Here is a 72,089-nt window from a genome sequence, read left to right on the forward strand (position 1 = left end):
GGGCCCCACAGGGTGATAAGCCAGACTTATGGGGATTTCACGTAACATATTCGCGCGAAGCACGAAATTTTTCTATTATTCATGACTCAATCGGTAATAATATTGGTAATTGCATATATATTGCTGTGAACTTTTATGCTGTCAGTATTATCAAATTTTCCGATGGAGTTGATTGAGGGGTCGTCTTGGAAAATTTAGGGCTCGTAATAAATAATAATTAAACATATTCATGTCAATATCTCGTCTATGTAGTGAGTAGATCAGGGCTGTAACCAAGTCACAAGGCTCCGAGTCACAAGTCAATTTCGCTTTTATAATTTTGACTCGAGTCAAGTCGAGTCATTTTCAACTCGCCACCGAGTCAAGTCCGAGTCCAAGTCATCGATCAGAGGGTCGAGTCCGAGTCATGGTATTATGACTCGAGTCGAGTCCAAGTCAATACGTTAACTGCTCAGTTCCCAGCTGAAATCTTGTTTAACTTACTTTTTATAACTCTGTTTGGTGATTTTGAATGGTTCGCATTTATAATATAGTAATTTTCCTCACTTTTAGCAGGCTCTGATTGCATTCTCACGTGCTAGTAACAATTACCCAAATCCCAACAGGGTGGTTACTTTACTATTCTTCGAAATTACGACAAAATATCGGTCTTGGCCGTCTGCGTCTCGAGTCATGTGACTTGGTTCGAGTCATGCGCAATGACTCGAGTCCAAGCCGAGTCAATACACAGATTGACTCGAGTCGAGTGGAGTCATTCCCGCATTTTGAGAAAATGACTCGAGTCAAGTCGAGTCATCAGAAAATTACAACCCTGGAGTAGATATTGAAATCACCTAAGCGTACTAAACTAAACGACGCACACGATTCCCAATTGGTATTTCTTCACTGGCAAATAACTTTTGTATGAGATCTGGCCTTTGTCGTGTGGGGTACAGATTACCAGGACAGGGACAGTCGGCCCCGGCAATTTTGGAGCGTATGGACAATTGGACCTATATATATCGAAGTTTTCGGTGAGCAAAGGGCAGTCCTTTTCGGCCAAGGTTATCTCGCTGGCGGGTTTTTAGCACTTTTCGGGTACTATGTTCGCTCAAACGTCATTATGTGTTGGCGTGTCGTGGCTAGGGTTAGTTCGGATATCAATAATTTTCACTATCCGGATAACGGATATATCCGGATATTTTGGAATTTATCTAACCGGTTAACCGGATAATAACTGCTAAGTGAGACAATCGATTTCATTAGGTCTGCATGTAAAACGGATCGCAAAGTCATTACACAGTGTTATTGTAGAGTACCTACCTACGCGCGCAACATGAGCGAATACGAGAAAAACCACGCAAATTTAATGTTCCCTGCTTCTGCAATGCCCTCTTTTTAAAGCACAGATACATCAATTGTGGGATCCTGTAGCCAGGACCGGAATTTTGTAACAAAGAGTCCACGTTCAATGAATGCTTTTTCAGCTTCCACAGAAGTGGGCTGAATAGAAAGCAGCGCTTCGTAGAGAGTCAAAAGGTTGGCAGGTCGTACGCCGGAAACTTCAACGGCTTTACATCCTTTTGACCATCCTTATGTTTAGGTTTGGAGTACTAGAAGGACGACTAGCTGATACTGGAACCGATGCCGACATGATACCTCGATCTAATTCACGTGATCAGGCACGCAGCCAGCCGAAAATGTAGGGGGATTGAAATAAAATCAGGGGGTTTCGATTTTTTTTTCGAATTAATCATCAGCGGAAATCAATTACGCTTGCACACACGCACATTTTTGCGAACATTCGATGTCATTCAGTTTCGCGGTGTCACTCTCAGAATCACTAATTAGAATACACTTAACGGCATATCGTCAACAAGCCATCGAGAGATAGGAGCCAATGCATGCTGGGTCCGAGATGGTTAGGCCAGCGATTATATCGTTCGTAGGCCTATTGCAGATGCGATTGTGTAGGTCAACGATAATATCGTGAGCACCAAGCCAATGAAGATGTGATTGTGCAGGCCAACGATGGAATAGTGTGTACAACACTGCACATGGCCTATTGCAGATGCGATTCTTCAATCCAGTGGAACTATCGGCTTGTTAAAGACGCGATATATCAGGCCAGAGACGATAGCCGAGCGCGCGGCAATCATTGACCTAATTTAAAGGGGCACTGCGCTCAAAAAATGATGTGGTCTCAAATTGAAGGTAAAAACGACCAAAAATTTTTGGCCGCGGCCATTTCCTTCAGAACGCCACCGTAATGGAGCTGCAATTTATTGAAATTTCTACAAGACCAGCTGCCGTGGCTGCTTAACCCGTTACATGGCACGATATCTTCACGGTAGCACTTACTCGACGCGATTAGGCAGTCACGCAGATAACGAATTTTAGATAGTTGTCAGCCGATGTTATGAAGGAAATGTGTCTAAGTTTCGTTCTCTGCGTGACTGCCTTATCGCGTCGAGCAAGTGCGACGATGAAGACATCGTGCCATGTAACGGGTTAAGCAGCCGCGGCAGCTGGTCTTATAGAAATTTCAATAAATTGCAGCTCCATTACGGTGGCGTTCTGAAGGAAATGGCTGCGGCCAAAAATTTTTGTTCGTTTTTACCATCAATTTGAGACCACATCATTTTAAGAGCGCAGTGCCCCTTTAACGATCTTCTCAGCAGGAGATCGCGTCACATTACATTGTGCAATGTGTACAGACGCATCTCGCTAATTGGCAACACGCTTCTCGTTAATCGGCCGCGCCAACACTGAATACGACTTATTGAAGCTTACTAAAACGTGTAAAATGCATTAGCAACGATTCTTTTTTTATCCGGTTAACCGGCAGAAAAATATCCGGATATCAGATAGTGAAAATACCTGCGGTTAACCGGTTAACCGTTATCCGGATAATCCAACCCTAGTCGTGGCTCGGTAATTGCTGACACCGAAATGCCTATTTCTAATAATCATGAGTATATTTCCTGGAGGAAGGATACCCAATAATCAAGATATGCAATGACTCTAAAGCGCGCCAAGCGCGAAAAAAATTCAAAAAAGTAAGAGAAAGTTTCAAAAAAATGCTAAATAATTTATGTTCCTTCACGCTTTGGGTCCCGCTCCAATTCGAGGGTTTGGGGTGTGGCAGTTACGGTCCTTATCCAAATGAATGAATCGAAAACGAATGATCGCGCAAACTGCGCGGTTTAACGAGTAAGCTCGTACTTGTCGTTCACATGCCGTCAAATGACGCGGCTTGAACTACACGTCAAATCGAACATGTTTCCAGACCTAATGTTACTTCACGAAATTTTGAATGCGTTTAAAATTTGATGTTTAATTTATTTTATCAATGGACAAGCCTTCGGCATATTGCATCTTGAAATTAAGATATTAAATTGTAATTTACCTCGCGGACCGGCTGCAAAGTCGTCGCGGACCGGCACCGGTCCGCGGACCGGCGGTTGAGAACCACTGATTTAAGCCACATGCTCATGTGTCGCATGCCAAAGTCTCGCATGCTGTAATGTCGCACGCTCATATGTCCACGGACCCTGTTTCGATACCTATGTTGCATCCGGATATAGGTACAACCAGTAATATTAACAAACCAACAACAGATACCTAGCTTAGATTGAAAGAACCATAGCCAGATAATGACATTGTTATTCTTGCTGCAAAGAACATCTCCCTGCGAATCCACTGCGGAATTTGAAAGCAAAATTATCTTCGAAAGCAAAATTATCTTCAAGTTTTATCAGAAAACCAAGATGGACACAACGAATTGTAAAAATCAGTATTGCAATTTGCAAACATAACTACCAAAACAATCACAGAAACTGAAGGCAGAAGCTTTCACGGTCTTAATATCAAAGCATAAAATGGTGCACGATTCAAATGCACAGAGCCAGAGGTCAATTATTGCAATAGCTGCAACAGGGTACTGCAGTGTAGAGGAACTACAATAACAATAACAAATTAAACATATCAAACATCAAAAACTAGGATGAACACACCAATTGGGTCAATTGTTGCAATATATGCAATAACAGATGAAGCATTATCAGTAAATTGAAACGTGACTACAAGCTAGTCGTCAATTTGGATGTTATTCACTGTGTAGTTATCGCAGTTGTAACACAAAAGCGACACATCAAATACAATACTAAAAGCTATCACATTGAAAGCACCAGGCACAGCAAATAGGTCCAGACATCTATCAGCACAGTAAAAATGAAGAAATTGGCAGTACAGAAAGATTGTTACAAAGATGTAAAGTAAAATACACGGCAATCTGTTGACTATCTCATTTTTCTCAGGGAAGCTGTAGAGTAGACGTACACGGCACCTCATCATCGTATACTGAACCTCACCAAAACAGACTCTGTAAAACTGTTACCAGGAATTAGATTCGCATCACGGCTAGTTTAAGCAATAATGACACCCGAAATATCAATAATACAGGTGCTAGAAAAGGTACTATACTTATGATATCGAAGTATTTAAAAGTATGGAATATGTATCAAGTGTGGTATGGAACAATGCTGGTATGGTATTGAAAATTGCAAGTATGGTATGAGATAGTAAGGCAAGTAAAATCCTCGTTCCATACCATACCATGCCCTGTTTAATATACCTAATATGGATGTGGTTTTTGCGTTAAAATTGAGTTCACGACTTACTGATGCATAGAAAAATGTGACTTTAATGACTTTAAATGGCTCTAGTAATGACCCACCTATGCGTTTTGGCTACTTGGTCCATCCAATCTACTTAGTGTCTGAAGAGCAACATCCTCGGGTAGTAGTCCAATCTGCAGGTATTGCGTATACGAAGGTGATTCCTCTCTCAAAAATTATGTAGCGCAGTGCAAGCTGTGACGATGCAACCAACTTTCCCATGGTGCCCGTTCAAAAATGCGGATTCTAGAAGTCATGATCACAAATGCGTTTTCTACTACTCTTCAGGCATGGGACAGCCGATAATTGTGTACTCTTTTTGAAGAATCTAAAGTGCAACCCGGAAAACGCCGGAGCAGATTTTTTTTAATGGGAATGCCTCGACCGCAATGAAAACATGAGGGATAGGAGCAACAGTGTTGGGATCAAGTCACTACCTTCGAGTCACGAGTCGACTCGAGTCCTCGAGTGACTGCACATTTTGACTTGGACTCGAGTCAAGTCAAGTCAATCGATTTTCGAAGGTGACTCGAGTCAAGTCAAGTCACTCGATCTTTGGAGGTGACTCGAGTCAAGTCAAGTCAAGTCACGAGTCAAAGTCATTTTCACTCCACCCTATTATGTAATGCACTCAAAGACACGCGTGTTGATCGAGCAATGCGTTCTCAAACAGCGTTTCCAGATGTTGCTAAATCCTGTGCAAATGCAAATCGAAAACACCATGCCGGCAATCATTGCAACAATATGTTTGCACAATTTTGCTACAGAAACCAATGAGCCAGTTCCTGATATTGCAGCTAAAGTCATCGTAACGCTACCACTAACGCTGTAAATAACTCGCATTGCCTGCGACGTTTTATATCTGTCTCTTCATATTTCGATCAACGTACTCCGGTATGCTCGAATCATAATAGCGTCAGGGTGCGCTTACTGAGACATGACGTCAGACACTTTCAACTCCGTAATCATTACTGTCTGTGTCGTCATTCTAGGCCAGGGGTCGAACACCTTTTTGCAACCGAAGGCTACTTTTGGGTACTCTGATTGAAACGCCGGGCTACCATTTACTCCCGCCGTTTACACGTGTCAGACACAATTTTCGCTTTGATATTAATAGCACTGGGCCGGTATCGCATAGCGGTAAAGTCTTTCTTTTAAATCAAAACTGTATGGTTATGGCTCATACCGTCACGCATGACTTGTGTTCATGCTGACAAAGACTTTTGTGTCAACTCACTGGAGTTGAAGGTAGTGATAGTGATAAGTGCAAGTTTCGGTTTAGTCTTTCCTTGCTTTATTTACAGCTTAATCATTTATTTGAGTATAAAACTCACTAATAAATGCACAATTGTACATGATTAAACTTCATACACCTGGATAGCGGATATGCCTGTCGGTCAATGCCCTCTTCCGAATTGCGGATTCAAGACTGCTGATACTGAAGCTGCCATCGCTGCTTCAGAGTTGAACATTCATGCTATGGTAGGCTTACCATACGTCCTCTTTTAAGAGGATTTGTCCTCTTTTTTTGACTTTTTTGAAAGTGTCCTCAGAGGACGCCCTTTTGTCCTCTTTTTTTAGATTTTGTCCTCTTTTTTGAAAATTTAGGCAGGTTTAGAGCAAATTGCGAGTGATATGCCGCATATTAGCGCAGAAGTGAAGCTCCAGCGGGTATTTCGGAGGGAAAAACGGTGATTTTAGCTCTGAGCGAAAAGATGACCTTTTTTTAGTCATCCACCTGGCAATGTGGAGTAAAAAACGTTGTTTTGAGCTCTGAGCAGAAGTGATGACCTTTTTTTTAGTCAACCGATCACAAAGTGGGAAAAATTAACCGGTCTTTCAGAATTTTACTCCGGTTCCGCAAGTTGCAAATTTCTGAAAAAGTGTCCTCTTTTTTGATTTCCAAAATATGGTGAACCTATGGTTCGGTGACATGAATTAGCCGGCAACAGTGATTTTAACGTATGTGCCACGAGAGGTTCGCCGGTGAGCTGTGACTTGAAGTGTGGTAACTGCGTAAACGGCGTACGGAACAAAGATTCAACACGGTTTATGATCGCGCTAGACCTGGAAATGACTATAACTCGAGAGATAGCGTAAGCCTAACTGGAAAGGTCAACCGGACAGATACACAATTGTTATCTCATAGATTGGGCCTGTCATATTGAATCCAAAACATCATTCTGAAGAACTAAGAATAGCAGCCTCGGAAATTCGGTCTCGGTACAGCATAGGAGATTTTGGCCTTGAAACTGGAGACTGTAACACGACACATACGGCTTTATTACTGTCTATAGGTCTACTGCGAAATCGCCTTTGGAAAATATATTACCAAAAAAATACGTGGATGAAAGCTTACTTAGTACACTGTTACATGACATCATCGAGAAGTGGTCTCATGGCCCTTTTCGGTATGGTACACTGTCAAAATTAATGCGAACAGACCAACACCGAATTTAGCGCAAAATTTACTGAAGTGATCAACTGTTAGCCCCCATCGAACACGAAATAACTATCGCGATTGACAGCAGGGGGTTGTGAGCAAATGGCTTCAAGGCCACAATTTCACGGTGAAATTGACATTGGAGAATACAATATCAAAGTAAATATTTGAATGCAAACTGAGAATGATATCATCATCTCAGTTAACGCTACCGCAGATACACCGGCTTTTGCGTGAAATCCGCAATACGTTGTATGCTAAAGTGTCAGATCGGAGCACATCTCTACCATACTCGACCTTGATAACGAAATTACTGCCCTAATCACTGAGTATCAACCTTGAGACTTGGCACAGCGTTCGATACTAAAGCCAAGACATAACATGCAAAAGCTTATGACGGATCTAGGTAAGGAGCATCGTAAAAATCAATAGATACCAATACCGGCTTTGCGCAATGCGCATAATCTGTAAGCGATAAATGACGAGTCAGCTCTCATTCGAATTAGGAAGCGAAATTACCACTAACACAGTTCAGTGACAAACTTGAAACTTGGTACAGCGTTCGATACTAACATTAAGATATACCGTGCCAAATTTCATAACCGATCTCAGTATTGAACATCGTCAAAATCAATGGATACCAATACCGGCTTTTGAGTAAAATCTGTTCACGATACATGACGGATCAGCACACACTCAACTTCGGAAACGGAATTACTACCCTAAACTTTAAGTAGAAACACTGAAACTTAGGACAGTGTTAAATACCACCATCACGACATGACATACCAAGTTTCAAGAGTTTTCATGGCGTGAAACACCATCAAAATCGACCTACACCAGCAAAGGTCGACTAAACGCGTATTACGGTAATCGAGTTCAGATATAGATACGATTGTTACATCACACCTTAGGGGCGACCAGGCATATTTACCCCGCTTGCTCGGCCATTTTACGATTAGGAGAGAGTAAATCACCGTTTCTTTATTGTGCGCGGCTTTGAGAGAATAGACAGCACTGTCAATTTGAGATCCCAGAATCGCGAAATTATCCGCTTGAGGCATCACAAAGGAGAGCTTTCAGCGCATGGCAGCGAAAAAAGCTAGGCGCTATAGAGAAAATTTCTCTTTTTTTCCGCTTTGCGTAAGTTCTGTGTTGCCCGTCTCGCTCTTTTGCGATTCAACGTGCCGGGGACAAGACAGGAATTGATTGTGCTGCAGATTTGAAAACTTTCTTGGTGAGTAACGGTGTTGCATGCATCGCGCCATATCAAGATATTAGAAGGTAGATAAATAGCTTTAGCATTAATGTACCCTGTTATATAGATATCTGATATAAAGTACGATCCTAATCTGTATATAGCTCACGCATAGCAGTAATATGCCAGGCTGTTATAACAGCTATAGCTATAGCTCTCCGCTTTAAACTTGAAACATTGCTTAACTAGCGATTAGGGCTGGGCACAATGATTATAGTACGCGGATTTTGAATGAGTATCAATTTACCTGATTTGAGTGTAGTGGAAGAAGACGATATTTTGAAGTATGAGACGCTCTTCGCCATGAGTATCAATTTTTCAACGGGAATTGAAGTTGTGATACTTATTTCTACTGTGTTAGCATTGATTGGCCGTATTGCAGCGTACCAAACATAGTAAAAAGCTTTGAATCTTGTCAATTTACATTCTGTTATGTTGTCATAATGAATGAGTGGTCCTAGAATACTCAACTTGAAGCATGAGTCGTGATCCATCGATGCACTATGGCACTCGATTTTGCCCAGCCCTACTAGCGATGGTAATCTACACAATTTAGTGAGCAGTTGTGATCGATGCATCTTGTAGGGGGTTCAATGGTGGTACGAATTGTGATCTAGAATGTTTTTCTTTTCATTTTGTCTAGAAATAATTATATTAGAGTGTCGTAAATGTCAGATGAAAAATCATGTTGGCTGTGCCTGTTCGTTGGGAGTTCAGATCGGATTACAAAAAATTTCTCGAAACGTCACAAGGACCATCCGAGTCTGATTTATACGTGCAAGCTTGTAATTAAGACTTTTGGCAAATATTCATCATTGGTGTGACGCGCCATCTGTTGAATCTGCAAGAAGTAAGAAGCTAATCAACTGAAATGTGTTCATGCAACTAAGTCTTGTTGTTTCAGTTATGGAAAAAGTTGTCAACAAATCAAGATCAAAACAATATGTCCGATGAATCAGCCTCGATTGCTGAATCGGATACCACCTTGCCGGGAGAAGCGTCGGTTGATGAGGATTTAGATACCACCATGCTGGTAGAGCCGTCAGTCAATGACGATTTAGATAACACAGTGCCCGTAGAGCCGTCAGTCCGTTGTGATTTAGCTTCTTCAGAAGCAGCTATGCCAGTAAGTATTTGATCAAATTTTGCAATGCATTTAGCTGTCTGGATGATATGGTAAATATCCACATTATTCTAGTAAGACACCAACTCATATTTTCATCAATTAACAGCCACCATGCAGTATGGGGCACCTCGATCCTCCGATGCCCTTGCCGGAATTCAGTGTGAAAGTTGAACTAGCGTGAAGCAACGTACAGCTTATGAAGTCATCAACCTTGTAGTGGAGCAGTGTGCAAATCACATCCTGAACAATGGTGACATGACCAATAAGTCATCGTATCGAAAGTTTTATGAAGGCACTTGTGGAAAAGTATCTGTGCTTAGGATCTACCTTACGGAACCCCCCCCCCCTGGATAAAGTAAACTGGTCTCATTGGTCTAAATTCATTTGCACTGATCATCTCATTTTTTTCTAGAAAAATATCAACACGAAACTGTCTCAGAAATTGAGAGCGCTCAGACTTCTCAGACAACGTCCTTCTTCCTTCAAAAACGCTTCCGTGTCAGCAGTGTCCGGTAAATTACTAAATAATATGTGATGTGGGTATAGAAGTACATAGTTTGTACTGTGAGTATATAGAAGTAGTCCGGTGATGTGCGCCGGTTTAATTACAACATAGTTTGTACTGTGAGTATATAGAAGTAGTCCGGTGATGTGCGCCGGTTTAATTACAACGTAGTTTGTACTGTAAGTATATAGAAGTAGTACGGTGATGTGCGCCGGTTTAATTTCAATGTAGTTTGTACTGTGAGTATATAGATAAGTAGTCCGGTGATTTGCGCCGGTTTAATTTCAATGTAGTTTGTACTGTGAGTATATAGAAGTAGTCCAGTGATTTGCGCCGGTTAATTACAACGCAGTTTGTACTGTGAGTATATAGACGTAGTCCGGTGATGTGCGCCGGTCTAATTTCAATGTAGTTTGTACTGTGAGTATATAGAAGTATTACGGTGATGTGCGCCGGTTAATTACAGGGTAGTTTGTACTGTGAGTATATCGAAGTCGTCCGGTGATTTGCGCCGGTTTAATTACAGCGTAGTTTGTACTGTGGGTATAGAAGCAGACCGGCATTGTTCATGGGCATTAGAGCGTTGTGGGTAGGAAATTAGACCAGACCCTGTTTGCGGTAGCACCAAGCCATCTTGAGTATTGTGTCACTATACTAATATTAACACATTCAGGGGGATTCAAGTTGACTGTTGGAGAAGCGGCGACTCGTCAGCTGCAAAAGGAATTTGACAACGAGGACTGCAACTGGCAGAAAATCGTGACTCTTTTCAAACAATTGTACGGACACCGGCGTGCTCAGCTAACGAAGAAAGGGATCCCTCTCAATGAAATTCTGCAAACGTTCTCTACCTTAGATGACATCAGACTGGTGAGCGCATGTATGATTTATCATTAGGCTTCTGCGATATCGAGTGCGGGTTAGTGTATTGACTCTGAATTTAGTATTAGGGTCGAGGATAGTATTCCTGTATCACTCATTCTGATGTCACAACATGAATGATTTGGGGTAGGAATTATGTGCCTTTTATACCGCCACAAAGAATATATAGTGCCAGTTCCTAATATAATACTCGAAAAACTCGTATTTTTACAGGTCAGTAGTTATATAGATCGGTCGCACGCGGCTATGGGGTTCTTATGGGCCCGCTGGTGACTCGCCGCGAAACTCGTGTTGGTGATTCGCCCTTTTCGACCCCCCTATCGCTGGTGAGTCGCCATGTGTTCTTATGGGTGCGGTCGTGATTCGCCCTTTCAGGTATAGGCTGCGTCGGTGACTCGCCGCGAAAACTCGTGTTGGTGACTCGCCTTTTTTGCTATAGGCGGTGGCGGTGATTCGCCTGTCGTGTATTCTTACGGGTTCTGTGGTGATTTACCATGCGTTCTTACGGGCGTGGCGGTGATTCGCACTTTCAGGCATCTCTCGCGCGGTGTTGAATATGTACGAGTCACCAACAATAACCGCGCAAACGGAAACGTGGTTTGTTGTGAGGATTAAGCAGTGCGACCTATATTTCGAATGACCTGCGCGCTGAATTATTTCCGTGCAGTCGCTACTATCGATTATTACACTAGACCGGTCAGTGTGAAATAGTTTGATCGTAAATTATGATATATGATGTCGTAGTTTAGTCGTGTCAAATGACCGCTTTCCTCGCTATTGATTGCCACCTGAATAATACTTTCGGCTTATTCGCTGTTTCGCGCCTACAGAATAGTCTGCTGTTCACAGTCACAACCTCATCGCGATAGCGCAATTTTCACACCTCGATCAGTAGAACAACACTGCACTAACCCAGTTGTCGAATCACATAGGTCATACATATTACGTGAAATATTGTATTGTGGTATACAAATATGCAAACTATTCTTTCAATTCAACAAGTCTAGTTAACGAATCGATTTTCAAGCTACCGACACAGTTTTTAACACGAGTGAGTTGATATTTCTTCCCGGGTACGAGCGAGGCTTTGTTCCATTGATCCAAAACCACCTCGCCAGTATCATCCTTCAATGTAAAACTGTATAATTTCAACTCCTTTCCGGCGCCAGAATTGACCATCTTCTCCTCTCGAGAAACACAAGTGGCGGCGATCGAGACGTATTCATCTTTATTTCCGTATACCGATTCACAGGTCAATAATGGGTATTCTTCAGTCGTATGTCTCGATTTTCCATGTAGAGTTACTGACGAAGCCCGACCAAGTAATACAGCAGGTTTTCCAGTAAATTTATCAATTTGAACCCAACCGGATTTGACCATGAGTTTTTTTTCGTTTGGTGAATGCTTTCTCAATGTTCCCGAACAAATCACGATTGAAACACGTGAAAGATATCTCTTCGTTATTGCCGTCGATGAATATACCTTTGAGATATTGGCTAACGCCACCTCTTTTGGGTGATGAGACGAATTTGACACCGACGTGAAAATTTGAAGTTGCTCCGACTTGCATAGTGTTGACGCTGTTCGATGTCATATCGTTTGATAAAGCGGGAGTCATCAGTGTAACTCACTACACAAATCAAGTTGAATCGTATTTGAATGTATTGATTCGACCCAACTCAAATCCTATTAACGCGATCTGTTGAATCGAACGTAACCTGAATATTACTGACGCCAAAATTCACCCTCATCGGATCATTCACACATTCCACGCCGCTGTTTTAACACTTATAGAATCAATACCAACTATCTCTGACCCGATATTATTCAATCATTTTGGTAATTTGCCAACTTTAAATCCATTCGCGGGATGTACTAAAGGTAAATCCAAATAATCCAGAATGAAATATTTGGACTTTGACATTGTGTGAATTGAAATAGGATTGACAAACATGACTACCAACTTTGATCCAGCCACATTTCAAACTCAAAAGAATTATTCACAACATTAACAATTGTTAAAAATCTAGTTTCACTTACTTGATTATATCATTACAACTCACAAATTTGAATTAATTCATCCTGGTTGTATTCGTATGCTCTATCTTTTTATTCAATTGTAAAGGTTGTTACTATTCTGAAGACAAAGTATTTACTAATCGGCGCATATACGATTTGACTTGGACATATTATATTTTGAGTATACGAGATTTGAATATCTGAACAATAACTGAGAATTAATTTATCACAAATAAATCCGTATATTACAGCGTAAAAGATATTGGGGTGTCAGCAACTCTGTACGGTCGTAGTTACAACCGCATTAACTAATCTACCCAGGCAACTCGTCATGATCATTCCTGAAATCAACACAAACACGACCACTGACTTGAGTTAACCGCGAAACACCATCAAGTTTTAAATCCGCTTGCAGCTGACGGATTATTCGAATGCATCGATGGGGAATATTATTGAACTCGTCGGTATTGTTACTTCAACAAATTACACCGACTGCGAAAGTTAATATCGAATGGTAAGACTTGATCACATATTTGTTGATCACAGACATGACGAAAAAAAACATTACCGAGATTTTATAAACTAGTCATATTACTCTACACATCTATCAATATCAAAATGCGAGTCATCCAATTTTTCTACTAAAGTAACATTGCACTTTCGGATTCGAATTCGGTATAGTCATACAAATTGTATTAAATCCAACATCAAAACAAAAGGATTTTTTTTAGTTTATTGAAATCAAATCATTCGTCTTCGACTTGTGCTTTTCTAGATTACCCGCGACAATTCGTTTCGAGTGAGTTGTAACCAAAGTCAAGATATCTTTGTGTCCACAGATATGGAAGATGAATATAGCTAACACAATCACGAATCGACGTTTCAGAGTATTTCACGGGTGTAATAAACTTGTTAGTGTCACCTATCTAAAAGTACGCACGCGTTCGATTTCCATACCGACTGTTGCGATGTTTAGGATTCACTTACAATAACCACGGGTGAGGATTTAACATCAATGTCGTTACTGTCGGAATTTGCGACAGAGAATTGAAACATATGCACTTTACAGAGTGTGAAAATATCACTTTGAGTATCGAGTACCGTTCGAAGCTAGCGATCAATTCTTAATCATTTCAGTAACTCCCCATTGTGCGTGCTAAATGTAAAATATCGCGAGGTTATACACTCTAAGACTTTGATTATTGTAAAAGTAAATTGTGATATGTTTGTTAGATGCATCCAATTCAACTAGAAGTGTCTAGTATCCAACAGTCGTAATATCAAAAAAGTACTTGCTACGCTGTAATCCACTTAACGTGTTTTGTATTGTTGTTCATTTGTAGTATTGATTGTTTTTGAACCCTCAAATAATAATTCCCGACATGAAACTAAGCCGCCGAATATCGTTACCATCACAAAGAAACAATTTGCACGATGTTTACTAAATGTATCCTATAGTTAGGTGTACTGGAATTATTTGTAAAACACACACACACACACACACACACACACACACACACACACGATCAGAGAAATTGGAAATTTTTCCGTTGTCATTCGCTAAAGTAAATGTCATCACAATACTCTGTCACTAAAAGACGTTACTTGGACGTGCTTGAATTCTAGACATAGTTCTGATTTACCCAACACAAGACCCAAGGACAACCCTAGTTTCAGCCGAACACAGATATCCAAAATATCACACACTTCGCTATTCCTAAAGCACAAACACACGATACAAAATAATACTTGTTGTGTTGTTGCGGCATCATCACTCAACAATATCACCCTCAATACAAATGATGTTTATGTGTAACATGCTATTGATTTGAACCACACCCACCTGACGGAAGAGGATTTACTCAATCTTTACAAAATGGATATTGACCAACATCACATCACCGGATTGTATCTGTTTCGCTGGATACGAGTTATGTTAGTTTAACAGTAAACAAATTTCACCCTCTTGGATTATGAACTCAATGCGTTAGCAGTCATTCAATATTTTGTTTGTGTCAACTAGTTACTTGGTATGTTACTCCACAACTCTTACAAAAGTACGAAGGATATTAACATCGCACTAAGTAATTAACTTTACTCGATATTCTCGCATTACGAAACTAAAGAATGGTTGGTTAGACTCTACAAACTGTTTCGATATCACAAGACCTTTATTGTCTGAATGGGTGTTCATGTGTCTTAAGAACCAAATAGTTCAACACAGCACTAGTACCAACAGAAACATCAGAGTTGTTTACACAAAAGTTTGTATGCGTGCAGTATGCGAATACCATGTGTAAGTCCAGCACAATTGTGGTATCCATCCGGGTTTAGTTAACACAATTTACGACACCGAGGTCACCTCATCTTTCGTAAGACAACAAACCAACCAAGGTTTCAGGATATGTCCGTGTCATAGCAATAAATCAGCTACTCCAACAACAGAGTACATATGTTTTCTAGTTACGGCGCTTACATCTTACACACAAATCAATCTACTTTGCTAACAAAAAGTGCTGGGTCATCAAGTGATTACCCTAACAACAAAACAGCTAAACGTACTATCATACAAAATGGCCGTTATAGTCACCAACGGTACATGGTACAAGTAACAAGTCTCGAGAATTCAGTTATTGAAAAAACATGAAAGTGTTTCTCCTGCGCCAAGTCGTTATGTTGACGAAAGCGTATATTGTAATATCATGATCGATTTGCATTCGTTGGTCACAAAATGTCACTACTCTAAATAATTATTTTTCACTCAAACACAAACGCATACTTGTCGCCAATCGTTTTCATCAAGCACGAGTTCAAGAAACCTGCTACGACATGAATTGTTATTTTTTTATGTTGTGTAAATAGGTAATAATTAATTTTAGTAACACTATATCAACATCATCTAGTTGCGCGAATAGATTTACACGTAGTCTTGTGGTTTTAATCGAAGTATACAGCACGGTCTAATGTAGAGTCATCTCTACTGTACAGCAACTCGGTAATCGAAATGCATTAAAATTTAAACAACGATCTTGTTTCGTCGCACCAAAAATATGTTTACTATCGCGATACTCTGCACAGGTCGTGTAAATCCTTTTCACACTCGTAATAGTATACCAACAGCTACCGGCGACAACGTTTAACAATACCAACGACACTAAAAAACGATACCTACCCAAGTAAAATTACCATTTTCACCTGGAGGTCGGTCGTTACCCGAGTAGAAATACCATTGTCCTTTGGAGATTTATCGTTTACCCAGTGTAACAATCCCCTTTTCACTTGGAAATATATTTTTGACCTGGATAACATACCTTTTTCACTTGGAAATATATTTTTTCTCTGGGTAACAAACCCCTTTTCCTTTGGAAATCTATTTTTTCTCTGGGTAACAAACCTTTTTCACTTGGAAATATATTTTTTCTCTGGTTAACAAACCTTTTTCACTTGGAAATATATTTTTTCTCTGGGTAACAAACCCCTTTTCCTTTGGAAATCTATTTTTTCTCTGGGTAACAAACCTTTTTCACTTGGAAATATATTTTTTCTCTGGTTAACAAACCTTTTTCACTTGGAAATATATTTTTCTCTGGTTAACAAACCTTTTTCACTTGGAAATATATTTTTTCTCTGGGTAACAAACCTTTTTCACTTGGAAATATATTTTTTCCCTGGGTAACAAACCTTTTTCCCTGAGCAACAAACCATTTTTACTTGGTGGTCCGTCGTTTACCCGAGTAAAAATATCATTTTCCTTTAGATATCCAGCGTTTACCCAGTGTAACAATACATTTTCACTTGGAAATCTGTCATTTACCTGAGTACCAATACCGTTTCACTTGGAAATCTATCATTTTCCTGGGTAACAATACCATTTTCGTTTTGAAAACTAACCACCACACCGGGTCAATTTGATATTTTTGGATATTGTTACAACCGACAGTGACAACATATACACCAACAGCGACTCCGATACATTTGTGTAATCGAATTTTCACTTGTTCTGGTGCATCCCATCAAAATCGACGGTTAGCCACACACACACACACACACACACAATAACAACGCGCTATTTCGACATGACTGCAATGTCCGGGTTCGTGCTTTAGATTTTCCAGAATCAATCCGTCTAAAGTTGTAATCCCCCCCGACTTTGTTAACTGGTTAATACACGGATAACAATCTTCGGAAAATGTAGGAACGCATGCTACCCATCGTGCGCACGATTCCAGGTTACTTGTGATTAATTTCCTTGCTCACCCTATACAGATTATACGTACAGGGATATGTAGCGGTAATCGGTTTGGTCAATACATATCGCCCCATTCAGTATGGAATTACAAACCCAATACAGGTCAGTTCATAACCGGATCCGGATATTCAATGCAAAGCGATAAAGCAGAACCAATGACCAAATGTAATTAAACATATAGATTCACAACCCTTGATTTTTTTTTCGTGAAAAATGACAATACATATCGAATATACTTTACGATGGTTCAACCCTACCAAGTATTCACGTAAATGTGGTTTATGACATTACATACAATGTGTCGGTGTACAAATGTTGGGTGTTTATGCACACATCGGTATGACCCATAGACAACATCATCATACCCTCCAGGACTTCGTTATTACATAGTGAGGTCAATAAAATCAATCGGAGGCATAGACGACAGAAGGCTTGGAGATCCAATGTAAAATTCAGACAAACAAACGGATATATTTGTCCATCTTGGTTATTTACTCAACTACCATTGGTGCTCTCGATACAGCGAACGGTACAGTATGCAACGCATATCATTAGAGTGATATATCCACAGGTAAATATGGGGCCTGGCCACAATAATTGTATCGAGATTTAACCCAGATTACTATCCGTTCACTGATTCACTCGATGGTTTTAGCAACTTGTAACAACACAAGATAGATACGACTGGAATTACTAATATTCATAATGTTTATGATAAGTGTCGTTACCGATCGTTCACTAAGTCGATATGAATATTCGAAAAATCGGATATCACTACTCTCAACACCAGTGATTCGGTTTAAGTTTAAAATCGATTTGATAATGTAATCCAAGGTGTGTTTCTGTGGGATCTGCTAACCTTTACGAGAGAGTGCTGTCTCTTTGACACATGAAACAATTATTATCAATCACACCTTGCGTGCATCGATTTGTCGGCGTCGTACAATTATTGTGGCCAGGCCCCATATTTACCTGTGGATATATCACTCTAATGATATGCGTTGCATACTGTACCGTTCGCTGTATCGAGAGCACCAATGGTAGTTGAGTAAATAACCAAGATGGACAAATATATCCGTTTGTTTGTCTGAATTTTACATTGGATCTCCAAGCCTTCTGTCGTCTATGCCTCCGATTGATTTTATTGACCTCACTATGTAATAACGAAGTCCTGGAGGGTATGATGATGTTGTCTATGGGTCATACCGATGTGTGCATAAACACCCAACATTTGTACACCGACACATTGTATGTAATGTCATAAACCACATTTACGTGAATACTTGGTAGGGTTGAACCATCGTAAAGTATATTCGATATGTATTGTCATTTTTCACGAAAAAAAAATCAAGGGTTGTGAATCTATATGTTTAATTACATTTGGTCATTGGTTCTGCTTTATCGCTTTGCATTGAATATCCGGATCCGGTTATGAACTGACCTGTATTGGGTTTGTAATTCCATACTGAATGGGGCGATATGTATTGACCAAACCGATTACCGCTACATATCCCTGTACGTATAATCTGTATAGGGTGAGCAAGGAAATTAATCACAAGTAACCTGGAATCGTGCGCACGATGGGTAGCATGCGTTCCTACATTTTCCGAAGATTGTTATCCGTGTATTAACCAGTTAACAAAGTCGGGGGGGATTACAACTTTAGACGGATTGATTCTGGAAAATCTAAAGCACGAACCCGGACATTGCAGTCATGTCGAAATAGCGCGTTGTTATTGTGTGTGTGTGTGTGTGTGTGTGGCTAACCGTCGATTTTGATGGGATGCACCAGAACAAGTGAAAATTCGATTACACAAATGTATCGGAGTCGCTGTTGGTGTATATGTTGTCACTGTCGGTTGTAACAATATCCAAAAATATCAAATTGACCCGGTGTGGTGGTTAGTTTTCAAAACGAAAATGGTATTGTTACCCAGGAAAATGATAGATTTCCAAGTGAAACGGTATTGGTACTCAGGTAAATGACAGATTTCCAAGTGAAAATGTATTGTTACACTGGGTAAACGCTGGATATCTAAAGGAAAATGATATTTTTACTCGGGTAAACGACGGACCACCAAGTAAAAATGGTTTGTTGCTCAGGGAAAAAGGTTTGTTACCCAGGGAAAAAATATATTTCCAAGTGAAAAAGGTTTGTTACCCAGAGAAAAAATATATTTCCAAGTGAAAAAGGTTTGTTAACCAGAGAAAAATATATTTCCAAGTGAAAAAGGTTTGTTAACCAGAGAAAAAATATATTTCCAAGTGAAAAAGGTTTGTTACCCAGAGAAAAAATAGATTTCCAAAGGAAAAGGGGTTTGTTACCCAGAGAAAAAATATATTTCCAAGTGAAAAAGGTTTGTTAACCAGAGAAAAAATATATTTCCAAGTGAAAAAGGTTTGTTACCCAGAGAAAAAATAGATTTCCAAAGGAAAAGGGGTTTGTTACCCAGAGAAAAAATATATTTCCAAGTGAAAAAGGTATGTTATCCAGGTCAAAAATATATTTCCAAGTGAAAAGGGGATTGTTACACTGGGTAAACGATAAATCTCCAAAGGACAATGGTATTTCTACTCGGGTAACGACCGACCTCCAGGTGAAAATGGTAATTTTACTTGGGTAGGTATCGTTTTTTAGTGTCGTTGGTATTGTTAAACGTTGTCGCCGGTAGCTGTTGGTATACTATTACGAGTGTGAAAAGGATTTACACGACCTGTGCAGAGTATCGCGATAGTAAACATATTTTTGGTGCGACGAAACAAGATCGTTGTTTAAATTTTAATGCATTTCGATTACCGAGTTGCTGTACAGTAGAGATGACTCTACATTAGACCGTGCTGTATACTTCGATTAAAACCACAAGACTACGTGTAAATCTATTCGCGCAACTAGATGATGTTGATATAGTGTTACTAAAATTAATTATTACCTATTTACACAACATAAAAAAATAACAATTCATGTCGTAGCAGGTTTCTTGAACTCGTGCTTGATGAAAACGATTGGCGACAAGTATGCGTTTGTGTTTGAGTGAAAAATAATTATTTAGAGTAGTGACATTTTGTGACCAACGAATGCAAATCGATCATGATATTACAATATACGCTTTCGTCAACATAACGACTTGGCGCAGGAGAAACACTTTCATGTTTTTTCAATAACTGAATTCTCGAGACTTGTTACTTGTACCATGTACCGTTGGTGACTATAACGGCCATTTTGTATGATAGTACGTTTAGCTGTTTTGTTGTTAGGGTAATCACTTGATGACCCAGCACTTTTTGTTAGCAAAGTAGATTGATTTGTGTGTAAGATGTAAGCGCCGTAACTAGAAAACATATGTACTCTGTTGTTGGAGTAGCTGATTTATTGCTATGACACGGACATATCCTGAAACCTTGGTTGGTTTGTTGTCTTACGAAAGATGAGGTGACCTCGGTGTCGTAAATTGTGTTAACTAAACCCGGATGGATACCACAATTGTGCTGGACTTACACATGGTATTCGCATACTGCACGCATACAAACTTTTGTGTAAACAACTCTGATGTTTCTGTTGGTACTAGTGCTGTGTTGAACTATTTGGTTCTTAAGACACATGAACACCCATTCAGACAATAAAGGTCTTGTGATATCGAAACAGTTTGTAGAGTCTAACCAACCATTCTTTAGTTTCGTAATGCGAGAATATCGAGTAAAGTTAATTACTTAGTGCGATGTTAATATCCTTCGTACTTTTGTAAGAGTTGTGGAGTAACATACCAAGTAACTAGTTGACACAAACAAAATATTGAATGACTGCTAACGCATTGAGTTCATAATCCAAGAGGGTGAAATTTGTTTACTGTTAAACTAACATAACTCGTATCCAGCGAAACAGATACAATCCGGTGATGTGATGTTGGTCAATATCCATTTTGTAAAGATTGAGTAAATCCTCTTCCGTCAGGTGGGTGTGGTTCAAATCAATAGCATGTTACACATAAACATCATTTGTATTGAGGGTGATATTGTTGAGTGATGATGCCGCAACAACACAACAAGTATTATTTTGTATCGTGTGTTTGTGCTTTAGGAATAGCGAAGTGTGTGATATTTTGGATATCTGTGTTCGGCTGAAACTAGGGTTGTCCTTGGGTCTTGTGTTGGGTAAATCAGAACTATGTCTAGAATTCAAGCACGTCCAAGTAACGTCTTTTAGTGACAGAGTATTGTGATGACATTTACTTTAGCGAATGACAACGGAAAAATTTCCAATTTCTCTGATCGTGTGTGTGTGTGTGTGTGTGTGTGTGTGTGTGTGTGTGTTTTACAAATAATTCCAGTACACCTAACTATAGGATACATTTAGTAAACATCGTGCAAATTGTTTCTTTGTGATGGTAACGATATTCGGCGGCTTAGTTTCATGTCGGGAATTATTATTTGAGGGTTCAAAAACAATCAATACTACAAATGAACAACAATACAAAACACGTTAAGTGGATTACAGCGTAGCAAGTACTTTTTTGATATTACGACTGTTGGATACTAGACACTTCTAGTTGAATTGGATGCATCTAACAAACATATCACAATTTACTTTTACAATAATCAAAGTCTTAGAGTGTATAACCTCGCGATATTTTACATTTAGCACGCACAATGGGGAGTTACTGAAATGATTAAGAATTGATCGCTAGCTTCGAACGGTACTCGATACTCAAAGTGATATTTTCACACTCTGTAAAGTGCATATGTTTCAATTCTCTGTCGCAAATTCCGACAGTAACGACATTGATGTTAAATCCTCACCCGTGGTTATTGTAAGTGAATCCTAAACATCGCAACAGTCGGTATGGAAATCGAACGCGTGCGTACTTTTAGATAGGTGACACTAACAAGTTTATTACACCCGTGAAATACTCTGAAACGTCGATTCGTGATTGTGTTAGCTATATTCATCTTCCATATCTGTGGACACAAAGATATCTTGACTTTGGTTACAACTCACTCGAAACGAATTGTCGCGGGTAATCTAGAAAAGCACAAGTCGAAGACGAATGATTTGATTTCAATAAACTAAAAAAAATCCTTTTGTTTTGATGTTGGATTTAATACAATTTGTATGACTATACCGAATTCGAATCCGAAAGTGCAATGTTACTTTAGTAGAAAAATTGGATGACTCGCATTTTGATATTGATAGATGTGTAGAGTAATATGACTAGTTTATAAAATCTCGGTAATGTTTTTTTTCGTCATGTCTGTGATCAACAAATATGTGATCAAGTCTTACCATTCGATATTAACTTTCGCAGTCGGTGTAATTTGTTGAAGTAACAATACCGACGAGTTCAATAATATTCCCCATCGATGCATTCGAATAATCCGTCAGCTGCAAGCGGATTTAAAACTTGATGGTGTTTCGCGGTTAACTCAAGTCAGTGGTCGTGTTTGTGTTGATTTCAGGAATGATCATGACGAGTTGCCTGGGTAGATTAGTTAATGCGGTTGTAACTACGACCGTACAGAGTTGCTGACACCCCAATATCTTTTACGCTGTAATATACGGATTTATTTGTGATAAATTAATTCTCAGTTATTGTTCAGATATTCAAATCTCGTATACTCAAAATATAATATGTCCAAGTCAAATCGTATATGCGCCGATTAGTAAATACTTTGTCTTCAGAATAGTAACAACCTTTACAATTGAATAAAAAGATAGAGCATACGAATACAACCAGGATGAATTAATTCAAATTTGTGAGTTGTAATGATATAATCAAGTAAGTGAAACTAGATTTTTAACAATTGTTAATGTTGTGAATAATTCTTTTGAGTTTGAAATGTGGCTGGATCAAAGTTGGTAGTCATGTTTGTCAATCCTATTTCAATTCACACAATGTCAAAGTCCAAATATTTCATTCTGGATTATTTGGATTTACCTTTAGTACATCCCGCGAATGGATTTAAAGTTGGCAAATTACCAAAATGATTGAATAATATCGGGTCAGAGATAGTTGGTATTGATTCTATAAGTGTTAAAACAGCGGCGTGGAATGTGTGAATGATCCGATGAGGGTGAATTTTGGCGTCAGTAATATTCAGGTTACGTTCGATTCAACAGATCGCGTTAATAGGATTTGAGTTGGGTCGAATCAATACATTCAAATACGATTCAACTTGATTTGTGTAGTGAGTTACACTGATGACTCCCGCTTTATCAAACGATATGACATCGAACAGCGTCAACACTATGCAAGTCGGAGCAACTTCAAATTTTCACGTCGGTGTCAAATTCGTCTCATCACCCAAAAGAGGTGGCGTTAGCCAATATCTCAAAGGTATATTCATCGACGGCAATAACGAAGAGATATCTTTCACGTGTTTCAATCGTGATTTGTTCGGGAACATTGAGAAAGCATTCACCAAACGAAAAAAAACTCATGGTCAAATCCGGTTGGGTTCAAATTGATAAATTTACTGGAAAACCTGCTGTATTACTTGGTCGGGCTTCGTCAGTAACTCTACATGGAAAATCGAGACATACGACTGAAGAATACCCATTATTGACCTGTGAATCGGTATACGGAAATAAAGATGAATACGTCTCGATCGCCGCCACTTGTGTTTCTCGAGAGGAGAAGATGGTCAATTCTGGCGCCGGAAAGGAGTTGAAATTATACAGTTTTACATTGAAGGATGATACTGGCGAGGTGGTTTTGGATCAATGGAACAAAGCCTCGCTCGTACCCGGGAAGAAATATCAACTCACTCGTGTTAAAAACTGTGTCGGTAGCTTGAAAATCGATTCGTTAACTAGACTTGTTGAATTGAAAGAATAGTTTGCATATTTGTATACCACAATACAATATTTCACGTAATATGTATGACCTATGTGATTCGACAACTGGGTTAGTGCAGTGTTGTTCTACTGATCGAGGTGTGAAAATTGCGCTATCGCGATGAGGTTGTGACTGTGAACAGCAGACTATTCTGTAGGCGCGAAACAGCGAATAAGCCGAAAGTATTATTCAGGTGGCAATCAATAGCGAGGAAAGCGGTCATTTGACACGACTAAACTACGACATCATATATCATAATTTACGATCAAACTATTTCACACTGACCGGTCTAGTGTAATAATCGATAGTAGCGACTGCACGGAAATAATTCAGCGCGCAGGTCATTCGAAATATAGGTCGCACTGCTTAATCCTCACAACAAACCACGTTTCCGTTTGCGCGGTTATTGTTGGTGACTCGTACATATTCAACACCGCGCGAGAGATGCCTGAAAGTGCGAATCACCGCCACGCCCGTAAGAACGCATGGTAAATCACCACAGAACCCGTAAGAATACACGACAGGCGAATCACCGCCACCGCCTATAGCAAAAAAGGCGAGTCACCAACACGAGTTTTCGCGGCGAGTCACCGACGCAGCCTATACCTGAAAGGGCGAATCACGACCGCACCCATAAGAACACATGGCGACTCACCAGCGATAGGGGGGTCGAAAAGGGCGAATCACCAACACGAGTTTCGCGGCGAGTCACCAGCGGGCCCATAAGAACCCCATAGCCGCGTGCGACCGATCTATATAACTACTCAGGTCAGGGAAGATTTCTTGAAGTTGATCGCACTAACTACAATTGATGAGATGAAAACTAATAACACATAAATGATTTATACATTGGATAGGGTAAATTGGGACTTACAAAGCTATTATGATTTAGAACTGATTGATAATAACTTATTGATTTTTTGTTTTTCAGTTCAGTGTGAATGATCAACTGAAAAATCTGCTGAAAGTACAATGGCAACTCGCCGATGGCAGAGTAAAGTGGAAGAAGACCGACGCCAGCCTGAACTCTAAAAAAAAAGTCCACAGTATCTGCATTGTCAGTGGAACAGGTACGTGATTATAAGTTTATATAATGATGTCAATCACTGATACATGCAGCTGACTGTGCGGCAGTGGTGAGCGAGATAGTGTAATGGTTATGCGTCCGGCTTTTCGATCGGTAGGTCGTGGGTTTGATCCCCGGCCGGGTCATACCGAAGACTGGAAAATTGGTATCCGCAGCTATCCTGCTAGGCGCTCAGCAATCACGGATATCATGGAGGAGAAAACAAACGGGGGTGCAGACTAGATGAACTCGCGCTCGTATCGCAACTTCGTCGTCGAAGCATCTCCGATGGTGCAGGCGTAAAAGAATATCATATCTCTTTCTCTCTTAAACTGAGGGGCATGAAAGCATCTGAAGGGGGTGAAAAGCAGTGGTCAACAACAAAGTTTTCTCGCTTCTCGCCATTTACGTGCAATTCATATTGTTCTGTGTATACTCCGGATTTTATGCTTGAGAATTTTCTCATTAACAGTCATAACGTTCCATGCAATCGACTTACAGAACCCCCCCCCTGGGTAAAGTAAACTGGTCTCATTGGTCTAAATTCGTTTGCACTGATCATCTCATTTTTTTCTAGAAAAATATCAACACAAAACTGTCTCAGAAATTGAAAGCGCTCAGACTTCTCAGACAACATCCTTCTTCCTCCTTCAAAAACGCTTCCGTGTCAGCAGTGTCAGGTAAATTACTGCGAGTATATAAAAGGAGTCCGGTAATGTGGGCCAGTTTAATTACAACATGGTTTGTACTGTGCGTATATAGAAATGGTCTGTTGGTGTGCGCCAGTTTAATTACAACATAGTTTTTACTGTGCGTATATAGAAGTGGTCTGGTGGTGTGCGCCAGTTTAATTACAACATAGTTTGTACTGTGCGTATATAGAAGTGGTCTGGTGGTGTGCGCCAGTTTAATTACAACATAGTTTGTCCTGTGAATATATTGAAGTAGTCCGGTGGTGTGTGACAGTTTAATTACAACATAGTTTGTACTGTGAGTAAGAAGTCCGGTAATGTGCGCCAGTTTAATTACAACATAGTTTGTACTGTGCGTATATAGAAGTGGTCTGGTGGTGTGCGCCAGTTTAATTACAACATAATTTGTACTGTGCGTATATAGAAGTGGTCTGGTGGTGTGCGCCAGTTTAATTACAACATAGTTTGTACTGTGAGTATATAGAAATAGTCTGGTAATGTGCGCCATTTTAATTACAGCGTAGTTTGTACTGTGGGTATAGACCGGCATTGTTCATGGGCATTACAGCGTTGTGGGTAGGAAAATAGACCAGACCCTGTTTTCGGTAGCACCAAGCCATCTTGAGTATTGTGTCACTACTAATATTTACATATTCAGGTGGATTCAAGTTGACTGTTGGAGAAGCGACTCGTCAGCTGCAAAAGGAATTCGACAACGAGGACCGCAGATGGCAGAATATCGTGTCCCTTTTCAAGCAATTGTACGGATACCGGCGTGCTCCGCTAACAAAGAAAGGGATCCCTCTCAGTGAAATCCTCCAAACGTTTAGTGTGAATGATCAACTGAAAAATCTGCTGAAAGTAAAATCGCAATTCGCCGATGGCAGAGTCCAGTTGAAGAAGACCGACGCCAGTATGAACTCTAGAAAGAAGTCCACAGTATCTGCATTGTCAGTGGAACAGGTACTTGATTATAACTAAGTTTATATAATGATGTCAATCGCTGATACATGCAGCTGACTGTGCAGCAGTGGTTCTTGAACTGAGGGGCATGAAAGCATACGACGGGGGTGGAAAGCAGTGGTCGATAACAAAAAGTTTTCTCTCTTCTCTCGCCATTTACCTACAATTCCATAGAGTCCGAATATTATTCTTGAGAATTTTCTCAGTAACAGTCATAACGTTCCATGCAAGTCATAACGTTCCATGCAATAAACTTTTGTGACATTACGGTAAGTGGGCGTGAAATTTTTCACATTGTCCGGCGTGTCTAGATAACTTAGTGAATTACTGGTGTAGAGATGTCACCCCTGTTGTTGACAGTCATATGCATTGTTTGAATTTTTGAAAAAAAATACTTATATTTCAGGCTCAAGATGCTCGAATCCACTGCAAAAGATCACAGCCTCCACAGTTGGTGTCGCAAAGCACTAGAATGGCAAGATCCAGGGCTGGATTCTACCTGTCGGCCATAGAATTTTGTGTCAAGACTATGATACGGTCTTTGATATGCTGATTAATATCATGGCATGCTATTATGCTGGGACCTAAAGTATCCGAAAGATTTTCAGCTTCTGGCTTTCGTCCAACATGTCGTAATAGGCGACAAAAGTGCTCAATGTATGTCTACCAAATTGGCCGATTTCTTGCTCAGATTTGGACAATATGCTCCAGAATAAGACTTTCTAAGAATGGATTTCTCGCTACATTCGTTTTTTGAGTAGTACTTCACAAGTACTACAAGTTCGTTACATGGTACAAATGAGTTCAAGTAATTTTTCCAAGCTGGACTTGGCATGTGGTTTATTTCCATGCGGGTACTCGCTACATTTGTTTAGTGAGTTATACTTTCAATTAAGTAGCATAATAACAAATTCTGTAATAAGTTCAAGTAATTTTTCCAAGCTGGACTTAGCATGTGGTTTATTTCCATGCGGGTAGGGCTGCCATATTCTAATTGGAAAATTTCGGCTACGATTTATGCTGCATGTCCTATTTCTTGCCTTCAATTTATTTTGATGCAGTATGTTTATTTGCATACACGTTCATTATTCCGTTTATAATAAAATGCCCCATGCGGGATTCAAACAGTTTGATTGTCGAGTACGCCAGGTGACTTTAGTGTTATTGCGAGGACAGAACGGAGGTCGACATGTACGCCAGATTATTTAGTATTCTATATCAGGCCGCAGTGGGGTATCACCTAGATCGGAAACACCTAAATACGGAAACACCTAAGTATGGAAACACCTAAATATAAAGCACAATCGACATCATCTAGGACATTTTACGTGGGATCTTTTTTCACGAAAAAAGTGTTGTCTTTTCTGATTTCAACGACATGAAAAAAATTACAGTGAGTGAAAGCTTGTTATGAGCGCAACCGGGTCATGCCCCGGCTAGGCATTCGCAAAGCGAAAACACGAAGAGAATTCGATTTTCGCAGAAACTTCGCGATATATGGGCATTTACAAGCGAAAGGACAAGAAGAATACGATTTTCGCTGTGATTTCGGTATATATAGATTGGTGTGCGTCTATATGGTAAAGAATTGTTATTGAACAGAATATTAGGTGGGGCAATGCCCCAGTTGCTCTATAGGACGAGCCGCCACTGCTATTTAACAATGACTCACTTTTATCAAGTTGATCAGTTGATTCTTCGTGAACGAGTCCGGAAACAAATTTGCGAACGACCGACCATCGATTTTCGTGGAGATGTTTTCCGTTGAATAGTGAGAATTCTTCAGCTGTCATATGAGCTATGAAGCTTGCTGCAAAGAACTCTTGTATGCTTTGATGACAGAAGAAGAAGATGAAATTACCCTCCATTAAATGTCGACTGAGCAGATTGTTGCCGGGAACCTTCATAATCAAGTCCTGAACCTCTTCGGAAGACAAACCTAATTTTTTAAAATCCTCCTTATAAAATACGACTCGAGTAGTATAGTAGATCGGTCGTGATGCGCCATGCGGTTCTTATGGGCCCGCTGGTGAGGTGCCGCGAAACTCGTGTTGGTGATGGCACCCTTTTGACCCCCCCTTCCGCTGGTGAGGTGCCATGTGTTCTTATGGGATCTCTGGTGATGGTACCCTTTCGAGTATAGGCTTCGTCGGTGACTCGCCGCGAAAACTCGTGTTGGTGACTCGCCTTTTTTGCTATAGGCGGTGGCGGTGATTCGCCTGTCGTGTATTCTTACGGGATCTCTGATGATTTACCATGCGTTCTTACGGGCGTGGCGGTGATTCGCACTTTCGAGTATAGCCATCTCTCGCGCGGTGTTGAATATGTACGAGCCACCAACAATAACCGCGCGGACGGAAACGTGGCTTGTTGTGAGGATTAAGCAGTGCGACCTATATTTCGAATGACCTGCGCGCTGAATTATTTCTCGTCCAGCCGCTACTATCGAATATTACACTATTCCATTCAGTGCGAAACAGTTTGCTAAATCTAGGAATCACTTCCAAGGTAATATTTTGGTAATTAGTTTACCACAGAGCCGGCGTAGACGGCAATCCGAATACCAACAATAGCCGCGCTCACAAACTAACAGTTCGAAAAGGTGTGAAATAGTTTGCTAAACCTAGGAATTACTCGTGTGGTATTATTTTGGTAATTAATCGGACACAGAGCCGGCGTAGACGGTGATTCGAATATCAACAATAACAACGGTCACAAATTACCACTTCAAATAGCTGTGAAATAGTTTGCAAAACTCCGCGATCGCTGACAAGATAATGTCTCGGTCATAACCATCTTTCTCGACTTGGTGTTACAGGCATATTGATCGCTCACGCGGTGAAGTTTTAGTAATCAGTTTGTCACAGAACTTGATATCGCTGGTAAGATTTAACAAGTAACGAATAACAGACCGCCAGTGTCGGTAACTTGAATAGCGACAAATTGTCACTTATTTCCGCTCTAACCCTAATCCTCTGTGAAGTGAACGCTTATTCAAAAGGGTGTGATATAATTGTAAAATCCGACGACCACTCACCGGATAATGCTTCAGACGCTCACAAGGTAATATTTCGGTAATTAGTTTGTCCCAGAACCGTCGCAGGCGGTGATTCGAAAACCAACAATTTGTCACTCGCCCGCGATCGCTATATGTTTCACGCCTCCAGAATAGTGGATGACTTTAGTTACGTGATAAGATCCATGAAAATATTCAATCAATGTGTTAGTTTATCAACTTGAAATGAAACTCACTACACAAATCAAGTCGATTCGTATCTGAATGTTTTAAATCGGTACAACTCTAATCCTTTGACAAATCCCTTAACGCGTTTTTGTTGAATCGAACGTAACCCGAATATTACTGACGCCGACTTTCAGCATCATCGAATTATTCGCACATTCCGCGCCGCTGTTTTCACACTTATAGAATCAATACCAACTATAACTCTACAAGAATCAAGAATCACAAGTATGTGCATTACGCAGTTATTGTCTTTATTAACTTGAAATCAAACACTTAACAAAAACACGCAACTAATCATTTGGCAACTCTAGCATTACCAAAAAATTCCAGTATTGTTGATTGAAAATCCTTGAGTCATTATTACCAAAAATGTTATAATACCGCATCGGAATCCATTCGCGGATGTACTAAAGGTAAATCCAGATAATCCAAAATGAAATATTTGGACTTTGACGCCAACTTTGATCCAGTCACATTCCAAGATCATACTTTGAAACAATCCTTGAAACTTACAACTCTATTCACGACTGAGTTTTCCGTTTATCAAATAGAGTTTCAGCAAATACTATCGCAATATTTTAATGTGTTACTACACACAATAGAATCAATCAATGAAATAGCACCTGTTGTAAATATTTCTAACTTGGCAACCACTTGTGCATACCGCAATCGACTTGTGACGCGATGAGTTAAATCGTAAATCGGAATATTTCAATCTATTTGTCGAAACCTTGAACAAACTATCAGGCTATTTTTTTTTGTTGTAATCGAGCGAACGGAAATAGTATTACGTCTCAACATTTTAACATCTTCCCATACACAAAAGAGTAAAATACAAAAAAGCCTTGTCAAGTCAATCCGTTTGTAACTTACCCAACCAAAGCAAAAAGTATCCTTATGAAAAGTAGACAAGACTACGCGAGTAATCACTACAATCCAAAATCCATAGCAAGTTCGGTTGTATTCATAGTCCGCCAACTCGTCTTTTCTTGTTCAACTGTGAAAGTAATTACTACTCGGTATACTCTACAGCATAAAGTAATTACTACTCGGTACACGCAACTTGAGATTGGCATATGTTGAGAATATACGACATTTGAAAGTTTGACCAACGTAGTTAAGAATTCGTTTCTTACGATCAAACGCAGGCGTTATATTGAAAATTATCGTGATGTAAACATAAGGATTGACACAGTGATTTAACATATGAGATTTTGTAATAGTTGATCAAGACTTGATTATTAAATTATTCACGGTAATTAGACCCGATGTTGTGGTAAAGGTTATGACAGCAACAAACTTTTCAGTACCATTGTTATTAACATATTGAGTTGTAAAACTATGCGTGTCTGAAATGTTCTTGATTGGAAAATTATTCCACCTTGATACAAATCAGTCTGCGTATCGCGAATATCAGAAAATATTTTACAAATGTAATTGTCTCCACTAACCAAGACTAAAGATGACACAACAATTTCCTTTGTTGAACAATAACCGGTACAATACTTTATCATCGTAATCTGCGGTGAGAATTGAAATACTTTCGCGCATTACCCGGTGTCAAGATATCACACTAGGCGAATTGTCATACCACCGCTTGATTAATGCTTAATCCGTTCTCACCATTTCACATACTTTGATCATTACAAAAGTAAATTGGAATATGTTTGCTAGATGCATTCAATTCAGTTAGAAATGTCTGGTACACAACAATCGTAATATCAAGGAAGTACTTGCTACACTGTAATTCACTTAACGTGTTTTGCATTGTTGTTCATTTGTAGTATTGATTGTTTTTGAACCCGCAAATAATAATTCCCGACATGAAACCAAACCGCTGAAAGTCGTTACCATCACAACGAGACAATTTGTACGATGTTTGCCAAATGTATTTATTTGTCTAACACATACACCAACAATGCAATCGAAAATTTTTCCGTTGTCATTCGCTAAAGTAAATGTCATCACAATACTCTGTCACTAAAAGACGTTACTTGTATGTGATTGAATCCCTAACAATTATCTCACTAAACCGAACTCCAAAGAAATTTTACTCACTCGACGGATATGAAACAACGTCACTTAATCGGTCTATATCGTTTTTTCTAAAGGTAAATCATATCCATCCTATAGAAAACAATTTTCACTAGCTCGGTAATGAAACCGAAGTCTTCATTCGATATTTTGTTTGTGTCAAATACTTTGCAATAAACACACTGGAGCGGTTGAGCTTTACATCATCAAGCTGTCATCCGTAAATCGAGATCACATCCGACTTGTAACTGTATCGTTTACCTAACCGAGTTGTATGCACAGTTTGATATTTTTTGTTATTTGGTAATTGCTGAATATACTACTTCGAAATACTCCCTTGGACGTAATTTCCATCATCGTAATAATCGAAGTACATTTGTGTCGAATTCGTAACAGCCGACTATGACATGATAAATTTTTGACAAGTTATGCTTGGAAGATTGGTTGTATATCACGAAAAATAATTACCGCTCATATTGATACTGTTATCCATTGTTCGGTATTTTCAAACGAGTAAAATTTATTACTTGAGTTTCTCCGCTTAATGCAAACATATGCCAATCTCAAGTTGCGTGTACCGAGTAGTAATTACTTTATGCTGTAGAGTATACCGAGTAGTAATTACTTTCACAGTTGAACAAGAAAAGACGAGTTGGCGGACTATGAATACAACCGAACTTGCTATGGATTTTGGATTGTAGTGATTACTCGCGTAGTCTTGTCTACTTTTCATAAGGATACTTTTTGCTTTGGTTGGGTAAGTTACAAACGGATTGACTTGACAAGGCTTTTTTGTATTTTACTCTTTTGTGTATGGCAGTGGTTCTTAACCTTTTTTCATCCAGCGCCCCCTTTCAAAAATTATCGTGCTCCAGCGCCCCCCTCAACTTCATATTGTAAGGAATGTAATAAAGACAATGAGTAAGAGGGAGGGCCGTAACAGCACTTCGTCAACCCCCCTAAAAACGATTGCCTTGCGCACCCATAGCGTGATAAACCGAACTTCTGAGGGCTTCGCCCCCACGAACCCCATATCGTGATTTTGATGGTCAGCAAAGTTTGTGTGGCCTGGTCGCCCTAGGTACCAAAATTTGCTATAATGCATGGTAATTGCATATTTTCTATAATGCATGGTAATTACATTTATAAGTCGCTATAAACTTTTTATCCTCTCAGCCCACGTAATCAGATTTACCAGTAGCACTGAGTGAGCTGTTGTATAGGAAAATAAGGGGCACGTAATTAGTAATTAAACATATTCGGGCGTTCCCGCAGGTACAATTATTCGTTCCCAGGGCCGTAACAGCACTTCGTCAGCCCCCCTCCCCAAACATAAAACGTTGGTCCTGGGCCCCCATCGGGTGATAAACCAAACTTCCGGGGGACTTCGCTCCCAGACCCCCATTAGGCTGTCCGCTATTTGCTGATAGCCTATTAGGTATCTACATTGGGTGTACATTTACTGAGGGAGCTATTCTCGCCTAGTCGCGAGAAGTGCGAAAAATTTCACTAATTAATGATTGAATTGGTCAATATCATCGGGAATTGCATGTAAATTGAGATCAATTTTTATCCTCTCTCTGCTCACGTAAACACATTTACCGGTAGAGCTGAGTTAGGTGCAATGTTCCCTCTAAGCTGCGCACGTGCGCAGTGCTGACACGATCTCTGCGCACAGAAAATCTACGTTGCGCACAACAAATCCGGAGTTATTACCTTTTTTTAGTCGTTACGCACTGTTGTCCAAGGGTCAGCGCAGTGAGTTCTTGAGTGTGCGCAGACTCATCAAAACTTAAAGCGAACATTGTGAGGTTTCTTGGAAACTGTAGGGCCCGTTACCAATAATTAAACATATTCGGGCAGGCAAACCCGTTGGTATGACCTCGTTGCATGATGTTATTTCGTGACCCCCTGTCTGCAATATCAAAAAATATAGAATCGCTCAACGGGGATATCGCCCAACAGGAATGTCCCTGACGCCCAATCGTACTAAACTAAAAGATGCACACGATTTCAGATTGGTATTTCTTCACTGACATATAATTTTTCCCTGCCAGATGGAATTCGTCTTCTGGGGTTCAGAATGCCAAGACAGGAACATTCGGTGTCAGTCATTTAGGCGCCCATGGACAATTAAACCTATATGTAATTTGAAGGCTATATGTAACGAAGTTTTCGGTGTTAATTTGCTCTGAATACTCATTAAGGATATGTCCTATCACCACATCATCTGCTACGAACCCATTTTTCTCCAGCGCCCCCCATACCGCCCCCCTGAGCCCAGCGCCCCCCATATCGCCCCCTGAGCGTTTCCGCCCCCCTTCAACATCGCCAGCGCCCCCTGGGGGGCGCTGGGGGCAAGGTTAAGAACCACTGGTGTATGGGAAGATGTTAAAATGTTGAGACGTAATACTATTTCCGTTCGCTCGATTACAACAAAAAAAAATAGCCTGATAGTTTGTTCAAGGTTTCGACAAATAGATTGAAATATTCCGATTTACGATTTAACTCATCGCGTCACAAGTCGATTGCGGTATGCACAAGTGGTTGCCAAGTTAGAAATATTTACAACAGGTGCTATTTCATTGATTGATTCTATTGTGTGTAGTAACACATTAAAATATTGCGATAGTATTTGCTGAAACTCTATTTGATAAACGGAAAACTCAGTCGTGAATAGAGTTGTAAGTTTCAAGGATTGTTTCAAAGTATGATCTTGAAATGTGACTGGATCAAAGTTGGCGTCAAAGTCCAAATATTTCATTTTGGATTATCTGGATTTACCTTTAGTACATCCGCGAATGGATTCCGATGCGGTATTATAACATTTTTGGTAATAATGACTCAAGGATTTTCAATCAACAATACTGGAATTTTTTGGTAATGCTAGAGTTGCCAAATGATTAGTTGCGTGTTTTTGTTAAGTGTTTGATTTCAAGTTAATAAAGACAATAACTGCGTAATGCACATACTTGTGATTCTTGATTCTTGTAGAGTTATAGGTGGTATTGATTCTATAAGTGTGAAAACAGCGGCGCGGAATGTGCGAATAATTCGATGATGCTGAAAGTCGGCGTCAGTAATATTCGGGTTACGTTCGATTCAACAAAAACGCGTTAAGGGATTTGTCAAAGGATTAGAGTTGTACCGATTTAAAACATTCAGATACGAATCGACTTGATTTGTGTAGTGAGTTTCATTTCAAGTTGATAAACTAACACATTGATTGAATATTTTCATGGATCTTATCACGTAACTAAAGTCATCCACTATTCTGGAGGCGTGAAACATATAGCGATCGCGGGCGAGTGACAAATTGTTGGTTTTCGAATCACCGCCTGCGACGGTTCTGGGACAAACTAATTACCGAAATATTACCTTGTGAGCGTCTGAAGCATTATCCGGTGAGTGGTCGTCGGATTTTACAATTATATCACACCCTTTTGAATAAGCGTTCACTTCACAGAGGATTAGGGTTAGAGCGGAAATAAGTGACAATTTGTCGCTATTCAAGTTACCGACACTGGCGGTCTGTTATTCGTTACTTGTTAAATCTTACCAGCGATATCAAGTTCTGTGACAAACTGATTACTAAAATTTCACCGCGTGAGCGATCAATATGCCTGTAACACCAAGTCGAGAAAGATGGTTATGACCGAGACATTATCTTGTCAGCGATCGCGGAGTTTTGCAAACTATTTCACAGCTATTTGAAGTGGTAATTTGTGACCGTTGTTATTGTTGATATTCGAATCACCGTCTACGCCGGCTCTGTGTCCGATTAATTACCAAAATAATACCACACGAGTAATTCCTAGGTTTAGCAAACTATTTCACACCTTTTCGAACTGTTAGTTTGTGAGCGCGGCTATTGTTGGTATTCGGATTGCCGTCTACGCCGGCTCTGTGGTAAACTAATTACCAAAATATTACCTTGGAAGTGATTCCTAGATTTAGCAAACTGTTTCGCACTGAATGGAATGGTGTAATATTCGATAGTAGCGGCTGGACGAGAAATAATTCAGCGCGCAGGTCATTCGAAATATAGGTCGCACTGCTTAATCCTCACAACAAGCCACGTTTCCGTCCGCGCGGTTATTGTTGGTGGCTCGTACATATTCAACACCGCGCGAGAGATGCCTATACTCGAAAGTGCGAATCACCGCCACCGCCTATAGCAAAAAAGGCGAGTCACCAACACGAGTTTTCGCGGCGAGTCACCGACGAAGCCTATACTCGAAAGGGTACCATCACCAGAGATCCCATTAGAACACATGGCACCTCACCAGCGGAAGGGGGGGTCAAAAGGGTGCCATCACCAACACGAGTTTCGCGGCACCTCACCAGCGGGCCCATAAGAACCCTATGGCGCATCACGACCGATCTACTATACTACTGACTCGCCCTTCTTCCATTCCTTGATAAGCCATTTCCTTCAATTTTAATAATATTTGGTGTATTTTGTCACGCTGTCGGATGTTTTCGACGTGTTGAAGAGCGGCAATGATTCTTTTATACAGTTCGGTAACTGTATTCGGCTGTGGTCTCGTCGGATCTCTCGCCATTACAACTGCTGTTAAAATTAGGAACACGGGAACTGACACCAAATTGAGTAGCCTGGGCGACATACTACGAATATTTCCCCAGGCTTCAGCACCACCTTTTCCGATTAAAAACACGAAAAGTTTTTCCGCGTCATTTGGCGTCAATCCTGAGAGAGTAATGATGTCGCTAGGTCGCGCCTTCGCAGGTAACTCTGACACTCTAAATTCGCGAGATGCGAAGACGATTTTCGCCTGGGGAAAGAGATTACCTGAGAGTATGTTGTACATGATCGTTGCTGTATCGGCTTTGGAGAATGGATTAATTGTATTGTAATTTGTACCACGGTCTATCTTCCACGTAGCCTGATCTAGACCGTCGAAATATAAAACTGCATTCGTTTGGTTTTCCAGCAACCACTTATAAGCATTTTGCTCATCTGAATCAGTTCTGAAAAGTCCTTCGAAGAGAAATGTAGATGTTCCGTGTTGAATATGTATCAAGTAAATAGTCATGTGATTGGTCCTTAGTTAATGTGTATATTCCAAATTACGGTGAGTACGACAATGATATATCGTTATTCTTATGGACGCGGCGATGATTCGTACTTTCGGGTATGGACTGCGGGCGGAATGTCGTAGTTTCAACAAAAAGGTGTGAAAATAGTTTGCAAAATCTAGGAATTACTCACATGGTAATGTTTAAGTAATTAGATTACCCCAGAGCCGGCGTAGACGGCGATTCGAATATCAACAATAACCGTGTTCACAAACTAACACTTCAAATAGGTGTGAAATAGTTTGCAAAACCCCGCGATCGCTGACAAGATAATATCTCGGACATAACCATCTTTAGCGACTTGGTGTCATAACCATACCGATCGCTCACGCGGTGAAATTTTCGTAAGCAGTTTGACACAGAACTTGATATCGCTGGTAAGATTTAACAAGTAACGAACAACAGACCACCAGTGTCGGTAACTTGAATAGCGACAAATTGTCACTTATTTCTACTCTAACCCTAGTCCTTTGTGAAGTGTACGCTTATTCAAAAAGGTGCGAAATAATTCTAAAATCCTAAAATCCTAAAATCGCTCACAAGATAACACCTATAAGACATAACCATCTCTCGCGACTTGTGGTTACATACATCCCAATCGCTACAATGTAATATGTTGGTAGTTTGGTGCAGAACTGGATTTCACGAGTCTGATATAATAAGAATATTACCTATTAAGTAATAAGCATCGAATAACAGAACCGTCGCCGACGGTGACTTGAATATCCAAGATTTGATACTTTCCGCGATCGCTATATGTTTCACGTTGACTTTGGTTGCGTGATGCGAATCATGAGAATATTCAATCAATGTGTCAATTTGTAAACTTGAAATGAAACTCACTACACAAACCAAGTTGATTCGTATTTGAATGTGTTGATCCGGTACAACTCTAAACCTTTGAGAAATCCATTTACCGCGATCAGTTGATTCGAACGTAACCTGAATATTGCTGACTCAACTTCAGTCGCATCGAATTATTCAGACATTCCATTCCGCTGTTTCACACCTATAGAATCAATACCAAGTAACTAAACAAGAATCAAGAAATCGCAAGTATACACATACAATAATTGTATTTATTACTGAGAAATCAAACGCCTAACAAAAACACGCAACTTATCATTTGGCCAACTCTAGCATTACCAAAAAATCTAGGTATTGTTGATTGAAAACCCTTGAGTCCTTATTATCAAAAATGTTATAGTGTGGCGTCGGAATCCATTCGCGAGATGTTCTATAGGTAAATTGAGGTAATCCCAAATGAAATATCTCGACTTTGACATAGTCTAAATCGAAATAGATTGACAAACATGACTACCAACTTTCCCGCAGTCCCATTTCAATATTATACGCACATTGATTTGAAACAAGTAATGATACCTTACAACGCTATTCGCGATCCGGCTTTTCGTTTGTCAAAGCGACATTTTAACATCTCACCATACTCAAAAGAATTATTCACAACATCACCAAGTGTTAAAAATCTAGTTTTCACTTACTTGATTATATCAATGCAACTCACAAATTTGAATTAATTCATTCTGGCTGTATTCGTATGATCGCTATTTTTTTATTCAATTGTAAAGGTCGTTACTATTCTGAAGACAAAGTAAGCTATTTACTAATCGACACATATACGACTTGACATAAACATATTATATTTTGAGTATACGAGATTTGAATGTCTGAATAATAACCGAGAAATAATTTATCACAATAAAATCCGTACATTACAGTGTAAAAGATGTTGGAATGTCAGCAACTCTGTACGGTCAACCCGATCAACTCGTCATGATCAAACCTGAAATCGACACAAACATGACCACTGACTTGAGTTAACCACAAAACAGCATCAAGTTTTAAATCCACTTGTAGCTTACGGCTTATTCGAATGCTGGTTATGTTTTGTTGTAATTGAGTGTACGGAAATAATATTACATCTCGACATCTTACCATCTCACCATATTCAAAGAGTCAACCACGAAAACATTGCCAAGTAATCCGTTTGTAACTTACCCAACCAACTCAACAGTATCCTTATGAAAAGTAGACAAGACTACGCGAGTAATCACCACAATCCGAAATCCATAGCAAGTTCAGTTGTATTCATAGTCCGCCAACTCGTATTTTTTTTTATTCAACTGTAAAAGTCGTTACTATTCTGTAACCTAAAGTAATTACTACTCGGTGCGCACAACTTGAGATTAACATAATATGTTTGAGTATACGAGGTTTGAAAGTTTGACCAACGTAGTTGAGAATTCATTTCTTACAATCGAACGCGGGCGTTATATTGAAAATTATAATGATGTAAACATAAGGTTCGACACATTGATTTGACATATGAGATTTTGTAATGCTCGACCACGACTTGATTATTAAATTATTTTGAATCGCCTGAAATAATTGTCGTCATCTAACCAGACTACTGAAAGTCGTTGCCATCACAAAAACAATTTGCATGACGTTTATTAAATGTGTCCTATAGTTAGAATTATTTGTAAAACACACACACAATCAGTGAAATTGAAAATCTTCCTATGTCATTCGTCAAAGTAAATGTCACCACAATACTCAGTCACTAAAAGACCTTACTTGTACGGGATTGAAGCACCGATAATTAACTAGCTAAACCGAACTCCAAAGAAATTTTACTCACTCGACGGATATGAAACAGCATCGCTAATCGGTCTATATCGTTTTTCTAAATGCAAATCATATCCACCCAGCAGAAAACAATTTTCACTCGCTTGATAATGAAACCGAAGTCTCCATTTGATATTTTATTTTTGGTCAAATACTATGCAATGAACACATTTGAGTGGCTGAGCTTTACATCATCAAGCTGTCATCTGTAAATCAAGATTACATCCAACTTGTAACTGTATCGTTTAACTACCGGGTTGCATCAGTTTGCTATTTTTTTTCATTTAGTGACTGCTGAACATGCCAAACGATGCACATTCACTTACGAAATACTGTGTTGATCGTAATTTCCACCTTCGTGATAATCGAAGTACATTTGTTTCGAGTTCATAACAACCGACTACTTCTCTATGACATGGCGAATTTTTTGAAAAGCTATGCTTAGAAGATTGGTGCATCTCGCGAAAAATAATATACCACTCATATTGATACTGTTACTCCATTGACCGGTATTTTCAAACGAGTCGATTTTCAACCGAGCAAAATTTATTACTTGAGTTGTCCCGCTTACTATATTTAAATGTAAACTCACCCGTCTTTCAACAACAAACAATGATAAAAAAGTACACAAGCAAACACAACAAGTTTTACTTTTGTAGGACACTAATTATTATTCCACGCATCTCATTTCATACTAAGTGTATATGAAAGATATTCATGTTACACGAATATATTCGCTCATGCTACGAACATACGCAATGATTGGTGACGCTTTCACACTATTTCGATTTAGTGTAACAAAAACAACAACAACAATTTTCGCTCTCTTGACTTATGAAAACAACAGACGAACCTTCATTCAATATTTTGTTTTTGTCAACTAGTTACTTTTTCATGAGACCCCCACTACTCTTACAAAAGTACCAAAGATATTTACATCACACAAAGTAATCAACCTTACTCGATATTCTCACATTACGAAACTAAAGAATGGTTGGTTTGACTCTACAAACTGTTTCGTTGCCTCAAGACCTTTATTGTCTGAATGGTTGTTCATGTGTCTTAAGAACCGAATAGTTCAACACAGCACTAGTACCAACAGAAACATCAGAGTTGTTTACTCAAAAGTTTGCATGTGTACAGTATGCGAATACCATGTGTAAGTCCAGCACAATTGCGGTATCCATCCGAGTTAAGTTAACACAAATTTATTACGTAAACTTTCACCACGTAAACGTTCGTGAAAGAAAAGCATACTCACTTCCAGAGGGTTATGTCAACGCCATAGCAGTACTCCAACAACAAAGTACATATGTTTTCTAGTCACAGTCCTTACATCTTTCACATAGATCAATCTACTTTGCTAACGAAAAGTGCTGAGTCATCACATGATTACCCTCACAACAAAACAGCTAGAAGATATTATCATACAAAAATATTCCTAACCCTTTGCGCACCAGTGACAAATCATACAACAAACATTTTTTGTGAGGTGAATTGTTGTTCAGTGTCAAGTCTACCTGTTGAAACGTACATTAAAACAACACAGTCACAATTTAATTAAAACCACGAATCTATTTTCATTTCGTCACATACAGAAAAATAAATTTTAATTTCCCAAAACATACTTGTAGTCAAGAAATATTTTTATTAATCAAAATCATCGACTTCTGTTTACGGTGTTAGTGTGTGCATGTCATACACGTGGGGACCGTATTAAAATGGACACGACACGACTGAATGTAAGGAGATAGAAGTATATCGCATAGATTTACATGTGGTCTTCGCTACGGTTTCAAAAAACGAAGCATCTCTTTTGCGTTGATCTAGACCGAGCAAGTTAGTTAATGGCCATGATTGTGTTTGTCATATGCGAATGATAGGGTTACTGTCAAATCTACATACAACAACCTTCTGGTACTCAAAATAACAATTTCATTCTCTCCCTTCGTAGTCATATACCGCCAACTCGGCTTTTTTGTTCATCGACAGCGGCGTTTAACAAGACCAACGACACTGAACCCACGACGCTTACCTATGTAAAATTACCACTTTCACTCGACAGTCCGTCGTTTACCTGGCTAAACATATCATTTTCCTTTGGAGATCTGATGTTTACCCAGAGTAAGAAACCTTTTTCACTTGGAAATCTATTTTTTCCCTGGGTAACAAACCTTTTTCACTTGGAAATATATTTTTTCTTTGGTTAACAAATCTTTTTTCACTTGGAAATATATTTTTTCTCTGGTTAACAGGCCTTTTTCACTTGGAAATATATTTTTTCTCTGGGCAACAAACCTTTTCCCCGGGTAACAAACCTTTTTCCCTGAGCAACAAGCCATTTTCACTTGGTGGTCCGTCGTTTACCTGAGTAAAAATATCATTTTCCTTTGGGGATCTGCCGTTTACCCAGTGTAACAATACATTTTCTCTTGGTCATCTAGCTTTTCCTAGAGTAACAAAACCATTTTCATTTTGAAATCTGACAAACACACCTGACAATTTGGTATTTGTTGTATTGACGATAGTTTGAAATAGATTACAACGAACAGTGACGGAAATATACACAGACTACCGGTTTCAGAGTATACCCCCATCAGTCGTATCACATCAATATCATCGGTTAACCACATACAATATGCTCTTGTACACCGAAATACATGTTTTGGAAAATTGGACAATATAGGCTTCGATAGTTCTGTGATGTCCGGGTTCGTGCTTTGGATTTTCCAGAGTCAAAATGTCTGAACAAAACACCTCCTTGACGATGGTTGGTATGTGGATAACGGTGTTCGGAAAACGGTTGGATTTATGACACCCATCGCGATAACAACTCCAGGTCGAGTTTTCCTCCCGCAAGTTTGGTATATTGTGTCTTTATTGGTCAATGTATGTCTCGACATTCAGTTTGAAATCGGAAATGATAAAGTATGTAACCGGATCCGGATATCAACTGTGAATCGATAAACCAATGGACAATATTCAAAGTAAACATGTTACACCCTGTGTTTCCACGAAAAAATACCATCCAGACATACGTCGCGCTTGTTTGCCCACACCAGTATACGCGTAATGGAGGTGTGTGCAATGTGTTGGTATACAAACATCGATCCACAGACATTATCATAGCCGGTAGTGTCGATGTAGATCGAATGTCACTCGATAACAATACCAATAAGCCACATTGCAATGACTCTGAGTCCGCACTATTACATCATGTTGTAATTATTACACATGTTGTAATATGACGGGTAACATGCAAGAATGATTGCCAAGTGCATAAAAATCAGCCATCTGCACTGCAATTGGGGACTGGAGAGTAAACAATACTATGAGGCCAACTATATTATCACATGTACCATGTGTACCATGTACCATGTGTTTCTGCGCGACACACGAAATGAGCGTGTGGCGATTAAGGCGCAGAAGCCTGTCTAATCTCGACGGTAGAATGTAAGGCCGGTGTAAATCAAACAACCTTTTAATCCAAATTTACGCTTAGTAGCACGTAAGCAGTACAAATGGCAGCACGCAGCACGCAGCAATATAAGGAATAAAGTAGGTACAAAGTAGGCACAAAGTAGGATTTACAACGATGCTTTATCCCGAGAATCTCCAACCGTCTGTTCAGCAAAGTAACCAACGAAAACGAGTCTATCAATTGAATATATAGGGAGAGAAAACGAGACTGATAATGATGATGATGATCAAACACGAGACAATTAAATTAAATACACCAAGATATCACGAGACACTGCAAACCCGTACGCGCGCGCTAACATCCACCCCCCTTTGACTGGTCATAGTCAACCGAATAGTCTTTCCCCAGTAAATGGAGTTTTTGTATAGGTCGCGCAAGATATCCACGAGCGGTTTTCAATTTGAATGTTCTCACGAGGCCATCTTTGCCCTTGAAAGCATGCACGATTCTGCCGACCTTCCAATTCAAGCGCGCGTATCCGTCGTCTGCGATTAAACAAACGTCTCCGACGTTTGGAACAGAATGTTCGAAAGCCCATTTCTTTCTCTTGATCAACGTCGGGAGATATTCCTTCGACCATCTCGCCCAGAAATGCCGCAACAGCGTTTGGAGATAGCGAAATCGCTTCGAGACGTTGACACTCGCTTTGGACGGAAAATTCGGTATATGTCGCAGTGGCCGACGAATTGCCAAATGAGCTGGAGTGATTGCTTGTGGGTTTCTCGGATCGGAACCGAGATACGTCAACGGTCGCTGGTTCATCGCACACTCGATATCTGTCAAAATGGTGTATAGTTCAGTGAAGTTCAACTTTGCCTTACCCAGAATCTTTCTGAGAGGTTCTTTAATAGATCTGTTCATCCTCTCGTAGAAGGCACCGCGATGTGGAGAACGTTCGGTAATGTATTTCCACGTTATCCCGTTTTCGGTAAGGAATTTCTGCAGAGCTTCATTGTCTGACAGCTTTTTGAAGGACGCGCGTGTGGAGATCTGAATTAAACGCTCAGCCTTTTTGAAAGTCAGTTGATTGTCGCATATAATTTCTCGACACCAGCCACGCCTATTTATCATTCGTTGTAGAGCACCGATGAATTCCTCCGTGGACATATCGTTTGTCAATTCCAAATGAATCATTCTACTGTGGGGGCAAGTGAACAAACAAATATACGCGTTTTGCATTGCGTCGTCACCTACTTTAATATAAATTGGCCCCGTGAAATCCAACCCGACCTCAGAAAACGCCGGAGAAGCGCAAATGCGTTCCTTTGGAAGAATGCCCATTTTCTGTTGGAGTGGTTTCGTGTTCCAATGTCGACAAACGATACAATTTCGCAACACCCTTCTTACCTCGCTCCTGATATGAATAATAAGGAAACGCTCACGAAGAATAGCGATGGTTGTGTCCTGAGGAGAATGAGAGTTGCTTTCGTGGACATGTAGAATGAGTTTATCCACCAACGGCTCCTTGGCGGGAAGAATAATCGGAGAACTCGTTAACTCTGGCAAATCACACAAACTCAACCGATCACCGGCAACGATCAGCTCATTTTCGAGGTCTATCGTCGGATCCATGTCTTTAATTTTTGATTTATTCGACACGTTCTTACCTTTGTCGAGATTTTCGAATTCGCTGCTGAATCTTGAGCGTTGAAGCTGACGTAAAAGGAAGTATTCCGCCATTCTGAACTCATTTGGTCCAACGAAACGATTGCTGCACTCTGGATCCATCTTCATATAATCACGATGCCGCCAACGCAAGATTCTCGCTGTAATACGAACAATTTTGGAATAGTTACTGTGGCGATCCACATAAAAGGGAATTAGTGGCTGTGTGATGTTCACTAACACGCGGGTAGTTGCGGTTTCTGTGTCGACTTGCGGATTCGGTTGGTCTAGGTGGGATTTCACAGGCCAGTCCGACTCTTCAGACCTCAGCCAATCAGGTCCGTGCCAATAGGTAGAGCAATTCTTCAGTTCCCGAAGCGCCATGCCGCGGCTATGGTAGTCTGCTGGATTTTCGATGCCTGGACAATGTCTCCAAGCGTGTGGGGATACGAGATCATGAATTTCCTGAACTCTGTTCCTCACAAACGTTTTCCAATGAGAGCTTGGCTTGTCAATCCATGCAAGAGCTATCTCTGAATCAAGCCACAAATAGACTTTATCAATATAAATTTCAGAACTCAGCGCATCCAAAACGTATCTAGTTAACTTAGCCAGACAGTGGGCTGCCATTAGCTCGAGTCGCGCAACAGATATCGACTTCAATGGGGCCACTCTCGTTTTAGCAATCAAGTACCGGGTCTGAATATTGCCTACGTCATCTTCAGCTCTAATGTAGACTACGGCCCCATAAGCAGTTTCGGAGGCATCAGCAAAACCATGGAGCTGCATGGAATTTGGAAAACGTATTTGACAAAAAAGGTACCGTGGAATTTTGATGGACTCTAGAAGCGATAGCTCGTCGGTCCATTGTCGATACTTCTTGGCGAGTGCGTCGTCCACTGGATCGTTCCAATCGAGTTTTCGCTTCCACAATTCTTGCATACAAATCTTGGCGGTGATAACGAATGCTGAAAAAAATCCCAAACACGTCGTAGATTTGACTGAGCTTACTCAAAATGGATCTTTTGGTGACGATTTTATCCTGCTCAAGCAGTTTGGGTTTAACATTACAATACATGACATCCTGCGTCGTGTGCCATTTCAAACCGAGAGACGAGGCCTCACCATTGTTAGCATCATCAAGATCGAGAATGCAATTTGGTAACCGAGCTTCCTCGGGAATGCAATCCATGACTTCTTGATTATTGGACGCAAATTTGACCAAGGACCACCCACCGTCCTTGAAAAACTCAACCAACTCCTTTTGCTTGCAGACAACCTCTTCAACGCTATTTCCACCTACATGAATGTCATCGACGTACATATTGCGAACGATTTCATCGCCCAAGTCGCGACCAAATTTATCAATAATCGGCGCAGTATTAGAATGATGGCGGATTGCTTGAATAGCGAGAAAAGGACTCGACGAGACTCCGAACATTACTCTCTCCATAACGTAGACGTCTGGCGCTCTGCGAGATTCGCAATTTCGCCAAAGGTATAATTGGAAGCGCTGATGATCCGGATTAATAGCAGTCTGGCAAAACATTTTCCGAATGTCACTGCTCAAAGCAATTTTATGAGTGCGAAATCGTAGAAGCACAGCACCTATGTCGGGTAACAAATTTGGGCCCTTCAAAACGCAATCATTTAGCGAATACCCACAGCCATTTTTATCGCTTGCGTCGAAAACTATTCGCAATTTTCGTGGAACAACTCGCTTCACGAAAAACCGGATGATGCGGGACGTAGTAATGAGGAATCGTACTAATTTTATCCAATTCCGCTTGCGACAATTTTCGAGCAAAACCATTGTCCACGTAGTCCATGATCGCCTGATCGTATTTAGTCAATTTATCAGGGTCTTTCCTTAGAACCTTTTCTGTTGTAAGCAAACGAGAATATGCCTGCGCGAAATTGGGCTGCAGCTCTATTGCATCGCGTTTAAATGGTAACGACACGCAATACTTATCCCCATCGAACGACACTGAATCATTGAATTGTGCAATCGCGTCAACCTCTTCAGAAGTATGAACCACATCCTTATCTGTAAGCCCAATGCAGTCTTGCTTCCAAAATCGTTCGAGTTTGTTGTCCAACAGTTGCCAAAGATCCAATTCAGAGCGCTGTACCTTTGATGAGCTTCTGGTAAGCAAACAATTAGAAGAACGATTACCTGAAGAATTACGACTACATGGTCCAGCCAATACCCAACCGAACATAGTTTCAATAGCAAATGGTCCAGATTCGGGGATTTCAGTACTAATAACCGATCCATGCATCAGCGAGAAATAATAACGTCCTCCCAATAGTATATCTACCGTACCGTCGTCCCTTGGGAGAGGGTCAGCCCGCGGCAATCCGTCAAGGTGTTTCACCTGATCGCAACGTAAAGTGATGTTATCTAAGGGCGTGCAGATAACACCGTCTTGAACGAACGCTTGAACTTCAATACAGCCTCTCGGTTCTGAATGTAATGGTTCCAGATTGAATGTGACTAGATCCATTGAACTAGAGGTTGAACTACCGCCAAATCCACTAATATTCATTTGTTGGCTTCGAATAGGCGGTAGCTGCAAGTAATTAGCGGCGTTTCGGGTGATAAAAGACTTCTCCGACAACGAATCGAAAGCAATGCGAACACGCTTAGTCTTACCCTGGTTTGAGATTTGCGCGAGTGCGGTGGGAAGCAAGGTATCAATTTCGGAGTCCGACGCTGTTGATCGCCTAGCAGTGGATGCCATTGTTTTCGCATTCGACGATTCCGTGACGTGCAGTAGTCGGTGATGAGCCTTCCCACATCCTTCGACCTCGCACCGGGCTTTGCACTGATAGAACTGCTTAGGATGTCCAGACTCACCCTGCGATGCGAGACACCTGAAACACACCTTTCCGGGATTCGTTAACAAATGAGACATTCGTTGAGCAGGGGTTAATTTCAGAAATTCTCTACAATCCAGTAACGGATGAGACTTGCTACAATATGCGCAGAGAGACGACGTAGATTGAGTTACCAAAGACTGAGCGGAACAATACTTATCGGTGTTTGAGGTCTGTTGCTTCGTCTTTGGTTGCTTCTCCGGCTGCTTGGAGCTAGACCTCTTCAGAGTGTCCATAGTCGCCAATTCTGTTGCAATGAACTCAAACATTAGATCGGACGAAGCTATTTCGCTGGACTCTATCAATGGGCTGATTTTACGCATCCAACGCTCGAGTAATTTCTGAGGTAGCTGCGATTCCAATATCTGAGTGAACATTTGATCTCAGGTGATATTATTCTGAGTCAGTATTGACCTCTTAGCATTAGCCCGGTCTAGCATACCTCGCACTTTGTCGAGTTCGAAATCGACCCGGTTACCATCAAGCAGATCTTTAATGTGACTGCGAACGATTGCTTGCGTTCTGCCGAATCGTTTCAGTACCGCAGCAATCGCCGGCTCATAATTAGTCGCATTAGACGGAAAGCCGTTTAGAACTCCAGACGCCGATCCCTTCATAGCAGTCTTCAAATAAGTCATTTTGTAAAATTTACTGACCGACGGGTTGTTATGAACAAGTGGTTCGAACGCTTCCCAGAATGACGGGAAGGAAAGTATGTCGCCATAAAACGAGGGCGGATTCACTCCGTTTGGTAGACTTCCAGCTGTCTTGTCAGCTTCGTCAATCGCCTTCAATTTCGATAGCTTTGACCTGGCTTGAGGAATGTTGGTTAAATAGACTTGAGTAGCATTTTTCAAACCGTTAATAATCTCGGTCTTCAAGTCGCCATCTTCCAATAGATCAATTTTTTGCCATCTACGTAGGATTTCAAATCTGTCATGGACCGATTTCACGAACACCTCAATTTCTTCTTGAGTTCGAGTGCCTGCAATAGTTCGAGAAGATCTTTATTCATTCGCTTAAATCGCTTACCGATGACACTGGGCAGATCGGAGTCCCCGTTAGAGCTGGCTTTGTCCGCTTCCTGGCGCATTGTTTCGAGCTGAAGGAGGAATCTTTTCTCAGCTGCTTCTTGCTGGACGAGGAACCTTTTCTCCGCGGCCTCTTGCTGTTGCTTCATTAGTGTAAACATCACCATAAGGTCGATGGGCTTATCGGTCTGAATGGAAAATGGATCGGGCGCAGCCGCGGATTGATCTAGCACCGGTGAATCTGGCGATTGCGTTCTAGATGTCTCCAAATTGTCGGGCTTACACTCGCGAGCTTTCTTCAGTCTTTCCGACAGCGCGGCCTTGTTCCCCGTGGTTGGCAGCTCTAGAGCAGCAAGTTCTATACGCATCTCTTCAACGGTCATCTTGGCAACAGTCTAGAACGAAGGAGCTAATCGAACTTTCTCGTCAGTCGGAGAGTGATGCAGCGGCATTCTGATATTAATCGTTTGTCTTCAAAGATCAGGGCAGTTAATAGTGATTGCTGAATTGGTGCAATCGAATGTACTCTGACGATGAAACGAACCAAATCTCCGTTGAATAATACGGAGAGGATTACTTTGCCTTGCTTGTAATATGTTGCAAACGTTAATTGCAGTCGTTGTAAATTGTTTCTGCGCGGCACACAAAATGAGCGTGTGACAACTAAGGCGCAGAAGCCTGTCTAATCTCGACGGTAGAATGTAAGGCCGGTGTAAATCAAACAACCTTTTAATCCAAATTTACGCTTAGTAGCACGTAAGCAGTACAAATGGCAGCACGCAGCACGCAGCAATATAAGGAATAAAGTAGGTACAAAGTAGGATCTACAACGATGCTTTATCCCGAGAATCTCCAACCGTCTGTTCAGCAAAGTAACCAACGAAAACGAGTCTAGCAATTGAATATATAGGGAGAGAAAACGAGACTGATAATGATGATGATGATCAAACACGAGACAATTAAATTAAATACACCAAGATATCACGAGACACTGCAAAGCCGTACGCGCGCGCTAACACTCGCGGGTCTCACAGATCGGTGTTGCGGGCCGCATGCGACCCGCGGGTCGTAGTTTGCCCATCCCTGGGTTAGATTCTAATTAAGATGAGAGCTGCCGAACGCAATACATATATATATTGCAGTGTAAAATATTCCCGTTATAACGGCGACTACGCAACCGATACCGTTTCGTCACGCACCTTGTGTAAGTTGTGCGATAAGACTATCGCAACGTCGTAGGCTACATATCATTGCATTGGCGCATAACACACAAAGAAAAGCTGGCGGATGGCCATGGCATTGGAAGCGATGTCTATACGCGCAACTACGCTAGAGTCCGATTCCAAGGGGACCTTCGCACGGTTATTATTGAATAATGTTATGTTCGATTCCAAGGGGACCTTCGCACGGTGATTATTGAATAATGTTATGTTCAACACACCCGCTTACCACAACACGTTCTATTACGACAGCGCATCGACAAATACCGTGACTTCCGTGACGCACGTCATCTCAATCGGGCCAATACCGCCATGGTGCTGTCAAAACTATATTATTTGTTCAGCAACTTTCTACGGGATGATCCAGATCGGTTAATGCGATACGCGTCCAATAACGATGATGGTGGACGGGCTACAAAACGATCGCCAAACACTATATTTAACACATTGACGACAGTGCGAGGATTTGTTGAATTCGGTCGTTCGCACTGCCCAGAGTTGTTAGGCAAAGTTGTCGTTGTCAAAGACCAGCTGCGCCTGATGCAGGTCGTCGATGTCACTAGAAGAGGTACGAACCTTGACCGACAAAAAAGGAACCAGCAACATCTAGCAAACGACATGTCAGTAATTAACGCCCATTGGCATCAATTCAAAACGTATGAGTGTTGCGCTTATCGTATTGTATTTCAATACTTGTTCATGATTTGTATTTGCACCGTAGAATGATGGCATCGGACGAGTTCAAAGAGGACTTAACGGCGTTATCACGCGTGTTTGGCGGCACTCCTGATTGACGTAGGAGCATCCACCGGGACACGACTGTCTCATTTCAGACGGGTCACCGCCGAAGAATTAATGAATCCCGGCAAGCTGATCAGCGACCAGGATCGGGTAATCGTACAAGTCAATCAAACAAAAAGCAAATCGCTCGTCGGTATGATTGCGTTTGAGCACGACCGCTATGAAACGATTCAAATTGGTGAGCATGCTATATCAATATAGTCGATTGGTCATGTCGTCATAAGTACACAGTTAGCTCACGGAATGCGTTAAGCAGTGACGAACCATTACCAAGTACTTGTAATTGTGTTCCAGTTATGCGCTCACCACAACGGATGCATGAGCCCCGCTGAGGCGCCCGCTCTTCGGTCTACGACCGGTCAGCCCATACGTCAGCTTTCGAAATGTGTCCAATCATATCTGACAAGACACGGAATGCAAGGACTATCTTATCAGCATTTACGAAAAATGCTGGCCACTTCGATCTATTATGATATATGCGAGACATCCGGGTTATTTTCTGTCCGAATTATTTTTACAAATTTTCGGAATGGTATCACTAGGGCTGAAGAGGATGATTCTGAAGACAATGTGAATTGCAGTGACGATCAAGAAGCAAAAGAGAAAGGCCAAGGCGAACTCAGAAAGGAAAAAGGTGGATAAATCCGAAGTAACGAAATAACAATGACTACTGCTTCTACCGCAAAATTGAGGTTATATTCTCGAACCCGCAGCTGCAAAATGCCGTCAGTATGTACACTGTTTTTTAAAGGAAGCACCGTTCTTGTTTCAAGTATATCTAGAGTGTCTTCGGGACAAGGATGATGTAGCTGCTTCCTCGTCTCATTCGATCGGGGTAGCCAACGTGCATTACGATGGAATATCGCGCAATTCAAGTGTCGCGGCGAGTGCAGCTATCAGCAGGAAACTGTTTAATCGTGCGTTGGCCACACATCACGATACTATACACGCAGACGCCGCTAGGTGCGCCGTAACATCCCAAGATGATATGGAAACAGATCTCCCATATGGAGGTAAATAACAAAAGAGAACAGGATGGGAATGGTGGATTTAAAGAATGTGGATCCTGGATGTGTGATGACCTGCATTGAAATCATGTACACTGGACAAGCTTCTTTTCTGATTCGAAAAACGGAAAAACTAATGTATGTTGCGCATTTGTTTGGAATTGGTAAAGTATGCGATGCAATGTCACTTTTTCCGGAAGAAAATCTTGACGTAGACTCGTTTTTCGATACCCGGTGTATTGCTGAGAAGTATTTCTGTCAGCAATTACAGCAAGCATGCAGAAGTTTCGCTCGCGATCACTTTCATTCGATCATGGAAACATCCTATTTCAAGGAACTTGAGTTCGATTTCCTAGAGGATTTGATTTCCTCTGAAGATTTGCATGTGTTGGATGTTATTAAATGCAAAGCGTCAATGATTTGGGTTAATGACGACTTGGATCGCGCCGATCAACTTTTTGATTTACTGAAGCACATCGACCTGGAAAAAATCCCCGTCTACTATCGTAAATTTTTATCTCAGCAACCAACTGTTGCTAAATCCACCGAATGCATTATGCACATCATGAAGTCACTACCGGAGAAGTCAGATGTAGAAGCCAGTGATTACAAAGGTGACTATACTCCGAATATTATGATAGTGAATGAGGATGTTTCTCGTCTGATGTGGTTTCACATAGACAAAGAGTCTTTGACAGAGCAGCGACATTGCAATACTAAAGGTAGTATGAGACCATTATTTGCGGTAGTTGTGATGGACTGCTACATATATGTCGTTGATGACAAGTGGGATTTGTACAGTCGTAATTTTCTTGAAAATGATTCACCCTGGAGAAAACTTGAACCTGCATTTTCTGAAACCTTAACCGTATTACATACGCGTGTACTAGGTGACATATAACGCATTGTTCACACATAAATAATAAAGTTATGGATGACTAAAGTGCATGCTTGTCTTTGCAGTGACTGAAACTACGGAAAACGGTAAATTCACGACTGCCAGCTGCCGTACCACGCGTAATGACGCCCCTTCTACGTCCGGGAGCGTACAGTCGTCAGCCCGTGCGAAACATAAACTGATAGTCGATGCGCGACCACGCTCCGATCCTGTCACGACACCGACGGCGATAGTCTCATCGGATTACGCGCATCAAGACTCCTCTTTCCAGGATATGGCACCCAACGGTACGCATATAAATATCGGGCTAGCACACGGATCTGTCACCATGCCACCTATTTGCAGATAACATCGCTATTGCAGCCGCACGCCTTGCATTCAAAAGGCAACGCGTAACGAGTAAGAGCCCTATATCTATTAACGAGCATCAGTTCCTGTGGCTTTGCCGTCATCCGGATCTATCCTTATTTTTGCGGCGAACGGGTCCGATGCTCAGTGAGTCATTGCGACATGCTGCTACGCGATGTGGGTTAGCTATCGGCCCCATGCGCAGCAAATTGAGAATGTTGCGGGACTGCCACAAATAATAGGTTTGTCGAGAGGCATGGCATGTGTAGTGTGTACATGACTATTAATAGTGGAGTCGCTTGGTGATGTTGATGTGGGTGTTGTTTCACGGAAAAATATAGACAGTATTGCAATATTTTGTCGCTAATTGATAGGATATCGAGGCTTGCAGGTGTATATATTGTGCATAGTTATCTGAAGAATTTGCAACGCACCTCATAAAACGCTTGCCTAGCGTACATAAGCGTTATACTATACATGATGCAATAGTCTGCCAGAGAATTACGTAGAGGTTAAAGCACGGTTTTGTGCTGAACGACACTAACAGATTGACTTTTAAATTTGAAGAAACACATTACTACTTTATACATAATATATTAAAATGCCTAGTGCAGAGGCATCACTCGTATCCAAACAATGTGCACGTAGACACTAAGCTCATGCGACCGCTGCGTGGTTACACAACCAACAGTAAACTTCACGTTCAATATCAACGCCGACCAGGTTATCTTCCTGATAAATACATGCGTATGTCCGTTCTAGTGCACAACAAAATTGTGATCGAAATCGAAAGGAGACATTCGTATCAGACAATACCGATAGTTAAGTCTCAAATAGCCAGCATATCTGTTGGTTACGTCGCCTAAATACATATTGTGAAAGGGACACGCCTATCATTGCACTACCAACTAGTAGGGATGGTGCGAACGTGAGGTTCACGTTCACGTTCGCGCTCTGTGTGTGAACCTCGGAAATTTAGAAGTTCGCGTTAACAACAGAACCTTGGTAGGTTATGCACTGTGAACCTTTTGGTAAATTGTAATTTTTTTTCCATTATAAGATCTTTGGCTCAAATTTATTGCATTTCCACTGTGGGCCACTCCATGCATGGTGCTGGCAGCATAAAAAATCAACACTAAACGAGAATGCACCATGCACCTCGACAACCTTAAAAGTTTTAATTGCTTTGTTGCAAAAATTTTCTCGGAATATCCAGCTTTCCGTTTGTTAATATTTAGTGACTCTCTGCTTTGAGTTTGACCAGCAATCACACAACATCACGAGCGATATACGTAGTCAGTGAATGATGCTTATTCAATCAATCAATGACATTGATAGCGTCTTATGATGTAAAAAACGAACGGTCGTACGGGGACAATCTTGACTTCATATCTTTACTGTATCATTAAATCCAAATCCGTGCGATTAAGATGCTTGCTACTGCTGCATAACTTGTTGTTGTTTGTGGTATCGGTAGCGAGTATAGAAACCCGTTGTACACTCTGCTCAATATGAATGTAGCAATAATCAGACTCCGAATACATTGCATATCCGGTATGGCTAAGACCGTTAAGGCGTAAGTTTATATTCCTTGGTAAGTCCTCATCGAAATTGTTGGCAAAGTGACGGAATGTACTGATTTTATGCAATTGTTATATCCTTTGATTACCGCGGTTGATACATTAGCGACGTTTAAAACGCCGATATGTACTTCGGCATTGTGGCATTATGTGGACCGAATCTTCGCTAGGTATCGTGTACATTAACATAGGGCATACATAGGCTATCACTGCATTGAAAGATAGGGTTGGAATTACCAATATGACGTCACGAGGTTCACGTTCGTGTTCACACGAACCTGAACCTTTCAGAGGGTCACACCATCCCTACCAACTAGTACACCAATCTTCAAGTCAATACAGTTGTTGATACCGGCAATAAGATATGACGTAACAGCCGTGGTTACACCCAGCGCTCTTGCACCTAGTCAACCTCACCATGGGCGTATACAGGCGGTTAATATTACTATTGATTGTGAATGTTCCTGTGCAAATGCGCACACTACGTAAGGAACACCATTCATAATAATTATGCTTGCATTGACTGACGACAGCTTGCCGTGTGTTCAGGACCCGTTGGCACTATCGAACAGTCATCATTGAATGTATGGTATTTATTGATACCGCAATAAATGCTGGTCTTCTTGCACCGGTGATGACCGCTCAGTCAATGATATGCTGGTCTTCTTGCACCGGTGAATGACCAGTACAATCCTGGTCGAGCAACTAGTAACAGTAGCCAGTATCGTCTGAAAGGAACATGAGGTGAAGTAACCAGTCGGTCCTGACTATAATTGTATGACCCAATACTACGTACCATCCTAGTCGATATTCTCATCCACGCCACGGGACTCACAGTCGTTGGACACGGGTTCAACGCTGCAATGTATTGGTGATAGTCGACGCCATTATAAATGTTATCGTATAATAAATGCTCACGATTCGTATTCGGCGTGGTCGGCATCGCCCGCTCCGCCCGTCGACAGCTGTGAGTCCCAACTAAACGCACCACCGTTTTTTTTATTAATATAATACCGTGTATATATACGGGACAGTTAAGCGATTTACTGCGTGCACAAACCTGCGTGTTTCTCCATTATTGACGGTCAACCCCATGTCAACTGAGGAGTCGTCCTTCATCCAGCTGTAATATAACATTATACCTATCATTATCCATGATAGCTACATATTACACCAACTCAACACACACCATTGGGGTGTCTATACAAGTAAGATACAACGCAGCACTTACTCCTCATCAGTAGGTCGATCGTCGTCGCTGAGCTCACGTATTTCGAGTACTCCATCGAGCTCGCCTATTTCGGGAATGCCAGCGTTCACGTCCATCTTTTTTCGTAAATGGCACAGTCGCTAAACTTGAACATTAGTAATCAACGCCGGAACAGGCAGTGACTTGACCATTGTGACGGCATACCGCTATCGTGCGGGACGGGGGAGACATAAGACTGCTGAAGTATGTGCGTTTCCCGTATACCAATCGCGAACATCAACATACCGGTAAGGCAAGGTTCGGCAACCTACGACCTGCGGGCCGGATCCGGCCCGTGACATGGTGTTTGGTTATCACAAGAATACGGCACGCCGTTTCATAATGAGTTTCAATCTGCAGTGCAGCACTGCATGAAAAAATGCGGCATCGCTACGATAGAATAGTAGCCTACATCGTATTCGCCCGCTTTTCCGACACTCCTTCTCTAAAAATTGAATTCTCACTATCCAGTACTCTGTTTAATGTGGACGCCAACACCAATGCCTGAAATTTCAAATGGGCCTTTCCGAAATGCGATGCAGTTGAATTGAATGACAAATTTCATACAAAGAGCATATCACTGCATGACTTTGACAAAGAGTACGTTATTAAACTTGGTCTTTATCCCAGCTTGACCAACAATGCAAAAGAAATTGCATCGATTTTTGGAAGCACGTACGCATGTGAACAATAGTTTTGATCAATGCAATTCACGAAGAGCAAGCTACGATCACGTATTTCGGACGTCCATTTTGAATAGGGTCTGATTCTTGTTTCATCTGACTTGTTACCAGAAGTTGAAAACCTTTCACAAAGCAAGCTGCGACACTTGTCACATTTATTCTGTGTTGTAGAAGTGTCAACACATGTGTCTTCTGGTTGGTATGATTGAGATTGCAACATTGTAGGATAATATACCGAAGTGAGCGTAAAATATAGTAGGCCTACTAATAAAAATTCCAGCCCGCCAAAAAGTTGTACACCCGACATTTGGCCCGCGACTAGCAAAAGGTTGCCAACCCATGCGGTAAGGGGTGATCCACCCAAATTACAGATGGTTAGCATATAACGTTGGTTGGTGGGTATATGTATTACTGACCAAGGCGAGCCGTACCCATATCTTGTTCGTAGAGTCGCAAGTTGCGCAAATATCGCCGTCCAAGTTTGACGACGTTCGCTAACCTTGCTGAATCAGCGGTGTTACAACATCACTAATATCGCCAGTCATATTACCATGGAGACAACGTTTTTAAACCGTGGCGCCAGTCTGTAACTTGTCATTATGACAATCCCAACATGTTGGTTTGGTATTGACTCTCCACACGCGATTCATCAAATGGTGGGTCGCGACCATTTATAGATACTGTATGCACAGCACATGCACATGTGTAGCTCAGATGTATCAACTATCAAGTGCGCGGCCCGTGAATGCATTTTGGATTTTCAAGTATTACTTAGTAGAGTGTGATCGACATTTAGGTGAATCAGTGCGCATCAACTCAAATTAATTGAGTGACCTGTCAACGCACGTGATTTACGGCAGGAATATGTGGGTAGGGCCATTTAATGATCATACGGTGACAGACACATTGTGGTAGTGACAAACCGAACATCCGCCGCATATTACCTTACACGGAAGTATATCGCGCCGGTTACTTACCACGTGATTACTTCAAGACATACGTGCGTTCTGAGTAAATTATTGCATACCTCCCACCCCACCAATACCCGCATACGGAAGTTATACGTCACCTCCTAGAATACAGGGGCGAAAAAAATTCGAGAATGCGCTATCGCCAAACACCCACGTTAAACTGACCATGTCGATTGTCCATTGCTAGTTCACTGACGTTTGACTCATATGCGCACGGAAATCGTGAACATTCATGTTCTGTATAGTAACAGGGATGACGTCTCCTAAATTAGATATTTACTTTGCAAACTATATTAGCATCTTGGCGGCCGTTAACACAGCCTGATCTAACTTAATGTAGACGGTCGCACAATTTCTTCTCTAATGCCGTCGATTTCCGGCCCTCGGATTAAATAATCTATATCGGGGCAAGGTAGACACTTTATTTGCTGGAAAACGTTCTCTTAGCAAAGCCTACTATTTTCGGAAGCCCGACGTCGTTTCCTAAGCGTATTGGTGTTGGCAGTGATGGGCCCTTGCACATCAAGGCGCTATGCCCACGACTACAACAATATGTTGACAATGAACTCGACGTCAGCATTTGTAAATGCTTTACTAAGCGTTCTTCGGCAATATTAAATCACGTAGCGGGCCGCAAACTAGGACCTCGCGGGCCGCGTGTTTGTGACCACTGCTCTGGAAAAATCAGCGATATCCACGACTCAATACCAAACGGCATATAACGAAAGACACAGCCGGCTGTTATTCCATGTAGATGGCGTGGCTTTAGACAGCTACCAATTTCAGTATAGCCAATACCGTTTACCTTTGGCCAGCATCTTTGCCGACCCATTCATGCGTCACTATGGTTAAGATTAGGTAGCCTAATTATGGTGAGGGAGAGGTGTTAAATTGCCAATTAGCATTGCGTTCATTGCGATTTGATGTCCATCATGGACGAACGTTGCATACCAGAAATAATAGAAAATACATATAGTTACAATGAGCACCCAGATGATATACCCGAGATTCGGGAACTGGTCTGGACTGATCAGGAGCCCGAAACTTGCTCGGACACAGCTCGCGGGTAAGTCACTAGTTCGGTTATTACACGTGAAACAGCATTAAGGCGTTGAAATATGCGTGTTGTTCCCAAGTATGTTGCGTTTCTGCTCATTGTGATAATGTTGATTCCAAGGACGTCCAGTGACGAGTCCGGTCCAGACAAGAAAGCGAGAGTTTGGACAGCGACACTCGCAGGTTTACAAGATGTCAATATATGCAATGTCCCACTATAGCCATGCACCGTACACTGTAAAAATTATTGTTGTAAAGTACCCTGTAACCAGCTTGTAATGGCGGAATGCAAGCTTCTGGAGGTTGTAAACGCCAAATGCAGGCACATAACAAGCTGTCGTGCTTGTAAATTAACAGGCTTCAGAAATGATGTCCAATAATGGACAACGCAGTTTGAACTTATACTCCAGACATACGTCATACACAGAGGTGATCAAAGTAGTCAAGAAAGCTACTCAAGTAGAAGTAGAAGTAGCGACGAAAAAATCTACTCAAGTACGAGTAGAAGTACTTCTTCAATAAGCAATCTGAAACTACTTGAAGTAGAAGTAGAATTGACCGACTTTAAATCTACTCAAGTAAGTAAGTAGTTGTGAAAACGGTCCTAATTCGTTCACATGAATTGTCAAAAGGTGCAAATTGAACTATGCGAAAGGTGGCGAGCTCTATTCATATTGATGCATACCAGGAGGTATCCAATTTTCGACAGCATAAGGATTCGTCCGCATCATCGGATGAAAATGATAGTATTGTCCTGGAAATGCGATACTATTCCTCTGTTTTCTTGAACACCACGTTTTAGAAAATATCATGGTATGGCGCCCTTCCCCATATTGCCCCGTAGTTTAGTCGAAGAGCAATACGGAGAAGTTGTATCGGGTACGGTGTAAACACGTTGCGCAATTAGTAAACGGTAATAAAAAAAATGGTGGACGGTAAAAATGCCATATGGTGTGCTTTTATACTTCTACATGTATGTTATCCAGACAAAAGAATTGATATTAATTAGAACTCAAAGTATATGATACTGGGAATTGAAAGTGAAATATAAACACTACGTCTAAGAGCACAACACGTATTTCATGTATTTAGTCCAGAAAGTTTCAAAGGTGGTATGCGAAAACAGCTCTAAAACTAAAAGAAAAGTTAGAGTCCACTTTTCCAGATTAGGACACGCCATGGACATGCTAGATTACGATATGATAAGTATATGCTAGATTGCGAAACATCAGTTTCAAACGTTGTGATGAGCCATATATACTGTGATGCAATATTTCATATGGGCGTAGGGCGGAAATGTGGTGTGAACGGAACTACGCCAACCCGCTACCTAAATTATATTCACCGATACTTTCGTGAAATCACACTGACCAACAGAAAACAATTTTCACTCACCTTGTAATGAAACCAAGTGGTGGACCTTCGTTCAATATTTTGTTTGTGTCAAATACTTTGCAATAAACACACTGGAGTGGTCGAGCTTTACATCAGCAGACTGTAATCTGTAAATCAAGCTTACATCCGACTTGTAACTGTATCGTTTACCTAACCGAGTTGTATGCACAGTTTGATATTTTTTTGTTATTTGGTAATTGCTGAATATACTACTTCGAAATACTCCCTTGAACGTAATTTCCATCCTCGTAATAATCGAAGTACATTTGTGTCGAATTTGTAACAGCCGACTATGACATGATAAATTTTTGACAAGTTATGCTTGGAAGATTGGTTGTATATCACGAAAAATAATTACCGCTCATATTGATACTGTTATCCATTGTTCGGTATTTTCAAACGAGTAAAATTTATTACTTGAGTTACTCCGCTTAATACAAATGTAGAACCTCACATTCGAGCGATGTATTGGAATGGCGATTGTATTATTGATGTCGAAGGAACAGAAATGTATCGATTTATCGGATTTGTACATATCCAGCAAAATCTGGGTATATGATTGTACACGGTTCGCATATTTGACTGTGATCACAATATTGATTTATGTTGTACAGTTCACTTTCACCGTCGTGCGAATAACCCATGTTACGGTTCCATGTTTGTGTGTCTGTATGTCATGCTTCAGATTGACTCAGAGTCATTGCAATGTGTCTTATTGGTATTGTTATCGGGTGACATTCGATCTACATCAAAACTACCGGCTATGATAATGTCTGTGGATCGATGTTTGTATACCAACACATTGCATGCAATGTGCAATGTCACACACCTCCATTTGCGCGTATACTGGTGTGGGCAAACAAGCGCGACGTATGTCTGGATGGTATTTTTTCGTGGAAACACAGGGTGTAACATGTTTACTTTGAATATTGTCCATTGGTTTATCGATTCACAGTTGATATCCGGATCCGGTTACATACTTTATCTGGGTTTCCGATTTCAAACTGAATATCGAGACATACATTGACCAATAAAGACACAATATAGTAAACATGCGGGAGGAAAACTCGACCTGGAGTTGTTATCGCGATGGGTGACATAAATCCAACCGTTTTCCGAACACCGTTATCCACATACCAACCATCGTCAAGGAGGTGTTTTATTCAGACATTTTGACTCTGGAAAATCCAAAGCACGAACCCGGACATCACAGAACTATCGAAGCCTATTGTCCAATTTTCCAAAACATTCACATCGATGTATAGCGCATTACATGTGGGTAACTGAGGGTTTTGATGGGATACACCAGAACAAGTGAATATGCGATTACACAAATGTATCGGAGTCGTTGTTGGTGTATATTTCGTCACTGTCCGTTGGTATTGGTACTCAGGTGAAAGATAGATTTCCAAGTGAAAACTGTATTGGTACTCAGGCAAATGATATTTTTCCAGACGAAAAGGGTTTGTTACCCAGGAGAAAAGATTAGTTACTCTAGGTAAAAGTGTTTTTCCAAGTGAAAATGTATTGTTACACTGGGTAAACGCCGGATCTCTAAAAGAAAATGATATTTTTACTCGGGTAAACGACGACCACCGAGTCAAAATGGTGTGTTGCTCAGGGAAAAAGGTTTGTTAACCAGAGAAAAAATATATTTCCAAGTGAAAAAAGGTTGGTTAGCCGAGGAAAAAAAATATTTACAAGTGAAAATGGTTTCTTACTCTGGGTAAACGTCAGATCTCCAAAGGAAAATAATATGTTTAGTCAGGTAAACGATCGACTGGCAAGTGAAAGTGGTAATTTTACATAGGTAAACGGCGTGGGTTCAGTGTCGTTGGTCTTGTTAAAAGTTATCGCTTGACGTCGGTATACTATTACGAGTGTGAAAAGGCTATGCACGTCTTGTGCGGAGTATCGCGACAGTGAACATATTTTTGGTGTGACGAAACAAGATCGTTGTTTACATGTTAATGTATTTCGATTATCGAGTAGCGGTACAACAGAGAGGAGTCTACAGTTAGTTCGTGTTGTATGTCCCGACTAAAACCACAAGACCACATGTAAATCTATTAGCACAACTCGATGATGTTGATGTAGTGTTACTTGAATTAATTATTACCTATTTACACAACATAAAAAATAAAAATTCATGTCGTAGTAAGTAAGTTTCTTGAACTCGTGCTTGATGAAAACGAATGGTGACAAGTATGCGTTTGTGTTTGAGTGAAAAGAATTATTTAGAGTAGTGACAGTTTGTGACCAACGAATGCAAATCGATCATGATATTACAATATACGCTTTCGTCAACATAACGACTTGGTGTAGAAATACTTTCACGTTTTTTAAATAACTGGATTCTCGAGACTTGTTACTTGTACGATGTACCGTTGGTATGTACCATTATGTACCATGTACCATTTTGTATGATAGTATGTTTTACTAGTGAGGATAACCATATGATGACTCACCACTTTTCGTTAGCAAAGTAGATTGATTTGTGTGTAAGATGTAAGCACCGTAACTAGAAAACATATGCACTCTGTTGTTGGAGTAGCAGATTCATTGCTATGACATGGACATATCCTGAAGCCTTGGTTTGTTGTCTTACGAAAGATACGCGACCTCGGTGTCGTAAATTGTGTTAACTAAACTCGTATGGATACCACAATTGTGCTGGACTTACACAGGGTATTCGAATACTGTACACATACAAACTTTTGTGTAAACAACTCTGGTGTTTCTGTTCATACTAGTTCTGTGTTGAACTACTTGATTATTACGATACATGAACAACCATTCAGACAATAAAGTTCTTTAGGTATCGAAACAGTTTGAAAGCACCACCAATCATTGTACAGGTTTGTAGCATGAGCGAATATTTTCGTGTAACATGAATATATTTCATATGGCTTTGGTAAGAAATGAGTTATGCAGGATAACCATACACAACCTACAAAAGTAAAACTTGTTGCGTTTGATTGTATACTTTGTATCGATGTCTTAGCGATGTTAAAAGACGGTTGTGTTTACATTTGCATTAAGCGGAGTAACTCAAGTAATAAATTTTACTCGTTTGAAAATACCGAACAATAGATAACAGTATCAATATGAGTGGTAATTATTTTTCGTGATATACAACCAATCTTCCAAGCATAACTTGTCAAAAATTTATCATGTCATAGTCGGCTGTTACGAATTTGACACAAATGTACTTCGATTATTACGATGATGGAAATTACGTTCAAGGGAGTATTTCGAAGTAGTATATTCAGCAATTACCAAATAACAAAAAATATCAAACTGTGCATACAACTCGGTTAGGTAAACGATACAGTTACAAGTCGGATGTAAGCTTGATTTACAGATTACAGTCTGTTGATGAAAAGCTCGACCACTCCAGTGTGTTTATTGCAAAGTATTTGACACAAACAAAATATTGAACGAAGGTCCTCCACTTGGTTTCATTACAAGGTGAGTGAAAATTGTTTTCTGTTGGTCAGGTATGATTTGCATTTAGAAAAACGATCTACACCGATTAAGCGACGCTGTTTCATATCTGATGAGTGAGTGAAATTTCCTTATGGTTTGATTTAGCGAGTTAATTATCGGTGATTCAATCAGATACAAGTAAGATCTTTAGTGACAGAGTATTGTGATGACATTTACTTTAGCGAATGACAACGGAAAAATTTTCGATTGCATTGTCAGCGTATGTGTTACACAAATAATTCTAGTGCACCTAACCATAGGGTACATTTGGCAAACATCGTACAAAGTGTTTCTTTGTGTTGGTAACGACTTTCAGCGGTTTGGTTTCATGTCGGGAATTATTATTTGAGGGTTCAAAAAACAATTTCAATCAATGCTACAAATGAACAACAATGCAAACACGTTTAGTGAATTACAGTGTAGCAAGTACTTCCTTAATATTACGATTGTTGTGCACTAGACATTTCTAGTTGAATTGAATGCATCGAGCAAACATATTCAATTTACTTTTGTAGTGATCAAAGTCTTAGAGTGCAACCTCGTGATATTTTACATTTAGCACGTTCTATAGAAAGTGTGAACGGAGTTGAGTATTAATCGTGTACTTGGGATAGTGCTTTGATATCAAAGATATATTTTCACACTGTGTAATGTTTCGATTCTCTGTTGTGAATACCTCCAGTAACGACATTGATGTTAAATCCTCACTCTTGGTCATTGTAAGCGAATCCTAAACATCGCAACAGTCGGTATGGAAATCGAACGCATGCATACTTTTAGATAGGCGACACTAACAAGTTTATTACGTCCGTGAAATACTCTGAAACATCGATTCGCGATTGTGTTAGCTAGATTCATCTTCTATATCTGTGGACACAAAGAATTCTTAACTTTGGTTACAGCTCGTTCGTAACGAATTGTTGCGTGCAATCTAGAAAAGCACAAGTCGAAGACGAATGATTTGATTTAAATAAACTAAAAAAAATCCTTTTGTTTTGATGTTGGATTTAATACAATTTGTATGACTATACCGAATCCGAATCCGAAAGTGCAATGTTACTTTAGTAGAAAAATTGGATGACTCGCATTTTGATATTGATAGATGTGTAGAGTAATATGACTAGTTTATAAAATCTCGGTAATGTTTTTTTTTGTCATGTCTGTGATCAACAAATATGTGATCAAGTCTTACCATTCGATATTAACTTTCGCAGTCGGTGTAATTTGTTGAAGTAACAATACCGACGAGTTCAATAATATTCTCCATCGATGCATTCGAATAATCCGTCAGCTGCAAGCAGATTTAAAACTTGATGCTGTTTCGCGGTTAACTCAAGTCGGTGGTCTTGTTTGTGTTGATTTGATCATGACGAGTTGCCTGGGTAGATTAGTTAATGTGGTTGTAACTACGACCGTACAGAGTTGCTGACACCCCAATATCTTTTACGCTGTAATATATGGATTTAATTGTGATAAATTAATTCTCAGTTATTGTTCGGACATTCAAATCTCGTATACTCAAAATATAATATGTCCAAGTCAAATCGTATATGTACCGATTAGTAAATACTTTGTCTTCAGAATAGTAACGACCTTTACAATCGAATAAAAAAGACCAATCATACGAATACAGCCAGGATGAATTAATTCAAGTTTGTGAGTTGTAGTGATATAATCAAGTAAGTGAAAACTAGATTTTTAACAATTGTTAATGTTGTGAAGAATTCTTTTGAGTATGGTAAGATGTTAAAATATCTCTTTGACAAACGGAAAGCGGGATCGCGAATAGAGTTGCAATGTTTCATTATTTGTTTCAAATCAATGTGCATATAATATCGAAATGGGACTGCGGGAAAGTTGGTAGCCATGTTTGTCAATCTATTTCAATATTAGGATCTTGGTTGCTTTCACACCCTATTTAGCGTCCACTTGCAACGTAATAATTTTATTTATTACACGAGCTTTCGGAGCTCCGCTCCTTCTTCAGGTGTTAAAATGAAAATAACGCAAAGCGATTCTGGATTCAAACATATACGCGTATTGTGACATCACAGAGAAGATAACTTTCAGGCCGAAAAAGTTTGTACCTTTGTGACGTCATAGACAATATAATCGGAATTGTAATTTGAAAGGACTACAGCAAGTTATGGCACTGAAAATGAGGTTTGAAAGCGTATATACAATGATTAAATACATATGCACCGAATTTTTCAGCTGCAGATTCGCATGGTGTAATGTGACATGCACCCCCGATCTATATTAAGCCCTTGATGGAACGTATTGAATTGGTCGATGTATTTCTGTTCAGTGGCCTTGCGCCGGGTTGAGTCCTCGATGTTCCCGGCCAACACGTTAACAATCATATCATTTTCCGAGTGTCCCGCAGAAGAAAAGTGCTCACCGACAGGCTTCGATCTGTTTCGTTTAGAAATGTCATGTCGATGACTATTTATTCTTCTGTGGAGTGGTTGGCCAGTTTCGCCAATGTACCACGCAGCATCACATCCCTTTTTGCAACGAATTAAATATATCACATTATCAGATTTGCATGTGTACTGGCCTTTGGTCCTGTGATTAGTCTGTCCTCTAGTAATCACGGTGCTGGTGTCGAGAATTGGACACGTCTTACACGAAGTTTGTCCGTAATTTTCAACAACGTTTTTTTGTATTGTATGAGGTAATCTGCTTTGTACCAAAATGCTTCGCAAGTTTCGGGGTTGTCGGATGGCTAGAAGTGGCCTCCTTGGGAATGCCTCTTTACATTTTGGATCATTTTCCAAAATACTTTGGTGTTTCCGTAGCATCTTACAAATCTTTTCCGCCCCGGGAAAATATGTGGTAACCATCGGCACTCTGTGTTCTTTTTTGCCATCACTACTAGTGCTGCCAAGGAGTTCTTCTCGTGGAACGTTGATAGCCTTGTTAATTTGAATCTTGATCAGATTTTGATCATATCCAGAATTTATTAGTTCATCTCTTAGAACTTTCAGATGATAATCCCTGTCGTCTTTCTTTGAGCAAATACGATGTATACGAAGAGCCTTGCTGTATATTATGCCCTTTTTACAGTGCATCGGATGAAAGCTGTGATAGTTCAATATTTTACCGGAGTCCGTTGGTTTACGATAAAGTGATGTGGTAATAGAACTCTCTTCGATATTGACGAGTGTATCGAGGAATGGGACGGCGTTCGTCGAGTGTTCCATAGTTAGTCGGATATTTGGATGAAAGCCGTTTATGGACTCGTGAAACTTTTTTAGTGATTCTTCTCCGTGGGTCCATATCATAAATATATCATCGATATATCTGGTGTAGAATATAGGTCGCAATTTCTGGGTTTCCATAAAATCTTTTTCAAAATGATGCATGAAAATATTTGCATATTGTGGAGCAAATTTTGTGCCCATTGCCGTACCTTGAAGTTGTAAAAAAATGTCGTTATTAAATTCGAAGGTATTATGCGTCAACGTGAATCTGATGAGCTCCATGATGCTTTCTTTCATTGGGTGACTACTTTCCTCCAAGGATCTTTCCACAGCTTTCATACCATCACTATGTGGAATGCTCGTGTATAGTGACGAAACGTCCATGGTAGCTAATATAGTGCCTGGTTTCAATTTCTTGAAATGCTTGAGTTTGTTCAAGAAATCTGTTGTGTCCCGGCAAAAACTAGGTGTGCTTTTCACCAATGGTTTGAGATGTGTTTCCACGTATCCAGATATTTTTTCTGTTAGCGTGTTGTTGCACGAGACAATGGGGCGTCCAGGAATGTTCGCCTTGTGTAGTTTCGGAAGCAGATAAAAGCGGCCGAGGCAAGGATCAGAAGGCTTATTGATTTTCGATTTCTCTTCTTCACACATGTCTAAAGATTTAATAATGTCCCTCAATTCCTTTGTGTGTTGTTTTGTTGGGTCATTGGCTAATTTTTTGTACGAATCGGTGTCGTTCAGCTGCCTGTAACCTTCTTTTAGGTAGTCTTTCAAATCCATAACGACTACTTTTCCTCCTTTATCTGCAGGCTTTACCACGATGTCATGGTCATGTTTTAGTTCCCTTATTGCTCTTCTCTCTCTATTTCAATTCAGACTATGTCAAAGTCCAAATATTTCATTTTGGATTATTTGGATTTACCTTTAGTCCATCCGCGAATGGATTTAAAGTTGGCAAATTACCAAAATGATTGAATATTATCGGGTTAGAGATAGTTGGTATTGATTCTATAACTGTTAAAACAGCGGCGTGGAATGTGTGAATAATTCAATGTGACTGAAAGTCGGCGTCAGTAATATTCAGGTTACGGTCGAATCAAAAGATCACGTTAAAAAGATTTCTCAAATTAATTAGAATTGTACCGAATTAACACATTCAGATACGAATCAACTTGAGCTGTGTAGTAAGTTTCATTTCATTCAATTGATACATTGCTTGAATATTCGCATGATTCTTATCATACAACTAAAGTCAACCACGTTCCAAAGTGTCAAAAACATATAGCGACCATACCAGAAAGTGTCAAATTGTTGGTTTACGAATCACCGTCTGCGACGACTCTGTGACAAACTAATTACGGAAATATTACCTTGTGAGCGGGCATGAGGTATCGCTTTGTCTGAAGCATTACCCTGTGAGTGTCGTAGGATTTTAAAATTATTTCACACCTATTTGAATAAGCGTTCACTTCACAAAGGATTAGGGTTAGAGCGGAAATAAGTGACAATTTATCGCTATTCAAGTTACCGACACTGGCGGTCTGTTATTCGTTACTTGTTAAATCTTACCAGCGATATCAAGTTCTGTGTCAAACTGCTTACGAAAATTTCACCGCGTGAGCAATCGGTATGGTTATGACACCAAGTCGCTAAAGATGGTTATGTCCGAGACATTATCTTGTCAGCGATCGCGGGGTTTTGCAAACTATTTCACACACCTTTTTGGAGTGTTAATTTGTGACCGTTGTTATTGTTGGTATTCGAATCACCGTCTACGCCGGCTCTGTGGTAAACTAAATACCAAAATATTACCTTGCAAGTGATTCCTAGACTTAGCAAACTATTTCACACCTTTTTTGCTGAAAGTACGACATGTCGCCCGCAGTCTATAAACGAAAGTACGAATTATCACCACGACACCGGTTGAGCGATCCCTATACCGAAAAGGGTTACCGTCGAGAGATGTCTATACAGAAAGGACGATTCACGGCCGCACCCATAAGACACAATAGCCGCATGCCACCACCGCCATAAGAATAACGTTATATCATTGTCGTACTCACCGTAAACGTTGGGATTACTTCAAATTGGTCATATATAATAATTTGTAATATACACATTAACTAAGAATCAATCACGTGACTATTAACTATTCCTGATACTTCTTCAACACAGCGCGAGAGTTGACTATACCCGAAAGGGCGAATCACGGCCGCGCCCATAAGAACACATGGCGAGTCACCAGAGACCGCGTAAGAATACATGACAGGCAGGTCATCGCCGCGGTCTATATCCACAACGTTAGTTCACTACCAAACAAGCCATGGCAGGTCATCGCCGCAGCCTATACCCACAACGTTAGTTCACTACCAAACATTCCATGGTAGGTCATCGCCGCAGCCTATACCGAAAGGGTGGGGTCACCAACACGAGTTTTCAAGGTATATCATCGCCGCGGTTGCCCGACATATGAGCATGCGACACAATGGAAAACGACAGTTCAGCATGGAACACTTCAGCATGTGACTGTATAACCCAAAAACTTACCCTAACCGGAGACATAGCCTAACCTAACCTAAACCCTAACCCAACCATAAATCCAACCCTAACCTACCCCTAACCCGTAATTTAACCCACATGCTCATGTGTCGCATGCCAAATTGTCGCATGCCGAAGTATCGCATGCTGTAATGTCGCATGCTCATATGTCCACGGACCCATCGCCGCAGCCTATAGCTGAAAGGGTGGTATCATCACCGCACCCATAAGAAACAATGGCAGGTCACGACCGATAGGGGGGTCTCAAAGGGTGGGGTCATCACCGCGGGTTTTCAGGCAGGTCACCGCCGATCCCATAAGAGCCCCTGCCAGGTCACGACCGATCATACTAACTACTTATGTCACAATTTGTCAAAACGCACTTTTTACAAGAATCTTACATTTTAAGGTATGCCGTATCTACTGGTGAGGTGCTACAGTTCACAAGTCCATTAGTTTTTTTAATTAGAATGTGCTTATGTCCATTTATATTTTATATTTGTAGGATCAAAGTAGCTTATGTCCATATACAGGACATAAGCCCAATTACAATCACGATTTGGATCACTGATCTCGGACATGAACAATTATTTCAGAACCGTCTACAGTGTGCAATAGTTGGAGAAGCTGCTGCCGTGCTGCTGTTAGTTCTCATACCAGCAGTTTACTTCTACTGTGTCGCTTTGTTCTTGTGTGCTTCAAGATTTCTTGATGATGAATGCCTTTATAGTGTTCTCACTGCGAATGATATTCAATTTTTTATTAGATTCAAGTAGAAATATCTAAGATAATTGTGATGCCTACATTGCCTAGTAGTATCGAACTACATTCAAGAGTATCTACAGAGGCCTGGCGCTTTGACGAACCTGGATCCTCCGAAGAACATAGGTGGTCATATGCTCAGTTTGGTCCAAGATGGCAGGATGTTAGAGTCTTTGGAACAGCGATTAGAAGAAATGGTGGCAAGTGGATAGTTGAGTGGGATATTGATAATACCCAAACAGCTTTTGAAACTGCCAATCTCAAATTGGAAGAGGAAGATGAACAGCTAACGATAGAACCCGCCGTCCCAGTGCAAGAGTGTGACTTTGAGGTAGAAATAATCATATCAGATGAAGAGGTAGATTACAACGAAACCTCAGAAGAACTGAATCAAGCATCAATGTCTCCAGGGTCAGAGTCGCAAAATGAGGGAGCATCTGGTGAGCCTACTTTACTATCTGAAGGAGTGGAAGTTTATTTGACATGGGGGGCTACCAAACTATTCAGGGCAAGATTTATCAGCTGTTCCCCTGGTACAAGCGATAGTAGTTTGCGGATGGAAGGAAGTTTTCTTATATTGAGGATACTGCAAGCAGCAATTATTGAGGATACTGCAAGCAGCAATTAACTGGAAACATTTTGACAAAGACGTTCATTGTCCAGATGCGATCATAAAATGGAAATATATAGTATATTCAAAAAATACTAGACACTCAAGCGTCGATCACACACAATGCGACCAGAACAACAGCGATCGATGCGACGGAGCATTTCTTTGTATCTTTATTTTAATGATCGCGAGCGCCATTCCGTCCGAATGACGATGCGACGAGAGGCCGATGGTACCTATTTTGTTGCTGTGGTTGCCGTACTGACATATCGTGCGAGGGCAGTGAGCGATGCATATGGCGATTGTGGTACTAGACAAGAAAGACAGAAGGCTTTTGGTTATGTTGTTGCATAGTTATTGCTGTAATATAACTAGTCTGATTTGCACAAACTACCCATTTTGAAAATTAAGTAGTTCTATAGTTGCGCATTTTGCAAATCCAGTAGTTAGTACAAATCTGTGTGCTCTGGTATCATTGCTTTGGGCAGAGTTGCGGGTACCTCTGTATCTTCATATCACATCAATGACTCTGTATTTATACCTTGCAGTGTATTTATACCTTGCAGTATGATATTAACTGATGATCAGAAGCAAGCCTTGGCAATTTTGTGCATTCGAAGAAGAATGAAAAAAAAGATGCAGGTCAGATCGATCTGGGTGCATCCCATTTTACAACGGCGGGAACAGCTAGGAGAATATCATAGGTTGGTCAAGGAATATGAATTAGAAAGAGAAGCGCATTATTTCGACTACTTTCGGATGAAACCACAGCAGTTTCATTATCTAATCCAACTGATTGGAGAAGATATCGCCAAACTCGATACCAACTGGAGGAAAGCTGTTTCTGTAGAGGAAAGATTGGCTGTCACTTTGAGATTTCTCGCGCATGGGGACTCATTCAGAACAATCGCTGGATCCTATCGACTCGGCCGCTCAACTGTATGTAACATTGTTCATGAGACTTGTAAGGCGTTATGGAATAACATGCGATGGACATATATGAAAACTCCATCCTCTGCTTCTGAGTGGGTTGACATAGCAGAAAAGTTTGGAGAACTGTGGCAGTTCCCAAATTGTGTCGGAGCAATCGATGGGAAACATGTTCAGATGAAATGTCCCGCAAATAGTGGTTCATTGTTTTACAACTACAAAGGAACTTACAGTGTGGTTTTGATGGCAGTTGTTGACGCAGAGTACAGGATTCGTTTCGCTCAAGTTGGAAGCTATGGACGCGAATCGGATGGAGGAATTTTCCGCGGTTCACCATTTGGGCGTGCACTAGCTGCAAATGAACTGCAGCTACCTGCAGATCGGGAAGTTGAGCCAGGAAAGCCTCCGCTACCATATGTTTTTGTTGGTGATGAAGCCTTCCCCCTATCATATCACCTGATGAGACCATATCCTGGAAAATACCTAGCCCACCCGAGATACGTTTATAATAAACGACTGTCTCGGGCTCGGCGTGTCGTGGAGAATGCGTTTGGCATCCTCGTCCAACGATTCCGGATTCTACTAAAGCCTGTCCCCCTAAAGGTCGAAAATGTGGATGACATGGTCA

At 40.6% G+C, this 72,089-nt stretch overlaps 3 protein-coding genes and 1 long non-coding RNA gene across 6 annotated transcripts; 1 reads left to right on the forward strand and 3 right to left on the reverse strand.

Moving 5' to 3' along the window:
• The first annotated feature begins 8,396 nt into the window (after window positions 1–8,396).
• On the forward strand, window positions 8,397–27,819 carry LOC145459662 (uncharacterized). Of its 3 annotated transcripts, none has more exons than XR_013921519.1 (8): window positions 8,397–9,485; window positions 9,592–9,997; window positions 10,664–10,860; window positions 24,739–24,828; window positions 24,902–25,716; window positions 26,387–26,489; window positions 26,559–26,691; window positions 27,098–27,819. It is a non-coding gene; the product is annotated as an uncharacterized LOC145459662 (long non-coding RNA). The 3 variants fall into 3 exon arrangements; XR_013921520.1 differs by having other exon boundaries at window positions 8,397–9,209; window positions 9,264–9,485; window positions 26,387–26,691; XR_013921518.1 differs by having other exon boundaries at window positions 26,387–26,691.
• A 77-nt stretch (window positions 27,820–27,896) lies between these two features.
• LOC145459721 (NLR family CARD domain-containing protein 3-like) lies at window positions 27,897–37,174 on the reverse strand. Its single transcript, XM_080338274.1, has 3 exons — window positions 36,363–37,174; window positions 28,364–28,663; window positions 27,897–27,946 (listed from the first exon to the last, which is right to left on the reverse strand). The coding sequence occupies exons 1-3, from the start codon at window positions 37,024–37,026 to the stop codon at window positions 27,897–27,899; spliced, it is 1,014 nt and encodes a 337-aa protein (XP_080194400.1). The 5' UTR covers window positions 37,027–37,174.
• A 9,303-nt stretch (window positions 37,175–46,477) lies between these two features.
• Window positions 46,478–48,565, reverse strand: LOC145459722 (uncharacterized). Its single transcript, XM_080338275.1, has 2 exons — window positions 47,461–48,565; window positions 46,478–47,271 (listed from the first exon to the last, which is right to left on the reverse strand). Exons 1-2 carry the CDS (start codon window positions 48,059–48,061, stop codon window positions 46,478–46,480), a joined length of 1,395 nt encoding a protein of 464 aa, XP_080194401.1. The 5' UTR covers window positions 48,062–48,565.
• A 16,776-nt stretch (window positions 48,566–65,341) lies between these two features.
• LOC145459710 (uncharacterized) lies at window positions 65,342–67,474 on the reverse strand. Its single transcript, XM_080338265.1, has one exon. The coding sequence runs from the start codon at window positions 67,399–67,401 to the stop codon at window positions 65,623–65,625; it is 1,779 nt and encodes a 592-aa protein (XP_080194391.1). The 5' UTR covers window positions 67,402–67,474; the 3' UTR covers window positions 65,342–65,622.
• Window positions 67,475–72,089: the final 4,615 nt, after the last annotated feature.

The sequence above is a fragment of the Botryllus schlosseri genome, unplaced genomic scaffold, assembly GCF_051294905.1.
Source record: "Botryllus schlosseri isolate E-star unplaced genomic scaffold, Bs_hap1 Bs17a, whole genome shotgun sequence".
In the NCBI taxonomy this organism is placed as follows: domain Eukaryota; kingdom Metazoa; phylum Chordata; class Ascidiacea; order Stolidobranchia; family Styelidae; genus Botryllus; species Botryllus schlosseri.

Bases quoted from the DNA above. Each gene is read 5' to 3' on its own strand.
- LOC145459710 (XM_080338265.1), bottom strand. From the start codon at position 67,401: ATGGATTTGAAAGACTACCTAAAAGAAGGTTACAGGCAGCTGAACGAC.
- LOC145459722 (XM_080338275.1), bottom strand. From the start codon at position 48,061: ATGTTCACTCAGATATTGGAATCGCAGCTACCTCAGAAATTACTCGAG. The intron at 47,272-47,460 runs GTAAGACTAAGC...CATTACATTCAG, and splicing joins CGCGCAAATCTCAAACCAGG to AACCGAGAGGCTGTATTGAA.
- LOC145459721 (XM_080338274.1), bottom strand. From the start codon at position 37,026: ATGACTATTTACTTGATACATATTCAACACGGAACATCTACATTTCTC. The intron at 28,664-36,362 runs GTATAGTAGATC...ATACTACTCGAG, and splicing joins GGAAGAAGGGCGAGTCAGTA to TCGTATTTTATAAGGAGGAT. The intron at 27,947-28,363 runs GTGAGTCATTGT...TTCCGTATTTAG, and splicing joins AACTGATCAACTTGATAAAA to GTGTTTCCGATCTAGGTGAT.